This window comes from Vanellus vanellus (genome assembly GCF_965231255.1).
Source record: "Vanellus vanellus genome assembly, chromosome: 6".
NCBI lineage: Eukaryota > Metazoa > Chordata > Aves > Charadriiformes > Charadriidae > Vanellus > Vanellus vanellus.
The window spans coordinates 4,333,116-4,405,204 of NC_138911.1; positions in this window are offsets into that span (position 1 = coordinate 4,333,116).

The window sequence follows — 72,089 nt, forward strand, 5'->3', positions numbered from 1 at the left end:
GATGTTCCTAACTGCGTAAGAAAATGAAAGTTTGGCACTGACGTGGGTGGAAGTAAATCAAAGTGAGGCCTTTCAGATACTACTTGAGTTTTGTGTTGTGTTTTTTTTTTTCCGAGACTTAAAACTACCATGACCTCTTGCTGCATCTGAAGATCTGCCCCGCGTTCAATTTGCCTAACCTTCAATACCAGTGGGATTTCTTCTGTCAGATGATTAAAGGCCTTGCTTGTGTTTTTACCTTCTTTTACTGATACTTGGGTGCTTCGTCATGTAGAATAGTTTGGATTTCATACCACAAAGAAGTCTCTATATCCGGTATTTGACCCTAAGATGTTACCTAAGGGAGCTGTTAAACTTATTAAATCTACGTCCCAAACGCATCCTACAACTCACAGCGGTCACTCACATGTTCACATCCTGAAATATGCCAAGCTAAAGGATAGAACCATAGACTGTGTGAGGGCAAGAATCAAATTAATTTGTAAAACCATGGGGAACCTGGATATTCCTTTTTCTTTTAACTTCAGCATTAATCCCACTCTAACACTCTCATTACGCCCATGCTTGTAACTAATGGAGGCTAACTTACCGACTTTATCACTGTTGGCACTAGCGTGCGCCTCTTATCCGGAGCCTCAAAACCAAATGGCACTTGTTTGAAAGAATGCTGACATTATTTGTACCACGAGGTACTAATTAAAGCAGAGTTTTAAATCTGCTTTGTCAAGTGGGGGAAGGCAGGGGGATGAAAAAATGAGAGAACGGGATTCAGTTTTCACTTTGTTCAATACATTGCCTTAATTCCACCTCAGAGATCTAAATAAATGATGGTACAACCACTGTTTTTCATAAGAACTGGTGAGGTGGAACAGGAGACTGCCAGTCACCACTCGAGTGCTTAAGATGCTTTCTCAGCATGTGAGAGAATGTGGTTTGGATCCCCATCCTCAAGTGACGAGGTGTGAACCCGCATCTCTTACTGGAGTGGTCCATGAGAGTTCAGATAGAGTTTTCGGGGTAGGGTTACCTCAACCTCTTCTTTTCTACAGCTTTGTAAACCAAACAAAAATCGTAGGCGCTTCTGTGGTGCGAGAACTTACCGCCTCGTCTCCAGGTGAATGCCGTAGCCAGCAGACGCTCCGGTCACTCACTACCTTCATGCCCAAAGCCTGGGTAGGAATTTTGCGCAAAAAGAAATACTGTCAACAGAAGAGGAGCCACCTCGGCATGCCGCAAGAGCCAGCGATTGCACCATTCGGCGGGCTTGTGCAAGGATTCGGTTCAAACAACAGCTTGGGATGAAGCCAGCAGAGAGTTTGAACCAAGATGCTGCTGCGGAGAGGCCAAAACCGCCACTGCCGCATTTTTCATTTTCTAGATCTGCCCGTGAAAAAACATCTTTTTTAATTTATGCTGGTTTGTATATTCGATTCCAAACTCATTACTAAGGATGGTTTAACCAAAATTGTTTTAATGGATAATTTATTTGCTGAAAATTCCGTGCAGCTTTGATAATTGGAATTTTCCAGTCATCGTTAGGTAACATGTTTGTGGCAGGGAGGTAGTCTGTGAAATGACTGAATGATCCAGTTTGCCTTTCGGGTGCTGATATCAGCTCATGTTTTCCCACTTATCAGAAAATCTGCACATGTCACAGCTGTGGGGTGAAAGAGCAGCACTATGCGTGACGTTTGCAACTCCAGGCTTTCTATTAAAAAATTGTCAAGAAATCACGGGTAAATAGAAAATCCTATTGTAAATGGAGCATATTGGTGCATCAGGGCGTTCTTAGCTTCTTTGAACTAGGGGAAACACTACGGGAAATAATATCAGCTGATTTATGGGCTGAATGAACTTTCCACCAGCTTCCAAAACACCCGGAAAGCAGGGATAACATCTAAACGCAACGGCGTTAGCTGGATCTTTATTCAAGGCACCTTATGTGTTAACGTTTCACGGTCAATATCTACCAGTGGATACTTTGAGAGAGGGGAACTGCTCTTCTGCTGAACGTGAGATGCTATATGGTGGAAACCCTTGCGTTTCTTAAGGTCCCTTACCAGACCCAAGAGAGTAATAGAGGACTGTTCCAAATGTACTGCAATATTACAAATGTAAATGGTGATCCTCCAGTACGTGTTTTCAACACTTTTAATTGACAGCTCTCACTTAATTTGACAATATATTTAGCAGTGTTGGACGCCAGGTACAATTTAACAAGAAAGATGCCAACCAGAGAGGGATGGGCAAACAAGTCGTTAAAGTTCCCGGTTGTTCTCAGTGTGTTTGTTTTCAAACTGGGTCACTTAGTCTGTTTCCCATCACAATGTCCTGAGAAAACCTCGCTCTAATTTTTTTTTGAAAAGCTTTGGTATGTGTTCTTCCCACGGTATGTTCAAGTATTTCCATTAGAGTTAATCAATCAACACCAAATAACAAACGCTTTTACCATTAATGGGTGTTCGAGGAGGACAGAACCGTGCGTGTAAAGGCAGCGCGAAGAGCAGGAGGAAGCGCTGTGGGGCATTTGCTGTTTGATAACGTTCCAGGCAGGTCTAGCGTTGGATTTGTACGGTTGCCTTTTGAGATAGAGCTGGATTAGGGGGTCGTAAAATGTTCGGCTTGTTTTCCAGTTACGGACTTTGCCAGATAATGGAAGTGGGAACAGGGTACTGCTTAAAATATATGGGGGTGGGAGGAAGAGAAAAGAGTAATTCATTTCAGAACCATCCTGTCTTTTTCCAGTTATCAATATGACACACCAGATGCGTGTTTTCAGCACATTCCACCTGGAGGTGTTCCGTGGTACTCGGTAGCTTAAACAGCAATTTCATGTGGCTGCAGTCAGGTCTAGTGCATTTGCATATCTGTAATTTGGACTGAAAGTTGTGGGCACTCTCCATAGCCACCTCCTCGGCGCCAGCTGCATCATGAGGTGTTTACCCTTCATCGTATGTGGCCTTCTGCTTTGGTTTGCTTCCTTCGTGGCAGGGAGGAAGGGCTGATGGGTAGAGCCAAAGAACTGTTGTATGTATTATTCTACTCTTAAGAGGAAAAAAACCCAAAGTGTGAGTAAAGTATATAGCCGGCATGTGGTTCGATAGGCCCGGCTTGACACGTGGAGGCCAGCAGATGAGAGATGTTTGCTGTGACCTCGGCAGACCTGATGGGTGCATGAAGTCATGGAGGGCTCCTGTTGCCACCTCCAACTAACTCTTGCTGCGCAATGCCGAGTGGCGTCAACGTACGCGGGTCTCGCCACAGCGAGAGATGACTTAAAATATGTCATTTATGAGTCCTTAAAATACGTAACTTATGAGTCTGAGGACATCTGGACAAGTAGGGACTGTAAACTGGTGGCTTGTCTGGGTTATTTTTCTAGTCGAGTAATTTTCTTCTGTTTTTCTTTTAGCTGAGAGACTCCCTTAGACATGGCTGGAAGCAGTGGGCGCTTCAGCTTTTCTTTGACAGCAGAGAGGTGCGAGCTTAAAAGTAGCTAATTATATGACCTCGGGCTTAGAGACTTGTATGTAAAACTAAATTACCATTTAGTCCCCTCAGAGTTGTCCCTGTTTCCTTTAGTTACGCTTCCTAAACGGACATCCCTGACAAAACACAGGTGCCGTTTTCTTAGCCTGATTTATAGTCGCTCGCTCAGCACCGTTGGCGCGGAACCTTCTTACACCAGAAATTAATCTCTCGGTAGCCAGGCGCGCGCTGGGGAGGCAAGAACGTAAGCGCACAAAGGAAAAATGAATCGCTGTTCAGACAGCGAATATCTTATTTTGGGTAATCGTTATCGCAGCATTCAAGCGAGTCCCTGTCATTTTGTTTATACCAAATTATTTTGGTTTATGACATTCTTTCAAAGAGGTAAGAAACCTAGTGATAAAGAATATGGATATTTTTAAAATTATCTGAGGCTACAGTTTTGTGTTTTGTGGTGTGTTTGTGGTTTTGTTTGGTTTTTTTTTTAAGTATGCGATCTTAAGAAATTTCGCGCGTATTAAGAAGTATTTTTTTTTTTTCTGAGTTTCAGTATAAAATACTCTGTCTTAGGGAAGAAAACTCTGCAGGATTAGACCGGATCTTTTAACTAGATAACCTCCAATTTAAAAATGTTATAACAAGTATAGTGTTTTTTTTAAAGGAATGACTATTTTCAATTAAAAGGAGTATAATTTTATTAATATATTTCTCTTCTCTGTGAAATTTTCTGAAGCGATTCAATTGACCAGGGGAATAAGAGTCTTCTCTTAGTTAAGTTATTGAACTCTGGTCTCAAGTGAAGGAGAGATTTCCCATGGAGCGCTTTCTGATTCGCATGAGGCTGAAACTTCAGTTGAATTTTAGGTCCTTTTCTATTAAGCAAACACTTGTGCGTTGTTTCACTTGTATAGTTTTATCGTGAACCTCCCTTGTAGGCATGGATGACTCGAACGGAAATCTCACACATGACAAATACCTGTAAGTAATAAAATCAACGTGTCCGTAAGGAGTCCTGTATAATCTTAAACAGCAAATTCTTAAAATGGGATATACTGTACGAGTAACAAAAATCACTGGTTGAGGGTAAGGGTGACAGTGTCACCACTAATATTTTAACTAAATTCACAAAAGAGAGTTCTTATAGCCCTTTCCAGTTTATTGCTTGTTAGTTTAGTGACAGATATCGATATTTTGTGCAGTTCACAGCAAATGAAACATTGGACTAGAAAGGTTTTTGACTCGTTAGAAAAGTAAGTGTTTAGCAAAATGAATTGCATTTAAAAAAACCCAACCGACCAACAAACTACACCCCCACAAACTGGGAGTATCTTCCTAAGCACAAAAATGTGATTCCTGCTGGCAGCCTTTGTCAATAGGCTTAAGTGACGCAGGTTCAAAAGATGCGCTGTGGGCTCAGGTGAATGTTTTGTAAATTTATCCCACTAAAATTTCTGTGAGTAGTTCGGATTTGCTTTATTAGGACAATAATTCCATATGGGCTAAAGCAGCATTATTAATACCTTTGAAAGGCGTATGTTGGCTTTACCAGGCTTCCAGGTGGCGTGAGGGAAGAAGGGATAAAAATCTTTCTTTTTTTTTTTCTCTGTTTTCTTCCTTTGACTTGCTTAATGGACCACATACGTTTTAAATCAATTTTGCAGACATAAGTTTAAAGAAAAAAAAAACCCATTGAGTATTCTTCAACTATAATTAATAACAAGCATCATGAGTCATTTATTGTTTGCAAAGGCATTGAGACATTAATAATGTCACATTTTACTAATGATTTAAGAAAAGGGTAAGTTAATAGCTCTGAGTTATGACCCATAGATACTATTGACTCATTTAGTATTTTGTAATGTTGACTTGAGTGTACTTATGTAGCGTTAAACGCTCTGGCCTGGGTCTGATATAATATTCACACACATGCTTAATTTGGGAAGTTATGGAGAGGCTTAATCCTATTCACACACTTGTGATTGCTGCATTTGCTATGGCACACCACGCAGACATAATTGGAAGGATGTTCATTAAGCATATTTCATTAATATATAATAAGCACCATAAATACAGTGACCTTTGAGACAATTGTCACTTACGTGTTTTGATTCATTACTGTGTTTTCCTCTTGTTGGTTCATCAGGCACAAAAACGTATGAATTTCTTGGCTTCCCCGTGCCTGGCGGTATGTCACGTGTTTTATGGCAACTTGTAAGGGATTTTGTAGGGAACCTTCTGCTGTCTCTGCTTTAAATACAAGAACTGACAGGAAGATGGAGTTATGCACTTCGATGACTATCAGTTTATGAATTTGACTGTAAATACGTAAACAGAGTGCACGTTCCTCGCAGACACGTAGATTCATGTAGACGTACCCCATCCTGACCTGATGCTCTGCAGCTTTTCCTGCTGATTCCAGAGCGGCGCCATCAGCAGAAGGCTCACAGCATCCCTGCTGCTCGGGGGGGAATATGGTGCCCTACACCTAGCTCCGCGCCGCTGATCACCGTCGCGACGGTTTAGAGCCAGTTTGGGCACGTTTACGTGAGCAGTAGTCGCGGCTGATTGCCAAGGCAGACGTATGTCATTCCCATTTTCCTGTTTAACTTGGCAGATATGTATATTGTTGTGTATATTGGGGAAAAAAACCAAACCAAACCAAACAAAACCCCAAAACAGAACCCACCAAATCAAAATAATTTAAAAAAAGGCAAATCAAGAATATGTCTAATACTTAAATTTATAAAATAACAGTTGAGGTGTGATCCTTTCAATTTAAGTCATCCTTAAACCATTTGCAAAGCTGGTTTGATTTCCATCAGCTTTCTTTTCACGTGACGTATGAAGTGCAGGGTCTTCTAAAGATTTTTGAGGTCAAGTTTAATTTTACTGTCTGAAAATAATTTAAGGATAATATTTTATTATTTTTTTTTCTGATGAGGTTTAGACATATATAAGAGTTGAAGAACAAGGTCTGTCAAGAACGTGAGACGTGGACATAGTATATTCAGAGTAAACGTTCAGTTGTGATAGGAGTGTTTCTATCCATAAGCAACACTTCCTTCCTCTTCAAAATGAAATTATGATGAAACAAACTGGAAGGGCGTATCGTTCTATTTGCCATTATAATGGCCCAAGTTAGAAAATGAAGCTTCCGCTTTCTTTTTCATACCTTTTTTGCATTAAGGTTGCAGGTACCCAAAGCGGCTGAATGTTTTAATCAGAAGAGCAAGATTTTTATTTCCTGTACCCCAACAATTTGAATCATTTCCAAACTATTGATCGATAGTAGATCTCATTTTATTAACTCACCGCGTTGACTTTTCCTTATGGAGCCATTACACTCCTGATGCTCTGATTCAGCAGCCGCTTCTAATGCACACACATCCCTTTGATTCAATTTCTCCAAAATAAAAGGGCAGCTCTGTTGGGGAAGGTTTTATCTCTGGCACTGTGGTCCTGTACTGATGAGCTCTATGGGCGACTTCAGCTCACAGTGTCCTTTGAAATAATCCCTGGAAGTTGTGCTTCCTTCTTTACGTGAAGTGCTTTGGTGAGCAACAAAGTGGTGAATGATCTATTTTTATCTGTAATGTGCCCGTAAAACTCCTCTAGAGGAGCGGTGTTAAGTTGTTAAGGACACCTTCAGTCTGTTCTCTGCTGGCTTGTGGCTGAGAAGAGCCCTAGTCTTTTATATGTGTAAAGCTTCTGGAATGGTTCTTCAGCCTTTTGGACATCTCTTGGAGTTCCACTTATTACACCAAGGAAGCAATCGCATGAACAAGAATTAAGAACGTGTTGTTGCTGCATATGTGTGTTTTTTTTAATGGAGTATATGGCTAAAACGTTAAGAGTCAGCATATTAAATTCTAATATACCACGTATGAGAAAAACCCAGATGAGAAAAAAGGGATGCAGAGGGACAGAATCCCCAAAGGTTAGATACCTTAGTTGTGTTTCACAAGTCTCCAACCTTATTGTTAACGATATTTGTACCTAAAGTAAGTTCTTGCGTTCTTACTGACTTCCCATTCCCTCTATATCAGCCAGTCTCCCCCCCCCCCCCCCCCCCCCCCCCGAAAAAAACCCCAAAGAAAGAGTTTTCTTGCTTTTAGTTCCCCCAGCATAGCAGCCTTGCCCTTCTTTCATTGTTTCTTGCGAGCCTTAATCTGAAAATCCATCACATCTGAAAATTCATTATGTTGAGCCCTTGGAGGCTTCTTTTGGAGGCATGGAGAAGAGTGGTAATTATCAGGTTTATGATAATCTGTTCCAATATTAATAACTTGCATTGCAAGAAATGAAGATGAGATTTTGACTCATAGGACCGAATCCTGACAGCACATGGGTTCAGATCGACCTTTAACCTGAATATAGTTGTCTGGCCCCTTTGGTCTGTCCCTGGGTTGGTGACTAAGACAGTGATTCCACTTTTAGTGGGAACAGCAAACTTTTCTCAACAGCAATGACTTCAGAGATATTCCAGTAACAGTGGGTTTGTGCAGTTGTTTGGTTGTTGTTTTTTTTTTTTTTTTCTGCATGTCATTGTGTCTAAGAGAAGGTCTGAATTTTCAGCAAATAATCATTAAAGTGATGTTCATTCTGTGCCCTCCTTTAAAATGGTGATTCATACCCAGACTTAATGAGAGTCTGGATACAATAAAAGGACAGAAAACTGCTGGAAGCCGTAAGTGGCCGAGATGGACTAGCCTCGCCTAGAGCTTCCTGCAGTAAGAAGAGAATTTCTGTCTGAATCGAGGAGGAAGAGAACTAGAAGTGAGATCATATGTTGCATCCTTTGTAGAGGAAGACTCGGAAGCAAATCCCATTTGAAAAAATCAATTATTTGCTTCACGGTATCGGGCTACCCCATATCTTGTCTAGGATTTTGCACCTTGTGAAGGTAAATGTCGACTTTTTCTTTGTTTTCTAAATTCCATATTCTTGGGCGAACTTTGTCCTGCGTTCTCACACAATGGCAGGTTTCAGTGTCTCGGAACAAAGCCTCGTGGTATCTTTTTACTGCTGGTGATGGTGTTTGCCAGATGGAAGAGATTTAGAAGTCTAGAGCAGATAGGAATTGTTTTGAATGTGAGTATCTTTCCATCAGAAATTTTTATCCCTTAAACCTATTCCTATGCTAATATATTATCTATTGGCACACAAATAATATGACATTTTCTTCATGCCGTAATTATTTAAGTTTCTATCAGTGTTTTATGGTTGATGGAAAACTGGCAGAGCTAGATCTGGCAGAGCTAGACCAGTTTAAACGATTATCACTTTGCATGTTTGGCATTCTTGGCCCGGTAAGTGTTATATTTTACACTTAATGCTTCAAGATTAGGATGATAGATTAGTGTGCTTACTTAAATGTTTTTATAGTTTATGCTCTTATTAACTGTTCTGTTGATCCTAGGAAATATGACTTTTCTTTCTTGATGGATGTCACGTCACAGTAATACTTCAGCTTGTAAATCAGGTGTTGCTTCATGCTATGGTGATGTTGTGTTAGAATCCATTTCAGATGAAAATTACTGAGCGAGAGAGATAGAGATATATAAAAAACCATCAGGAAGTGCAAAAAATCCTTCTGCTGACTTATGATATGAGTTCACAAACTCTGTCATCTGCCTTGCAAGCTCTGTTACTCTACTGTTATCCATGGACTCGATTAAATTTACTGAAGGTAAAATGATGGAGCCTGGCAAGTCCCAGAGGCGTCAGAGTTCAAGAGATACCAAGAGCTTAGCAAGTCGAGATGGAGAACAAGCAAAGCTGTGACAGAGTATGAAGCTTCTCTTCAACTCTTGATCTAAAGGCTGTATGTGATCTCACACGTACGTGCATAAAGTATCTGAGCGTTTGGATGCTATCTATGATACTATATGCAAGAACAAATTCTGCGGTATGTGTACGTAGACACTATGCAACATCTGTGTTTCTTTTTCAATCCACGTTCTGGAATATAGCGTCCCTTGGAAAGCAGCTGGAGACGTGAGAGAATTTTGGATGATATTTCCTTCAGATTGTTTTCCTGGATGCTCTGGATCCCGCTGCTGCTTCTTGTGCCAGTGGTCTATCTCACTACTGCAAGTCAAGTTACAGAATCATAGAATGGAGATATATCTATGTATATGCGTAACATCCGTACGCGTGGATTTGTATAGTTCAGCAAACTAAAGGCTGTGCTCTACTGTGCTCTTTTAATACGGTCACTAAAATTTCAATTCTCTTCCGATGAAAAATGTCATCATCAAATCTTCGTTGCTAACTATCTGTATAACTAACTTAGGTATTTGATGATTTTTCAGAGATAACCCTTGGCTTCTTTTGCACCTGCTCTGAGCTGCTTAAGCATGAGAGATCCAACCTAAAACTTCTGTTTAACTGCATTAGCATCTTGTGGTACCTGAGCTGGTAAGGCAAGGCTCTTAGCTTTGAACTGCGGCTGGCTCAGCTGGGTACGGCTCTGAACAGAAGCTGCACATGAAACGCAAACACCGATAGCATAAGTCTCGCCCTCTGGGGCCTCGGCTCATTCTGTACTCTTTTAAGTGCCAAACGCATAAAATTTTAATGTCCTTCCAAAAAAATATCTTTTTTAACCGTGCTTTAGTCCAGCCTTCACCTCAAAAAGAATATTGCGAAATACGAATTAAAGAGCAATTCTGAGTGAGAAATAGAATAGGAAACATTGGTTACTGTGGATGTCTTTCAAAACGGAATTATTGAATGATTGAGTAATTACTGTTCTGCACTAATAATTACAGATTTATTAATACCTTTAAAAAAAGACAACTCTACAGACAGCAGCTTTTTCGTGTGAAAATCTCTAGCGTGTAGTTTACAGTTAGAAGATCATGGCGGGAGTCTGTGGCTCTCCTTGTTCTATTCATTAGACACCTTGTCATTAGAGGTCTAAAAGGTATTACTATCACCTGGAGAGGCTGCATTAGAAACTCATTGATACCCAGGCTAATTTTAATTACTCTCTGTTGTGTAGAAATAATGTTAGTTTAGATTAATACTAGACCTCTCTGAGGCACTTTCAAAATAACTCAGGCAAATAGTTCCCATAAATATATATTTATTTTTTTTCTTTTAGCATTGATTTTTTTTTTTTTTCTTTTTTGGTTAACTAAAAATAGATTTTGATGTCAATATCTTCCTTAAACTGAGGAACTAAAGATCGTTGTTGCAAGGCTAGGTCCTTAAAAGGAACGGACAAATCCTCTAAAAAGGGTCGTGTGGGTAGGTATTTGTAAGCTACTTTTGCAAATAGCACCGTGAGGGGTTCTGTGGAATTGTATAGTGTTGTTTTCTTTGCTCTCTCCGTTCTGTTTGCCCTCCTCCTCTCCATTCTCCTAAACAGTAATTAATGCCCAGGATCAGCATGGTTGCTGCTGCCATGAGAATATACTGCAGGAGGAACAAAAGAATGACGTACGCTTTGAAAAGGAGCCAGATAGCGAAAAATGATTACAGCCTGCTTCATTACGGGCTCTTTCGGAGCAGCGTGTTTAGTTTTGCATCACTTCAAAAACTAATAGTTTCATGGCTTTTTAAAAACAAGATAGCAAAAAGAATTCTGCTGTACATTATAAAAAGAACGGCGCGTATTTATTTTTTTTTTTTTAGTGTAATATCTGGAAAAGTTTAGGCTGAAGAACAGCTTTAAATAAATCATTTCATAAAAAGAAACAAATATCACCTAAAAATACAGAAAATGTGATTCACCGTTTCCACTCAGCGAGAGATGTTTGTGCGGGACCGGGTCCCCTGCTGCTGTCGCAGGCATTACCTTTGATTTCAGGGGGACCGGTAGCAGGCTGGGCTGGGGCAGCAGCGCTTGCCTACGCCTATGGACTTCGGTCCTCACCACCCTCATTTAGCAAAGGGGCAAGGTTAGCGCTTGGGAGAGGAGCTTCTCTGTCCTCTTCTGACATCTTCTGAGCAGCTGCCATCCCTCCCCTGCTGGAGCCTCTCGGCTCGCCCTGCCTCATCCTCCCAGAAATAACCTTCCCTTCGGACGTGCAGGTGGAGCGGGAGATGGCTTCGCATTTGTCTATAAGATACTCTTCTTCCTCCCACCCAACAGACAGACCGGTATGTGTGTCAGACTTGCTGGGAGAGTTGCTTTCCAGATTAGAAATGTGAAAGAGGGAGGGGAAAAAAAAGTGTATTTCTTCAAAGGTGATGGTTCCCAGGTAGAGCTATTCTGTTCAGCCAGCTTAGAGGGTGTAGCTGCTGGTTGTTGAATTTGTCTAACCTAATCTTCCTGAGGTGGGCTCGGGCATTCATACGTAACCCCTTGTTCCGAGTCCACTGTCAAAGCCACGAGCTGGCAATTCTTGTGTTTCCCTAACGGAGCAGATGTTGGCACGGTAGTGCTGAACACATGTATGTGTACTATGCACACACAAAAACCCGATGGCTCTGGATTTGGTATATCATAGAATCATGGAATGGTTAGAGTTGGAAGGGACCTTGAAGCTCATCCAGTTCCACCCCCTGCCCCGGGCAGGGACCCCTCCCCCCAGCCCAGGTTGCTCCCAGCCCCGTCCAACCCGGCCTTGAACACCTCCAGGGATGGGGCAGCCACAGCTGCTCGGGGCAGCCTGGGCCAAGGGCTCACCACCCTCAGAGTAAAGAACGTCTTCCTATCATGGATTAGGTACAACTGATCAACCTAAACACGCCTTTGTGCGTTGGGTGCGCCTTTTGGAAATACCCTGTTTTTTATTTTTAAAACCAGTTGTTGACACGGAACATCTTCAGTTATCCTCTCTGCCCTCTTAACAAGAAATGTTAAGCTTTATTGTTACCTGAAGATGGGTTTTATGAAGTCTTGCGTTTGCTAATATCTGAATCCTAAGGGAGCGTTTGTCTTCTGTTAAAAAAAGATTAATGGAGCGCTTTTGCTATCACCAAAAGCTGAAATTTTGCTGTGTTGTTTCACGCAACTTGCTTGAGGTATGCGGGCAAGCATCATACCCAGTATGAAACTACTGATTTTTCTTTTATTGATACCATTTTAATATTGATTACCTGATCAGATTGATTGTGTGCACCATGACCTAAACTGAATGGGATTTATTTCAGATACCAATCAGTTCCAATTCCGTTCTAAAAATGATGGAAATTAAATTATTTGGGAGTTGATAGGGGCTTTATTTTGATAGCTGTTTTAATTGAGGAATTTTCTTCTATTTAGTGTTAGCAAGTGAAGAACACTGCTAAAAGTTGGATGAGTATGGAGGTAGTTCAGTCAGTATTTGACAGCTTATTCCAAGGCTTTTCAGGAAAGGTTTGTAGGGAAAGCGTAGGTAGGTTAGACTTATAATGTCTGATCTTTCTATGGAAAAGGATGAGAGGGGCAAACCCCTAACCAAGTATGTCAGTATTACTCCTTAAACATCACGAGGAGAAGAACAAAATTGCAGCATTTGTCCTGTGCTTCTGACGTGGGTGTGTTGTTTTTTGTTTTTTTTTTTTTTTTTTTCAATCCAAGCATTGTTCTGAATAGCTCCGCACCTTGTTATCTTCTTTGTCAACATCGTGCATGTTTTCATGTATGGGGAAGCCGTATTTCCCTTGTACTGAATGTGCACAATCTCTTTTTTTTTTTTTACCCCGAGTTTACGGTAGGTGAATATCATGATAGTATTGAGGCATTTTCACACTAGTTCTAAAATGACAGGTTGATTTACTTGTTTATTTTTATAATATTGATTGAAGAAGTAGTTAAATACCGCTATTTTGTACATGAGAAGAGAATAGTTTGTATGCTTCGCTTCTGTCAAGTGGAAGTCCCTAAATTGCTTTTGGCAAGTAGATAACTTAGAAAGAAATTGCTTTAGTGACAGAAGTGTTTTGAAAATAAACCTTGAAAATGAGAATGTGAAACCTGTTATTATCTAATGGAAGACTGAAAAGGTTTTTAAAAAGCAAAACAAAACATAAACACTGGAGTTGCTGCAGTTATCTGACCTCTCCACATGCTGTGCCGTATCTACGTGTTGTGGATATGTAGAGTGTGATTTTTCCAGGCTCCCATTAGCCACAAAATGTTTTGGGTGAGGCACTGGGATCACAAAAACAGCGGAGAGCGCTCGCCCAGCAAACACGTTTGCTTCGCCGGTAGCAGAATTTGCGAAGTCAGAGGATTTCTTGAAGAATTTAGTCATGTCTTCCTGAATTTCTTTCTTTATTGCTTCTCCATTTTTCATTTTTTGGCCTCCCCATTGCCTTTCTGCCAGGGTTCGCTGCAAGAGGTGAGTATTTGCCTCTGTTGTGAGAAAGTCTTGTTACTCTGTACAAATAACAAATTGTGACTTCTGAGAATGTGAATCCTTGGAAAACTTTAGTCAGAAAAGGAATTAGAAAGGGAAAAAGTTTGGTGGATCCTGTTCTTGTTGATGTCCGCTGGAATCTGGGATTTTTTGAAGCCACTAATGTCCTTCTTGACTGCAATTGAGACTAGATGATCCCCCAACATAGGAAACACATGGACCTGTTGGAGCGAGTCCAGAGGAGGGCCACGAGGATGATCCGAGGGCTGGAGCACCTCTCCGATGAGGACAGACTGAGAGAGTTGGGGTTGTTCAGCCTGGAGAAGAGAAGGCTCCGGGAAGACGTTATTGCTGCCATCCAGTCCCTAAAGAGGGTGTACAGGAGAGCTGGGGAGGGACTTCTTACAAGGGCATATAGGGATAGGATGAAGGGGAATCGCTTCAAGCTTGAAGAGGGGGGATTTAGATTAGATATTAGGCAGAAATTCTTTACTGTGAGGGTGGTGAGCTCCTGGTCCAGGTTGCCCAGAGAAGCTGTGGCTGCCCCATCCCTGGAGGTGTTCAAGGCCGGGTTGGACGGGGCTTGGAGCAACCTGGGCTGGGGGGAGGTGGCCCTGCCCAGGGCAGGGGGGCGGAACTCAATCTTTAAGGTTTCTTCCAACCTAAACCATTCTATGCTTCTACGAGTTCACCTCCCTGACATTGCCATCTCAAAAAGCCTACATTGATCTACGGAAACAAAAGACGCATCTTCGCTGTTGCAGCACGAGGTTTACGTTGATTGCTGTGGCAGTTCAGCAAACGCGCCTGTTGCTGTGGGCATCTGTCTGGATCATGACAAGTTTAGGTCACGGTGTCTCTTGCTGCAGGGGAGCGCCTCTTACATATATGTCTGCGTAGGAAATATTAGGGTCAGGAAGCTGAGTAAATCCTTATTCAAACTGATATATGGCTTTAAAAATGACTTTAATGTATTATGTCCCTGAGGAAAATCATAAGAATTTTTTTGCCTGTGAAAGACATGAATTACTTTACTTCTGAAATGTGACTGCTTCGGCTAGGGGATAGGTAGCTACCAGTGATTGCAATGATAGAGCATGGCAACAGCCAGAATACAGTGTGGACGAGACAGAAAGGGCATAAAGAACCTTGTTACTCTGTTTTGTAGTCCCCTCCAGGATAAGGCTGGGGGCAGTTTCTGCCGCTACGCCGATGCCAGATGACTCCCTTTGAACAGTTAGGGTTAACGGCTCTGAGAGGTTTCATGCTTCATACGGTAAGAAGGGTCCCGTTCGGGATGGGAAGTAACTCCTGCAATTTAAGAAGTAGCTGGGAAGATTAGCAGTTCACCCTCAAGGCATCCTACCGAGGAAGCTGTATGGGACACAGATGGATGGTGATGGCTGAAAGAGAACGTCTGATTTACAGTAACTCAAGAGAAGGACTCCAATAGATTGGGGGTTTTTTTATTAAACTCTGACTTTTGTATTCTTTTGGCTAAAATAAAAGTAGAAGACCAAACGAACACATACTTCACAAACAAAAAATACTTCAACTTGCGGTTATCGTGCCCCTAAATAATAGTTGCTTTTAACTGGCATAAGTCGGTGTCGGTGCCAAGAGAAACAGTCCCACCTTCCCCTGGCAGCTTGTTCGCATTCCTCCACCGTTGCCTCCTCTGCTGTGCCGGTGTGAGGGTATGCGCAGCCGGGCATTGCCATGGGCTGAGGAACCAACGCAAGGCAACATCAATCCTAGAGAAACGGCCGGATTTTTCTACTTGGGTCTTATCTCAGCTGAGTGAGCCACCGGGTGTGCCGGTGCGATGGGAGGCGCAACGCAGGGCAGGAGCAAGTTCCGCTCTTCGGGTGACAGTGTGCCACCGCTGACAGTGTGGCCCAACTGAGGGGAGGATAAAGACCTGAAAGGTGAAGTCCCTGGACTTGGCAGCTTTTAAGCCTCATGTTTTGCAGGACAGTGAAGGGTAGCAGTGACCACCGTACAAGCTGCCGTGGTGCGAGGGCGTTGAAGCATTATTATTTTTCTATATTCGAGTCATCAGCTCTCAATGACTTTCAAATGCTTCACGAAGGTCTTGCAAATGATTATAGTATGAAATAGCCTTTAATGTCCATTTCTGGGTAGGTGGTGTGCGTGGGATCCTACTACACTGTGGATGCAGTGAAACTTCTCTGTTTTATAGTGGTGTTTTGAATAGGTTTCCTCTGTTTTTATTTTGGTGTGTGATTCTCTGTAGAAGTACCTCGTGTAATGTTTCTACAGTGGAGTTGATGTGCTGGTTTTAACTGCAAGTATGTACAGAGGTCATCTAAAGATCTTGAGCTAGCTGAGCGAAGGTTAACACTATCTCCAAAGCTGTTTGCTACTTGGTTAAAAAGAAAACAAAGTGAAGTGCATGTGAGTGGGTGTAAAGAAGCTCAGGAAAATTTTCTGATAGGCCTCTGTGTACGTGTGGGATGATGTTTGCTTCCTTGTGCAACTCTACTGACTCTTGCCCAATATTTTTTTTTATCATGAAGTGAACTTGTACAGGCATATATTTATTTATCAGAAACAACTTAGAAGCTTTAAGCTCTTTTTTCTGTCTGTCATCCATTTGAATTAAGTATCCTTTTCATAACCAACTGTGTGGTCTTCCATACGCTGTGTCAGAATTTGCTGATGTTGCTGAATTGAGGACAAAAATGTCCTTTAACACATTTGGGATGAATGGAAAATGCGGCTTTACTGTCCTTATGAACCCACCCCCATCCCTGGAGGTGTTCAAGGCCAGGTTGGACAGGGCTTGGAGCAACCTGGGCTGGTGGGAGGTGTCCCTGCCCAGGGCAGGGGGGTTGGAACTTGATGATGGAAAGGTTTAGGTTGGAAGGGACCTTGAATATGATTCTTCCCAACAGCATTAAAAAAAAATACACAGTCAGTAAAATATTAATTAGTAGAGGTGCTCCTGTACATGACCTCTTCCGTTACCACTTCTGCCTTGCTCCCAGACATCCCCCATGTGCGGAAGGATGCCTCTCTCCATCCTTTTTCCTTCTTTTCTTTCATCCCACGTCCTGGGCACAGCCTCCCAGAAGTGGCCAGTGGAACCTCCTTTTCCATCTTGAGGCCCAACGCTGTAGGTTCCCTGGGTCTCGTGATGGCTCTGGGGTCCCTCGGCAGCAGCCCTGGGCTCCCTGTGCCTCCAGGGCGCCTGGTCCCTCCTCACCGCTGCTCTCCTGACCCCCTTGCCCCATCGGAGCTGCTTTGCAGCAGCAAGATGATGAAGGGAGGTCATGGAATTACACTGGAGGGATGTTCTTGAGAGGTGTGGAGGAGGATTTTCTTAATAGCAAAGAAAAAAAAAAAAAGTAAAAAGTCATCCTTCTGTCACAAACTGGGATCCCAGCCTCACCCGTTGGCTCCTCCAACATTTGCTGCGTTACCAAGCTTTGATCTCCTTATCTCCCAGGGACTTTATTTCATTCCTCTGCCCAGTGTTGGAAGTGTCAGTCCAGCCATTACCTAGTTTTGGCAGCCACTGTGGAAAACAGCGAGGGAACCTCGGAGCTGGGAATTCCTCTTATTTGCAGGAGTAAGCTACTGCCAGTCAACTCTTCGTGCCTGTTTTAACCTCACTGCCCAGGTAAGCGTCAGGGGCTGCTACAACTTCCACCCAGCACAAGCAGAGCACTTGGAGGTGCTCCACACGCTATGTGCGAGTGGTCCAGCTTGGGAACTGGGGTTTGTAATGTTATTGGGGTAAAAGCATGCCAAGTTGGGTTATGGGGGGGGCTAAAGAGATGCTGATGGCCTCTTTCCAACCATAATCCCCTCTGGAATGGGAGTGACTTCCAGTGCCTGTTCCTGCATCTGCACAACTGCCCACATCTACAGCACATTTTCAAAAAATTATGTGAATAAATGCAACAAAAATCAAAACACAGAATGAACCTTAGTCTGTAAATTAAGAAAATAATGAGGTTTCAGACCTGTTGTTGTTTATGTCCGTTTAGCTAAGAATTAACTTTTAAAAATTGATTTTAATTGAGCTGGAAGCATCTTCTCTCTCAGCAGGTGTTCAATAAAATATAAGCTGGGCTTTCAACACTTACATTTCTAGTTGTGATGTTTTTCTTGTGAAAAGTTGTCATCAGTCTGACTACATCATTTGGCGAGCCACCTGCCTTCTCTTCCCCGCTCCTTTCCTTTTGAGGCTGATACCAAAAAGCATAAACCTGAAGAAGGCCTCCTTCTGAAAATTTGCTTCTCACATTGTGTTCTCCTGCTAATGCTTATTTTATTACCCCCCTTCTTATTCTGGCAGCCAACGCAATGACGTAGCATTCGGGGCACTTTTCCAAACTCTGAAATTTTACGAGCAGTACACAGTGGAAACATTTACAAATCTGTTCCAAGATACATGTATGCTGGGTGTATATATCCAAATGTAAATATTCAGATCTCTTTTTTAAATTTTCAATTTGCTAACTGGTTTAAGGTTTATATTCGTGTGTCCGTGGAGAATCTTTTCTTTTTGTGGTTAAAATGACAGCAGGTTTCCTAAGGGGGAAAATAGCCGTTTTCTTATCTTGATGTTCCCCACAGCTTATCTGGAATCCTCGAGGATGCACGTACTGGATGTTGACAGGTCTGCGTTGCTGACTAGTCCTTGATGCTTAGTAATGTATTTGAAGTGACGGGTTGCCGTGGGGTTGAGGTGCTGACTTGGATATTGAGCCTTTTTCATCTCTGAATGAGACGGTTTTCTGTTGTTGTGGCAAATCACAACTTTTTTTGGAAGGGTTGGGGTTCTCCTGAAGTCCATCACTTGCTGGATGGAAAGCTGTAGCTCTTAGAGACAGACAGACGGTGGAAGTCTTTATGATAACTAATGCTCTGTTCTCCGCGAGGGAAAAATGATACTCTTTTTCTCTATAAGGTTAAAGAAATCTTAATAGTTTAAAATTCGGTCTTTATTGCTCACTGTAATTACACTTTTATTTTTCTAAATTGCAAGTAAGGGATTGACTTGTAGGCAAAATCCATTTGTGATGGCTAATTAGTGGTCAGATTGTCTTGGAAAACGTCCTCTTCCAGTATGTAAATTCCATGGCTGATCAAAGACGGTGATCAAAACCTGTGTCTGAAGAAAACCCAAACTTTGCGAAACATCAACATTATAATGATTTGCATCTAGATTTGAATTAAATGGATTGTTATAAAAGCAAACCTCTCCCTCAAATACTGTTACCAGAAGTTTGTAGTCTTGCAAATTTCTCGTCCTGATTTTTATTCTTAAGTTTATTCCCATTCCTAGGACTTGGTACGGGAGAGAGACATTCTTAACCTTGAGTATCTGGTATAAATCCCTTAGATTTTAATCATCTGCCGGGGAACGTCCCATCAAATGAGAGTGAAGACAGAAGTAGTCTTTGAGGCAAATATCTTGGGTTATTTATTTATTTATTGTAATTGCCAATCACTTAATTTGAATCCGTCGGTGGTAAGAACATAAATCTTGCCGGACCTAAGTAAACCTTTCTCGTCAGAAAGCCCTAACCTATGTTGGCTTGCTTTTCTGCTTAGGGTCGTTACCCGTTCTGTGCCAGTAAGTCTGCGCTTTAACATTACAGTAAATCCAAATCCCGATAAACTTTGAGAGAATTAAGAGGTATATTAACAATGCTTGGCATGTTTGCAATAACAATTTCTCAATTTCTCTTTTATATGCCAAAGATCATTTTTAATTTGGTAATGCATTTCAAATGTGCTGTGAAATGTTGGGGGAGGCGGTCGATAGCGGGAGCCTACGTGATGTTGTCTGAGGGAAAACTCGGCTGTCCAGTGTCAGTCCCTCGGTCTGTGGGTTCGTAGTTGGGGTCAGCCAATCTACACGTGTGAGCTACCTTTGGGAAAGGTTGTCCGGTCCCTGGCGAGATGTTTGTGCTATCTCTGGCGATAGCGTCGGCCAACTGAAGAATTGTCTCTGCTTGCCGGGCTGGGTTTTGGCCGGGTGTCGTGCCCTTCTCCAGCTCCCTGCGTCAGATGCACGGTTGCTTGTAAGAGCCCTAAAGGGGAGCTAGGATCGCAGGGTTTGTCTTGGCATGACAACCCGCGCTGACGTTGACTTAAAACACTTGTGAAACATGAGAGCCGTTGGGTTTCAAACTCCTTAAGGGCAGGATTGTCCTCCTATGTTCTGGGGTGATACAGGGCTGACGCCCCTCCGTGCTGCCGGCATACGTTGTATGTGTCTGATAATACTGATGGTATTTTTCAGATTGCGATATCTGCAATTACAATAGCAATGGCACATTACAGAAATTTGCAGATATGCTAATTTACATTCTAGCTCTTCACTTTGCAAAACGACTAAATGCAATTACCTGAAAAAAGATTTGCAAAAAAGCATGAAAAGGTGCAACCCTACTTTTGCCAGGTCGGCTGAGCCTGGGAAGGAAATCTCACCTGTGCTTGATGGAGCACGTGTCTGCGCCCGTTGCTTCCTCTTGACCGAATTGGTATTTGGGTATACACTTCAAGGTGTGTGCTCAAATACATTCCTGAATGGTGGCCTCATCTCTGCCTCAGAAAGAGGAGAGTGCTCTCTTCTTGCCTATCGACTTTCCTAACCACCACAGAAATGCTACACCGAACTCTGCGAAAGCGGTATTTGGCTTTCCTGCCTGGCAGACAGGTGACTCTTGAAAGTATTTCTAGAAGAAACTGTTTTGGAGAACCGTGGGATGAGGCAGAGCCCGTATGTTTGGCCAGACATCCTGTTGGACACGCTCTTCTTGAGACGTGGCCGTGTTGCAAGACGTTTGCGTCATGTATCCAGCCGTAAGCGAGATCTACCGTTTCTTACTCTTTTCCTAAACTTACATGCTGTTATTGGTCACGTATTAATTCTTATTGGAAGTACAACTAGTGGAGGACACGATTGTAAGGTTGTGCTGCAGAAACCACAAATGCGTAGGAACAGATCAAGTCACGGTAAATACGAGGCGATGGTTTTCACATCAAAGACAAGTTATATAGAAACCCATCGGCCTGGTAACCCAAGTAGCCCAGCTATCTCGGCTCCAGTTTTCCCTGGATTTGCCTCGTGTTTGGATTTTTCTCATGCCAAATAAGATATCAGGTTCTGAGTTTGAAACCTTCACGACTAAATTGTGGTGCCCGGTAGCGGTGGCTCGGGCTGCAGCCCTGTCCTCGGTGGGAGCGTTGCTCTAATCCATGTTGGACCTTCATGTGTCTGAGGCTTTGCAATTACAGCAGCTAAACCTAGCTGATGGCGTTCAGAGTTGTCAGAGAAGAAAAAAACGCACACCCGAAGTGAGTGATAAGATTCACCTTTTCTTTTTTTTTTTTTTTTTTTTCCTTGAATTGAGGCAAAAATTCAGGAGCTGGTGAACTGCTGTGTGTAGTAGGGAAGACTGGTCCCAGCCAGTAACGGCTACCAGTGCTAGCACAGCTCTTTTGAAAAGTTAGAGCAAGTTTTGTTTTCATTTAGTTGTTGTTTTGTTTTTTTTTTTTTTTTTTTTTTTTTTTAAAAAAATGATGAGTTTTAGATAGAGATCTCTTGGGGCCAGGCTATTATAACAAACAGCAGAGCATGTTATCCCACAGTGACGGATAACAGGAGGTGCGCCTACTGGAAACACTAACACAAATATGCCTAATAAAACTAGAAACCAGACTCCTTTCTGATAATCTGCGTGATCCTAAAGCTCACCTATTCAAAAGAAAAGCAAATTACCACTTGTAACTAAAGTGAGTCATAAGATGTCTTTATCAGACCTTCACCTTTTAATCAATAGCTTCTAAATATAGCACCAAATGAGATACTTGAGCAGAGCATTTGTGTTTCCAGAGGAGTGTTGCAAATTGTGCTTTTGTACAACTTGTGTCGTTGGTCTCTGCTCAGTGTGTTATGAATAATAAGGCTTTTTATTTACCAAATAGTCTTCTGGCTGGTCATTTGGCTCTGGTGGTATCAAATTATAATCTCATTTTCCAGTTGATGTAGTCTAAGACGTGGCTTGTGGTGTATTGCAGACTTTATGGAGAAACTACCATTAGTCTTGAAAGTTGGCAAATTGTTTAAACCGTCCTCCAGGCAGAGCATCCTTGGCACAGTCTGTGGATGTTATTACCAAAACAGGGATAACGGGGTGGGGAGATGTACCAGAACGTGGAGGCCGACGTTTAAAACCAGAATTTTCCGCATGGGATTGTACATTTTAATAGCTTTGGTCTCGGAACTCTCTAGTTTCCTAGAGATGCAAATGTTCCTGAATGCAAACACAAATGCTAATGTGGTAAGCTGTTTAAAAGGAAAAGGGTAAAAAGAAAAATAATCTAGGGGGTGTGAAATAATGAAATCAGCAAATAGAATTTTTAAAATACCGAGGAGGAGATGATTTTTAGCCACACTAAGTGGTTAAACTCAGGAACTCCTTGCCAGACGCTGCAGGAGAAATCTCTGCCAGGGTTATGAATACATAGCCAATACCCCCGGGTCGGGAGGGTCCATGAGCTGCAGAGCCTGGTAAACTGGGGAGGTGTGAGGCTGTGCTTGCCCTGCTCTTACAGCCTTCTCTGGGCAACTGCCGTGGGCACCATTTGGGCCAGGAGATGGGACTCAACTGACCTGCGGTCTCACCTGGTACGTCAGCTCTTAAGTGCCTACGCTGAAATTCTCGCTTAATAGGAAGGGAAACAGAGAAATAGAGGGGAGGGGTCTTTTCAGCCGATAACTGACCGGAGACTAATTAGGGAATGAAAATAGGAGCATTTGTGGTCGGCCCTGGGCTACCGACAGAGGTGAGGGTAGCCCACCAGCAACGTGATTACAGGATGAAGTCCGCACACTTACCTTAAATTTCTCCTCCTTCAGTCATCTTCCATTACAACTAAGGCAGCTGGGATCCAAAAAAGGTACTTATTAATAGAAAGGATCATGTTAGTAGTGCCGTTTCAAGGGGTATTTAGCCAATTCTTCAGGGGACTGTTAATGTACTAAAAAGACAGACTGAGTTATGCTTTACCCTCTCTGAAAACTCCTGAGATTTTCTTTTGGTTTCCCCTCCCTCAGATGATGAGTCATCACGTTTATCAAAATCATACATCACTACCTAGAAATCGTATAATTTATTTAGAAATGCTGACTGCCACATTTTATCTGCTAAACTAAGCAAGTGCTAAACTGGCCGTGATCAATGTGCCTCGGTCAAGGGCACCGGCAAATTACTGGCTCTGACCTTCCCTGCGTGTTTAAGAGCCTAAAAGACAGGGAAGGTCAATGGCAATTACGCCATTTAAGAAATTAATGGAGAGTTAGGCAGCTAAATAACTCTCAGGATTCAGAACAAAGCTTGATTTATTTCTTTTTTGTTTGTTTGTTTGTTTTTTTAAATATTGATATCATCACTTAACAGTCAAAGGTATATTAATATGTGGTGAATGAATAAGGTAGATCCAGCAGTAGCGAGTTCCAATAAATAAACTGTGCCTTTGCGCTTCCAAACAATAGACTTTTAGGCCCTCTAGAGAATATTTATAAAAAATAATCACCTAGTCACTCTGAAACTGTTTAAAGATCCACATAACACTAATACCGGCTGCGATACTAGTCCTCATGTATTGGACCAGTCCGGTAAAACTTGATCCTGTTTTGTCAGTCCAAAACTCTTAAGTTTGGCCAACAGAAGATGTTTAAATATGCAGTACATTGTAAGTACATATGTATCTATAAAACATTTTTGCGGTGTCTTAATAAGTCAGGATATTTTCATTTCTGAGCATCTAATCTGAGATGCTTTTAAAAGTCCTAAGGATGAAGAGTGCTCCCTACGTATGGCCCGGAACTGCATTCTCAAGGTGTTTCAAGTTGAAAAATTAAAACTAGAAGCAACCAAACCCCGTGAATTATGTTGTCTCCTAAGGTACGTGAGGAATGCAAAAGGTCGTTGGTTTTCAACACGGAGCGAAGTGATCCTTCTAAATGCTTCGCTCATCGGTGGGTGTTGTTCTGGGGGATTCCTCAAGACAAAGGGCACCACACGGAGAAGAGTTGATGGGACAAAAATGTTCTTAATTTTGTAACTGACACCTTCAAGGAATCGAAGCCAAACTGTCCTGGGCAAGCTTTTTGTGTTTTACCCTTGTGATAAGAACACTTCCAAACCATTTAATCCAGTGTAGCATGACACGAATAAAATTAAATCCTATTTCAGCAGCTAAAAACATTTTGTCTTAAGCCTATTAGTAAAAGATCACTTTCCACTTTTTCCTTACCCGCACTGTGTATCTGCCACGTGCTCGCTTCTTAGGTGCTAATGTTGTGTATGACTGCACATCGTGGAGAGCTTCAGTGTCTCTGGTCAGACTTTTGTTTAAAAAAACATTTTTGTGCAGTCGAGCAGGAATTGAGAAGTACGTGTGGAGTTGTATTTGGAAATACTTGTACAGGAGCTCCTGCTTAAAATTATTATTTTGCCATCAGCATGCGTGAACTAGCATTAGTGTTCCCTGCCTTGGGGAGTGACATCAGGATGGGCGCTCCTTCGGCCAACCCACTGTGATATTAGCTAAAAATGAACCTTTTCATCGGAAGTCCCGAGTGAACGGCACGTCTCTGTGGCTGGCACTGTCACGTGTGACTGATGCAGTGCTATTTAACAGAATGGCATTTTGAACTGTGAGGCATTATTTTTGCCCGGGGTTGAGCCGCTGGCGTGGGTGTTGGGTCATCTCCAGCCTTCTCCATCCTCCCCAGCCATGACAAACTGAAGAAGACGGTCATTATCTTCCACTCTCCGGTTCCCCGAACAGAGCGGGATTTGCAGCTTGGTATTTCTCTAAGATGCTTTTGTTCGCTTAAAGGACTTTCATCATCTGAATATTCATTTATGCATCCAATTGCATATTTCTTGAGCAAGACGAGGACTGAAGCTTTTCAGTGCTGTAGGTTGAGATGCAAAAATGAATCATAAATCACTGGAAGAATTCTGTCCTTTAAATTCCCGTATTGCAGTTGCTGTAAGAACGTGTATTTAATCAACCGTCATCAGTGTCTTCTAGCGTAGGCGATGCTTACCACAGCGACATTGGGAGCACCTGTATGAAGAAGACGTACAAGAAAAAAATGCTTAACATAATTTGAGATTTTCTTTCCTCTCCTATGTCATTTCCTTTGGGTTTATGTGAGGAGACCTTGGGTTTATGCTCGTTATTAGGAACTGTGATGTGGGCATCACCAAATGCCCCATAAGAAAGCGGTTCAAGACTTTCTGTATGTAGTGAGGCACAGAGGTATATAAATGGCTCTTTGCATGCCAAATTCTTGTAAGCAGTTACATTCTCATGCCAACATCTAGCTTTTTTCTCAAGCACGAGATACCTTAGGGAAGCGCCGGATAACTACAGTGAATGTGTTTTTTCGCACGAAACATTCAGTACTGTAACTTCTGTGGTCCTTGAGGTCTGCACCCAGATTTTGGTGGTGTCGGGGTTGGTACCAGAGGTGAAGCCCTTTGGGCAGGGTCATATGGTGGGAGCTCAGAGGCAGAGTTTGGGAACGGCCCTGTGGTGGAGCTTATGCAGATGGTGTCATTCTCGCTAACTGTTCTTCTGCATTAAACTTTCAATTTTTCTCATAGCAAAGGAAAAATATTAGCATCTGGTCCGGATGTCTGGGACTACAGTGATTTTTTTGTGCATGTGTTTCATTTCACTAAGCTGTGAACACTATTTAAATTTGTATAGAAATAATTTTACTGGGGAAATAATTAACTATAGTCTGGAATAAGTGTGCATATGTATGAAGGATGCGCCATTACTGGAAAGACGCGGTCTTTGTATGATGAATGCTATAGTTGTTTTGAAAGGTACGATGAAGGAGAGGGAGAATTACTCTGCTCTTATTTGCTTCTCCTATTAGCGCCACAAACGCATCTTTCTTATACTAAAGTGCTGCTAGCGAGTATAATAAATCAGTTTCATGGATGCAGAATGCTGGCTAGGGGACACTGGTTAATGTATGGAAATGAGCGCACTCCAGTGTACGTGCACTTTGGAAAATTATGTCTGGAAAGAGGTGCAGAAGTGGAATCAACTTGCACAGGTACCTGCGCATGTCAAAAACATCTCGGTGAACTGAGAATGTAATTATATGGAGCTTTGAACCCAGTAATTTTATTCTGATTGGAAATACCGTCAAGACAGTTAATTTCAGGTGATAATTAAAGTTACTGAAGAAATGGGTGTGCCATTGATTGGCATCTTCTCTTGTAGGCAGAGTGGACAACTGTGCAGAGACAGTTTTGTCTCAAGTTCAAAATCATTCCGGGACTGCAGGTGGGGAGTTTTTGCAGTGATTTCAGGCGAGGGAGAGAAGTGGAACGGGAACAGAAGATGCTTTGCAGGAAATCTATAACGTGAGTGCATACAAAAGATACTCCAGTTAAGGAGGGAGAATATAGGAAAACATTATTAATATGTATTTGAGAAAATGAAGCCTAAGTTTTTTTTAATTTAATTTCTTTTTCCATGAGGAAGATACAACATTATGACAGAGAGATTTTCTTCCCTTCATTTCCAGATGCCAGCTGTCTCTGGCCCGCTGGCTGCCTTGAGCTGGCTGGTATTTTGGGTTCTTTGGCATTTCTTAAGTAGTGTGTTTATTGCCTTTTGCATTACATTTTAAATGTCAACACGGGCATAAACATTTAGGTCGGGTTCAGGCTGAGGTCTTCTGTTACTTAATATTCTGCCTCCGGTGGTTGCATTCTGCTTTTGGGTGCTGTCTTGGAGGAACGTCACATTGGTGGGAACGAAACTGAAGCAAAGCCAACAGGTTTTTTACAGGAGGTTGGTTAGACTTGGACAAGAAAACTGCCTTGGGAACTCCAGAGAGAAAGGATTTAACTTTTATTGCCTTCTACTAGAAGTCCGTAGCAAAGCCGTGGAGCGACCATAGGAGTATTGAATCCTCGTCAGTTCTTGTAGCCACATGAAAGAAATCTTTACAACGTAAAGCTTGGAAAATAATATTTAATCTGCTGCTCTGTTGAGTGATGTCTCAGCTCCAAAAAACCGTATTCCAATTGACAGATTCTGAGAGAGAAATTGAGCCTATTAATAATCATAAGTGAGAAAACATTTTTCTGTGCTCCTTATGGATTGTAGTCATCACTTCCATGTGGTTTTGGTGTGCCTCCTTTAGCTTTCTCCCCGATAGCCTTTTTCCCTTCCGAAGTCATGTGTTTTAATCTAGGAAAGCGGGACTTGAACTCTTTATTTCACTCGGGTGGACTTTTCCCCTGCTTGCCCGCCCTTTCCAGCCTCGTTGCCCCCCGTCCTCCTCACAGCTTCTGAATCGCCTGACTTAATTTAACCATTATCTCAGTTGGTGGGCTGTAAGGTTCTTGCAAGGTCGGTGAATATTGCCACCCAGATGGAAGAGAGAAATCAGATTAGCTTTTTGCCAACAAAAAATTTGCAGTGGGAGCCCATTCCGTCGTAAACCTGCAAAGGGAGAAATGCTGTCAATGCATCTACCACCTAAAAAAAACACACACACACAAAAAAAAAAGTGAAAGGAAGCTCACGTTTGACGAAACTCCAGCAATTCCGACCACTAGACAAAAAGCCTTAGGAAACCAACTTCATTAGTGCTTCGTTAGCCTTACTTAACAGACTCAAAGGGAAATGAGCACTATACACCAGAGTTGAATACTGCTTCAAATGCTCCGCATTATTTTCTAACTTGAATGTCTCATAAGCTGTTTAAATTGGCCGACATCTGCGAAGATATTATAAAATGTTTCTGCTACTGGAAAATTAGAATATTCCCCTTCTGCAACCTGCTTCATCGCTTCTCCTCTCTTCTGCCCTGCTGAGCCTGCTTCCATCTGCTTTTAGGTGACGTTAGCACAATTCAGACTCTCCGAAACCACTGAACTTTGTCATACATGGTAAATTGTAGAAGCAAGACATTCTTTCGAGTCTAAAGCATTTTATATATATTTATATATATATATCTGTTTATATAGACATATTCCTTATACCAGAACTGTTAGATAGACATACAGCGTGCTTTTTTTTTCTTTTCTGCCGAGACCCTTGCATATTTATGGTTGTTCTGAGCTATATTTAGTTCGTATGATTGAGTTCTTTCAATTTAAACAAGAAGTGTTTAGAAAGAAAATGGTCCGAAGTGGGCCACGTGCTTTCCTCTTGTATGGCATTTTTGTTCGATTATACAGGAGCCGGTGGCAGTGGAACTGAGGCACTTAACGAAAATACACATTATAAACTCCGGAGGGTATTGACTTAGGCAGCAATGCTAATACTTAACAAATGCCTTTCCTGATCGCAAGTAAATAGGACTCGGGAATTTTGGAGATCTGTGTGTAGTTTCTTTACAACTACAGAATATACGTGGTAGTGCCTCTTTGTCCTACACTGAACTGTTATGAAGAAAGGAGCCGTGGCTTTGTCAAGGAAAGACGTAATGAATTCTGGTACAACTTCATCCTATATTTTTAGATCACAAGGGATAATTTACTTGCCCTTTTCTTATGGCTCTTGTCAGAATTCATGTTGCTTAATCTCCTTGCTCTGCTGTTGAAACTCACCTTTGTATTCTCCGTAGGCTAGGAGAGCCTAATCTTAGCTCCTGGTAATTAGTGCTAATTTAGTTCTTTGTGCTCCATGAGTGGCCAACAAAAGCCTAATACAGAATGTGCATATTTTATCTTCACAGGAAGCTAACAATCCAATCAAAGACTTTTTTTTTTTTCCTCGGTAATTCCTATCTTGCCTCTTCCCCCCTCCATCATATAAACCTGTGGATGTATGGAGATAATAACGCTAAGAATCAATTTAACTGTGCTGCCGTCGTAATAGCAAGGAGCAAGAATCGATAGCAAGAGTACTTCTGCAGAGGCTGAGCAGAAGGTTGACAAAAATGTGTTTTGAAGGAACAGTGTTTTCATCTGTCACCAGAACGTAGCTGTTCCCAGGGCTGGGTTTAGCAGCTGCTAATGCAACGGAGAAAGCCACCCCCCAGGACAGCAAGTGCAGAGAGCGTGGAATCATGGAATGGGTTAGGTTGGAAGGGACCTTGAAGACCATCTAGTTCCAACCCCCCTGCCATGGGCAGGGACGCCTCCCGCCAGCCCAACTGAATGAAGACATAGCTTGGACTCTTGCCTTTCACACCCCTCCCTGCCCCACAACCCCAACCGCATCGAGAGCCGCCTTGCTTTTCAGAGGCTACCATTTTAGAAACTCATCCTACAGAAAGAAGGTCTTCCTCCCTTTAGGTTGGCGTGTTAAACTGGTGACACCTCCCGAGCGGAGCCGGCAGCCTCACAGCCTGGGATGCTTCGGTGCTCACAGAAGTCTCCCATCTATTCTGGCTGATGCCTGTGCAACGATGGGAGAAAAAATAGCTTAGTATAGTCTGCCTGGCAAAGCAAGCTGCTCTTGGGGAGCTTGGGCTGCTCTATAAGGGATACGTATGGACCACAGGCTGATTACCAAGTTCAGTGCGCCCTAAAGGTAGAGCATGTCACGTGAATCCCTATATTATATAAGTCAATATGGTGGGATCATTTTTACCTATATAAATTCTTAATTTAAGAGACTGTGCTGGGGATCAAAGACAGGGAGAAGTAAACAGTTGATGCAATTTGGGAATACATTTGAAGTAAGTTTATTGCATTTCATTGCATGATTTTTGAACTTCGTAGAAAGTTTTGCCGCTGAAGACGATGTTAGGCGTAGATCTAAAACACAGGTAGTTGGTTTTAAGATGTGCAGGACCCCATCTTTAATCCCAGACAGCAATTATCAAACAGCAGTAACGGCTTCCTGCCGTTAACAGGGAAGAATTTCAGCTGTGGCTTTCTGCCCTGGAGTTCAAAGCGTGAACGTCGGTGCTCTGAAGTCAAACAGACGGGGAAAGCGGCGAGTGTCCAGCAGAAACTCTGCTTAATTTTGGGATTTCGTTTCCCTTTCCTGTAGCGCTGTGAACACCCAAACCCGTCCCCATTGTTTTCACAGGTTTCGGTTTTTGTTGCCAGCAAAGGCGGAATTGTTTCCTGCGGTGACTCCGGTACTGCCGTGGGGTCGCACAACCGAGGTATCTGCCGGTGCCCAGCATCAGTGCCGCAGACCCCTACGGGGCAGATAAGCCGTTGGATTTTATTCGCCAGTAAGCAAAGAGTGGAAACGGTTCTCTCACCCTTCTCTCATTGGCAATATCATTTTGGGACGTGAAACAGGTTCAAGAGCTGGACTTCCTACTAACGCTGCACCCTGGCAGAGATGTATGGGACTGCCAAGTTGTGGGAGGTCACAAATCCTCTCCTCGGGTAGAAACCCTGTCCTCAATTGATGGGTATAATTGCGAAGATTTAAAAAAGATGCGAGATAGGCACAGTCCACTGTTGCAGGACAGATAAGCTTGAACGACAAAGAAAGTGACAGAACAAGCTGAATATTTCTTAGTAAAAGTAGAAAAAACCTGCAAAGTTAGCCACCGCAAGGACTCCGACTGAGCGTCGCTGGGTTTTGCGCGCAAGGAAGTACAGCAGCACGCTGCTAAATGTGCTGGAATGAGGCAGGAGCCATAGTGTTCGGGGCTGTGGATTTGACATCGCAGAAAATACGGTTTCTGAGATCTTCTTTGTTCTTCCTAGCCTTGTGCTCAGGGAGTCTCCCTTCTCCTGAGGTGTTTTGCTTATACTGGGAAGTGTTGTGGTGTTGGTTCGGTCTCCCTTTGTGTATTTAAGCTACTTTCATAAGGAACTGAAATGTTTTTGGTAATACTGTTGGTCCTTTTGTCTGCTGGTTCATCCTTTGTTCTCTACCTCCTTCCAGTACCTTGCCAAGCCATCTACCAATTTCAAATACGTCTGAAGGAACAGCAGATGCGTTGAATCTCCATAAATGACTGAGGTTAATGAAAATTGCTCACTGTCTAGAGGGAGGGGATTCAAACTGATCTTCTCAGGGAGGGAAATGCAACCTCAAGCTGTGGTGAGGACACTGGAGGTTGTTCAAGAACATAGGAAAGAAACTCTGGATAGTTTAGGGGAAATAAAGATATTGCCGGGGGAGGGATGGCAACGGGAGTAGTAAGGTAGCAGCGAAGTGGTGAGTCTTCGTGGACTTGGGGGAAACAGGGGCTGTGGTGGTGAAGGACATCACGGAGAAGGACAAAGCGCAAGGACTGTTGATGATGGATGGAGGTGCGTGTATGGGCTGTAGGGCACAAATCCACAGGAGACGCTTTCTTGTTCCAGTGCGGGCGGGAGAACTTTTTTCTGGTGGCACCCAATTAATTGTGGTTCTGTTTGATAAATGTTAATATATTCCTCTCTCCCAAAACTGCTGTGTCAGCATGTGTCTGGCTGCCGTTTGTGAATTCAGACCGGCAGTTTTGCTGCGCGAGTAGGTCCGCTTTTCAAAAGTGAACTCGTGCTGATTTTTTTCACTGTCGGTCAGTAGGTCAGCCTGCGGCTTCATTCGTACAAAAGCGTTACGTTGGCACATCGAGGGGGTCAGACCACGAGCGGTACAAACCGGTACGTTTGTATGGTAGTTACGCAGTGAGGAACAAAATTTTGCTGTTAGTCAGAACTGATTTCTCTCTCTCAACAGTTTACTGCTACAAAGAAAAAGGCAGTTGGATATAGCTGTTTTTAGGATGGAAGATTTCTAAAAATATTTTTTTTTCCCCCCCTGAAATTATATCAGGTACCGCATCATCCTCGTAAGTCGTACAAATCTATTTTTGTATGTTTTCACGGCAGCGGCTGTTTTAGCTGCTAAACATTGATTAAAGCCTTTTGATATAAAGATGAGCTGCCAGCAAATCTTCTGTATGAAAAAATGAAGTAAAATTGAGCTTAACTCTATTAAAGTGTGCTGCGGCGCACATTTCTAGAATGTGCTAAGGCTTTATACACGTGTTTCATACTCCAGTAAAAAAAATATCATTTGGTGATGACTTTAATCTTGCAGGCTTGGTAAATCTTTACTAAGTGCTGTTATTCTGAAGCTTCTTTCGTTGATGGTGTCAAACTAAAAATAGGGGGAACGGGACACGCAGATTTCAAGCTGCAAGTCATTAAGTAGTTAATGCACATAATTGATGAACAAATGGGAAATGCATACATCTGATAAATAATACATGCATAGAAATTGTAGCCTGCCTACAAAGAACCATGAAACGCAACTGAATAAGCAACCAAATCAGAAATGTGTTCAGTGTTGCTTGAATGATTTTTGCAAACATCCAAAATCAATAAGGGCATAAACTATGGATTCCATTCATATTAATGGAATGCCCTTCACTTTATATTTAAAAGTAGTTCCCATATGGTTACTTCTGTGAATCTGTTTTTGATGAAGCGTATGTTTCTACTTGCGATCTCCCTCAGTTTAAGCGTGCAGCGGAGCTAACTTGTTTCCTACCAGCTGGATGGGCGGCACGGGCACTCAGCAGGGCGGCCGACCCGAGCGGTCTGTGTAGTACTTGATGGGGAATGGCTGGAGAGCCGCCCTGAGGAGGAGGACCTGGGGGTGCTGATTGACGAGAACCTCACCATGAGCCAGCAGCGTGCGATCGCAGCCCAGAAGGCCAACCGTATCCTGGGCTGCATCAGAAGTGTGGCCAGCAGGTCAAGGGAGGGGACTCTGCCCCTCTCCTCCACTCTCGTGAGACCCCACCTGGAGTACTGCATCCAGCTCTGGAGTCCCCAACATAGGAAAGACATGGACCTGCTGGAGCGGGTGAAGAGGAGGGCCACAAAGATGATCCGAAGGCTGGAGCACCTCTGCTACGAGGACAGGCTGAGAGCGTTGGGGCTGTTCAGCCTGGAGAAGAGAAGGCTCCGGGGAGACCTTATAGTGGCCATCCGGTCCCTAAAGGGGGCCTACAGGAGGCTGGGAAGGACTTTTTACTCAGGCATGTAGTGATAGGACGAGGGGGAATGGCTTCAAACTGGAAAAAGGTAGATTTAGACTAGATATTACAAAGAAATTTTTAACTGTGTGGGCGGTGAGCCCCCGGCGCAGGCTGCCCCGAGAAGCTGTGTCTGCCCCATCCCTGGAGGTGTTCAAGGCCGGGTTGGACGGGGCTTGGAGCAACCTGGGCTGGGGGGAGGTGTCCCTGCCCAGGGCAGGGGGGTGGAACTGGATGATCTTTAAGGTCCCTTCCAACCTAAACCATTTTATGGTTCAATGATGGAAACTTCTTAGCTGTTTGCAGTTTTCTTTTGGTGTGAGCACCCTTCTGAATATGTGAACGTTTCTACATCGGGTGAGGAGCCCACAAAGATGTTCTTTGCTTGGTTGCGTTACTCTGTTTGCAGTTCTTGTTCCTCTCGTGTTTTTCCATCTAGTGACCTTTTTCCAGCTGTCCTGGCCAAGGGATGGGTGACACAGCTCATTGCAGAGTTCGTTAGCACTGCTCCAAGCATCAATTAGTAGTGAAATAAGAACATGGTAGTAGTAGGGGGATAGCGGTAGGTATGCAAAATGAGTTGGTTTCATCCACCCTCAGGGACATGAGGAATTGCCTCCAAAATGCTTCCGCTATAACCTCGGAGAGATGAAATCCCCGTTCTCCATCATAGCAGCACGTTCTGCAGTAAGTAAATCACCTGCTCGGTCCAGGCTGTTGTGTTTGTAACAGTCCACCAAGAACATGCTGCGGAGGCCCTGAGTAAAACAAAACAACAACCCCCAAACCCCTCTGACAAGCCTCAAAATAAAGGACGCAGATACGGAGCTGCAGCTTTATTTTCCAAATGAAAGCGAGGAGCCCCGTAGTTAAATTTCCGCCTGTGAAGCAGTATTGGATGTGAAAGCTCCGCAGCTGAGTACAGGAGGAGTCTGACTGACTGTCGGCTTTCGTTTATCAGTCAAAGGGTATTTCTCTCTCCGTGTGGTGTAGATCAGAGTGGCTGCGACCCGGGGGGCCGCGTTAAATCGGTCGGGGTATTGATGGCAGTGTGAGAGAGGGCTGCGGAGGAACGCTTCAGCTCAGCACGCGATGTGGGTCGGCGCCAACCGCTGCAGTGGGGGGACCCTCCCCGCGTCTCCTCTCGCTAACAACGTGGTAAAAAGCATTCCGAGCGCGAACTTGGGGGTAGATATCTGAAAGTTACAGCGCCGTGCGTGTAAAGTGCAAGTTCTTTTTGGGTCCTGCTGCCTTTCTGGTGAGCACTGGCGTGAATGGTTGGTTCCGCCATTGACGTGAACTTCTCAAGGGGAATGGTTTTCAGACGGCTTTTCTGCACATCTGGAGCCACTGTGTTGCTCAGCATCTCCGTTCCTTGTCCGCCTAAGGTGGACACACGCCTTGCTTTTCCGTCCCTTGTCTCTTGTGGCTGTCTCTGCTGTGGGCTGTTTGGGGCAGATGCAGTCTCCCAGGAGCATGTACAAAACCCACCTGGATGTCCAGGTTTGGCTGGGGCCTGGCGACGCTGCTGAGCACCGCTGAAAGGGCAGACCAAAACCATTTCCATACTTACGGTGGAGGCTGTGAATTTTCTTCTGAGTCTGTTTTCTATAAAGGAACTGGACTGCCTTAGTAAAAGCAAGCAAACAAACCCCTGCCAAAGGTGATGGCCAAAAATGTAAATGTGGTTATTTATCAATTTTGGGTTCTTTTCAGAAGACCTTGTCGAGACTTCCCAGTAGCTGTCAACACAAATTTGGTTATGGACAGACAGCCAACTCCAATTCCCCCAAACTGTAGAATAAGTTAATTCTTTCAGTCCTTCTGGAAGGCAGTGAGGGGGTGAACAGGGGGAAACTGATTCCCATGTGCTACTTTGTGGTTTTTGTTTGTTTGGATCTGTTGTTTTTTGTTTTTTTTGTTTGTTTTTTTTTTCAAAAAAGAGACATCCTAATTGCATGTACTCACAATTTATTTATTTTTTTTAAAAAAGTTGTCCCCAATGTACTTCAATCAGGTACGAGACTGGGGATTAAGAGGGGCTTTAGTCTCAGCTCATTAATTGTACAATCTAAGGATACACAAACAGTGTTTTGTGTCTTACCTTCCCCACGCTGTAGACTGACAGAGCCCTGAGCTACAGCATGTAGCGGATGTTGCAGACGTTCTTTAATGGTTGTAACATACGTAGAAATCTTGGGCAAATCGTGCCTCGGAAATGCCGAGTATCTTACAATATTTGGATGAAAATTTAAATTCACGGAAATTGTTTCTGTGGTTTGGAAGGTGATGGTCTTGATGATAAGGAGAGATAGGTACAGTACGTGTAGAGAGTGGGTTACTACGGTACTGCAGCCCTTTGTTTCTTGCCAAGAATTAGGAATTATATGTGAGCGTACTTAAAAATTAAAAATCCATCAATTAATCAGAAGCGATAAAATATTTAACAAGCGTACCGTAAGTAATGGAATAAGTGTGTTCACAGTTTTTCGGTTTTCTTACCCTGCTGAGGAGGTTGGGAAGGACCTCCGTGCCAGGCTGGTCCTGCCTCGGCACCGCGGGGGGAAGGAATTCGGGCCGGGCTTTGGCTGGGGGCCATTTCTCTGCTCCCCTGCATAAAGAGCAACCCCTGCTCTCTCCCTCGTTAGAGTAATGCTCTTTCCCTTTTCGCAGCAGAAAAAGCAGCTCAGCACAATAAACCTCATCCCCACCCCAGTAAGGCGGTGGCCCCTGGTGACCTCCCTTCCCTGGATCTGCTGCGGAGGAGCGGGATGGCCGCGATGGTGAGGTGTGGGAGGAATAGACAGCCTGACCCGGAGAAACGGGTTAATGCAGCTTTCCCGGGGAACGGCCGGGACGGCGGCATGCCGCAAGAGCTCCGGGCAAGGCAGGGACAGCGTGCCTGAAGGCTGACCCTGGTTTTCTCCCACCGCCGGCTGCTACAGTGAAGAATCACGTTCTGCTGCAAAATAACATGCAATTATTTCATCTATGCAAAGAAAAAAATTATCCCCTCAATATAAGATGTAGAGCAGTAAAACAGTAGACCCTACGTATAGAGAAAACCTGCGGAAAATAAAAAGAATAATAACGTATTCCTGTGTAGCATTAGGAATTTTTTAAAAGTACTGACCTGTTTTGTGACCAGTCAGGAAAACTAAATATCTGATCTCTCTCACTGCCCAATAGCGAAATGCCTATGACTAACTGCAGGAAAGCTTTTGATGGGTCACATTCTAAAAAATCTTTTGTGTTTTGCAGGTCACGGTGCAAGTGGGCTTTTAATACCACGAGCGCGTCAGTTGCGGCAAGTTCCCTGGAAAGCGTTAGCCTTTCTGTAAGGCTGAGCTTTGCCTTATAAGCTCTCCGGGAGTTGTAATGCAGCCTGTTGGCCGTAGCCGTCAGGGTGTCCCAGTTTACTTGTGTATCAATTGGCTCTATCCAAGCACCATCTGCTTGAAACCTTCTGCTGCAAAGGGAAGTTTACACTTGAAACGGTCCTAGATCAGATCAACACGTTGCTGTGCGTCTTGATTGTTAAGCAGTTAGGAAGCAGGAGGAAAAAATAGCAGGATATTTTATCTTTGGATGTGGATTTGCAGGTAGATTAATATTAGTCTTCTGGAAAAAAAAAAAAAAAAATTGCACGTATAGGTTAAAAGACTACATCTCTCTTTCCCAGCACCCTAACGTGTTCGTCTGTTATTATACACTAGAGTAATGTTTAACTAACAAATATCTGAGATTTTAAAACTATATTCTAGGACGTGCTGACGGTGAGTTAGCCAAAGCCAGTGAGATGGATCGTGCAGCAAACCCAATTAATCTTTACTTTTTGCTGCGGTGGTTTAAAATAAAAAGGCCAAACTTTCCCATGATCTTTAAGGAAAACGCTCCCACATCAGGGGACTTCAGAAAGAAAACTCTTATTGTTAGCTCCCAGCGGGGGATCAACTCCCAGCAAGCCAGGAGGATAATACTATCAGTAAATTGAGCAAATGTCCTTGCCTCTCCAATCGGCTAGTATTTGAAGGGTATTATCCTTGCTAAACTTGTCATCCACTGCAAATGGAAGTTGGACTGCAAACGTACCTACTCTACTTAAGGTGACCTTTGAAGAGTTGCCTCTGCAGTTTAGGGGTTGGATTTAATTCTTAAAGATACAACCCTGCTGCAGCTTTATTTAATGTCTGTTTATTTGCTTCGCCGTCCTCCAGTTTATAATCTAGTCGGCGTGTAAGGAAACTACTGATGAATAAGCCAAGTAAACAGGAAACATCTTGGAGGGGAAAAAAAAAAGCTGCAAAGCCGAGTATCAATCAGATTCAGTAAATTTCTGTCTTGAAGTAATCGGAAAATAACTGCCGCTACTGGATGCCGAGGAGCAGCAGTAACCTCTTTGACAGGGAGCAGAAAGAGTGATGTGCTAGGATATTTAGTGAAATTGTGGGTCGTCCTCTCTAGCCGGTGCGTTCCACCTCGTTAGGGCTTGACTTGTGAAAGCTTCTGTTTGCTGTTGCTGTCGGTTACCCGTTTGACTCCTCTCTTTTGTCCTATTATAGTCATTTTAAAGCCAGGTGAACCCAAATATTCGTTAGTCTCATAAAAACTATTGCTTCCTCATCCAAAGACTTGACTATCCAAATCTCTTGCGGCCATTAAATAGGAACCGCAGTCTGCAACAGCTTTAGCTGAAGTCGACCGATACAGCATACCAGGCACATTTTCCCCTTTTAACACGTATATAATAAATCTACCTCTAAATATGTAAATATATATGTTACGTATACAATGTGAGCGGAGGGAGAACGCGTGCTGTGTATGTGTGTGCTGAAACAATCTGACACTTCGAGGTAGTTGCTGTAACAGCCCGGAAAATTGTTTCGTTGGTAAGTCTTTTATTTTACCAATCTATTGACATTTCCCCGAAACACGTCTTTAGGAGACGCCTCCTAAAGATCAAAACCACAGAGCCTGCTGTCGGCGTACTGCACGGTGCCGGAGCCGTGACTTGGTTGTGGTTCCTTCCGGCTGCTTTTCCTTCCCTAGGATATCGGCTCTCTTTCTCTTCTAGCCAAACACATGCATATTTGATCAGTCTGCATCAGGAATTCAGCCTTTCTACTTCAGCGTGTGCGAAAGGCTGGCACCTGGGGCCTCCCACCCATGGCACGTCTTCCCACCTAACCGTGCGTTACCCAGCGGTAGTTTATCGCATCAGGGAGGTACTATGATCTAAAACCGTGGCTGTGTGAACCAGAAAGCGCTGTACGCCTGAACCAGAGGTCGTGTAGGAAATGAGACAGTCCGTAGTGCTCCTCAGTTTCCGAGTAAAAATGAGGTTTTGTGGAAGAACTGACTTAAACTGAGCGAAAGAATGAACTCAACTGCATACGTACAAACACGTCCCTCTGGCTTTTGCGCGTGGTGCCCTTAGCAAACCCCACGGGCTGCAAACCCAAAGCTTTCAGGGGCTGCTGGGAATGGAGCGAGGGGTTACCCGTGGTCTGTTCTTCTTGAGATATAAAGGGAACCAATATCACGGCGTGGAATATAGATGGTGACATTTTTGCCTTCCTACTGAATCAGTTTTGGCCAGGTACGGCATTTCTCTTTACCTTGTGTTCCAAGTCATGGAACCCCGAAGAAAGATGCGGTTGTTATGCGGCTGTTGAACTTCATCCTGATGGCCCCGTTGCACTTTGGGAGTGAGTGGAGGGCTAAGGAGAGAGAAAGGAAACCAAACAATTGTTAGAATTTCTGCAGTAAAATCTCATGTGTCAGTTCTATGGAAATAATATATGAACGAAATGTCTTTGCGTAGACTTTTTAATCAGAAATTAAAATACGTTTTACAAATTCGTTATTTCCTCCCTGGTAGAATGTGACTTAGTCTCCTACTGAAAGATCTTTGACGGTGCTCATGTATTAGTGAGTGGTTTTGTTACTCATTGTACGTGAGGTAGTTAATAATTCTGATGTTTCCAAACAGAAGCCTGACTAAAATCAGTCCTGACAGGAATTATTGTCTGGACTTTCCCTGTCAGTGGATCAGCTTCCCTTGAAACTGCGATATTCAGCTCTGGCAAGGTTGTCTCTGGTGGTCCGGCTGATCATGATGAGCCTCACCTCCAGAGATATTTTCCTATTAAACTCCACTAAAGGAAGAGGTCGTTTTTCAGCATTTTCAAATCTTTGTACTTTTACAGGTGAGAGGTAATAATTGACAGAAATGAAGGGAAACGCTTGAGAAACGTCCTAGCTTTTGAGAAACAATCTCCTACTATTTCCAGGTGGCTCAGCAAGAGATATGAAATGTTAATTTTCTTCTTTGAGCTTTGGGAGTTTGTGCTTTGGTGCAGATCTTGAAAGATAATCTAAACTGACTGGAGTCTGCTCCCGAGCATTGATTATGATAAATTAATGAAGTAGCTAAAAGGGAAGTCCAATTTTAAAAAAGGTACTAACAGTGAACAAAGGAATGGTCTCTAAATCCTGCCCAGCGTGTGCTTTTTTCCTCTTCAGGGAAGAAGAGCCCAGTGCTACTGTGGGAATCACATTATTAGGCATGACACCTATAATGAGGGCTTTTGCCCATTAGTTTAATCTACTTTCGAAGGAAGAGAAGGGAAAACAACAATTCTGGCACTACCATAAACACTATGTTCTTTGTGTCTACCCCTCTGTCACCGCCGCCCGAAGGGTGGATACAGCGTCTGTCGGAGGCAGTGCTGAGGAAGAGGAGTTTTCACCTCGTTCCGCACCAACGCTGTTGCTTTGGTGGTCCCTCAGCCTGGCTCGCTCGCGTGAGGACACCAATTCTTAGTTTCTCCTTGTCAGCGCGAGGGAGATGCAGTTCAGATTCTGAGCTGTCGTTTACACACCCGTTTAGAACGTGTAAATCAAAGTAAGGTTTTATTTAAAAAAAAAAAAAAAATCAGTATCTTTTATTAAAAGTAGACGTATTTTTTGTGTGGAACCCACAGTTCTCTAAAGCAGCAGATAATAGGAGAGATTTACTGTGGGCATGTCAGACACGTTAACTGTTTTGAGTCTTGTGAAAATATCCCCGAAGGGCAGTACCGGAGACCTGGTGACCTAGAAATTGTAGCGGCTATCCTTTCACAAAGTCAGAAAGTACAGCACAGTACAGCAAAGGGCTTTGGGGGTTTTAAAATAAAAAGTAATTGAAACAGACTTGCCCTGGGATGACCCGGCTTACCGTGTGGTTAGAAGTCCCCGCTGCTCCATGAGAAAACACTTCCAGTTTCGGACTCCGCGGATGGCGAGGGCGAAGTTGGCAGTTGAGACGACATGCCCGGTCTCTAGGAGACATTTCCAGTCGCTCCGCTGTTCGCGCCCGTGGCAAAGGGAGGCATTAATCGGGTGACAAAATTTCACACTTAGTACCGATCAAAACAGGCGCAGCTTAATACGATTACTGCCGTTCGCACACTATGAAGAACTTTGTGAAGCTATTTAATTGGGCCGTCGTACGCGCTGGCTGAAGTAAAGGTGGAGCCTTCTTGGAGGACACCTCACCGGCGCGTGCGAACCGCCGGAGGACAGGAAGGGGTGGCATTACGAACCCCCGAGAGAGAGGGATGGATGCCTCCTGTGGCCTGGATTAGCGTGTGTTTGCCTGGCGGTTGTCTCACTTACAGGATTTTCCTCATATTCTGTGGGAAAAATGGCAATCAAATCCACAAGAAAAAAAAAAAAAAAAGACAATCTGATAACCCAAATGATTATTGCCAAAGAAAAGGCGGGAACGTGCACCTTGCAAGCATGGTTTTGATAGAATGGAGTCCCTCAAACTGCATTTTCTTAACCGGGCCAATATAGCTGTTATATATAGCTGCTATTGTAGCTATAGCTATTGCGTTTATGATCTCTCAGCAAAGAGCAGAAACACGCAGTACGGTGTGGAAAATGAGTTCGTAACACAACGTGGATTTTGGAAAATACCAGTTGAAGAATTTGGTCTTTGGAACACGAGTATTTAAAAAGATACTCTCCGGGTAAGGTGTTGCTACTGGATGGCTCCCCACGAGGTTAGAAGTTCCCGACGCGATCATAAGTGAACCAACAAGAAAAGATGTATTGGAGAGAGTATTAGGTGAGGCACTCCCGCCGTCGCAGCGCTGAAGCAGTTGAGCGGCAAGATACAAGATGCCAGATCACAGAGCTTTTAGTCCGGTGCAGAGATTTATGAGTTGGGGTTTGTGGCTGGTGTTTTACAATTGGCAAAATTGTGCTCGCGCCTCTGTAAAAATCTCTGAATCTATAAAAGGCGTTGCTATACTGTTAGAAGTGTAAGAATTACGGGCGGCTGAGGCAATATCTACATTTCAGCATTTCTTGCAGGAACGTGGAAGCTCAAGCTTAATGAAATTTATATTTCTTTTGGATCATCCTTGAGTTTTTTTGAAACGAAGTGACCTTACTTAAATCCATGTAATCTGAATACATGATCACTCCGAACCCTCTGGATAACATCCCAGAACATTTTATCTTTTAGTATTGCGAGAAAAGACTTTCTCATTCCTTTCATTGCAGATAATGCTCGTACTGCAACAGTTTGGGAGTCTTTTATTTGATGGAGCCTGTGTTTACGTGAGAAAATTGTGTTAATTTAGCTCACAGCAGATATAAGAGTGAGCTCCTTCTGCTGCACGTGTGCTGCTTCCACTCGTAAAGCACTGCGCTCCAGAAACAGCGCTTGGTCGATACAGGCAGTATGTTTCTTCTGAGCATCTCAAGTGCCAAATGCGGCTGTCAGCCTCCGTGCATCTTTGGGGTAGTTTTCAGGATGAAGCGGTGGATTTGCAATAAGCTCGAGTCACAGATAAGGTTTGTTGCCCTTTCTTGTTAGGTGCTTGGCTAAGAGCGAATAATTCAGTATATTACCACGTGATCTCGTGCTTCTAGAGCGGATTTAAACTCAGGTTAAAAAAGAGAGGAATGAATTAGCATTCAAAATTATCGTGTCAGCCTCTTTGCAGTGATGTGAGTGATGGCTGACAGAAGTCCAGCCTTGACGGTTTTAGCTCTGAGTTTGAAAACTTGCGAGTGTTCCTGGGGAGGGAGTCGTTATTGCTGGAGGCTTTTACGTATGTATCTCTGCTGTTCTGGTTGCGGGTCAACTCCACGCTCTGTTTGAAGTCCCAAGATTGAATGTTGAGCTGAAAAAAACCAACCCCAGTTTGCCTGTCACCTTGGGACTGCTGGAAGGAAGGGCTGTAGTTCTCCGACAGTTGCGTTTTTATAAATACTGCACTGAGGTCAAACGTAGGCAAGCACGTTGTAAAAATATATGGCAGAGATTTAGCGATTTCCTGGCAATAATTTTATCGTGTCCTGTTTTATTAGTTCTCACGTAGTTGTTTCTCAGGAGGTTGCTTCATTCATACAGTACGAGTTTTTTACGGATGCAGAATTAATTAGGCAAGGGCAGCGTAGGAAAGTTGTGTGCACTCTTAGGAATTCATTCATTATAGTACTGTTTTCCTGTTTTGAGGCTTCACGTACTCCGTTTAGTCCGCGTAAAAAGCCTCGCTGATGTGCAGGGTTAGGAGAATGCATCAGTAGTTTTGGGTTTTTTTTCTTTCTCTTTCAGTTCCTATTCATTGAAACCCAGGAGTTAAGCAAAAACACAGTTTGCCCTTCTGGATTTATTTGAAATAGGAATAAGCCACTCGGCTTCAGCACGAGAAGAAATATAGTCAGTATTTTTTCCCTTTTGTGATATGAAAACTGATTCAGATTGCAGGAGGGGTTGTTGTCACCTCAAGTTTTTGAGACCGTTCTTCACATGTCTTTAAGTAGCTGGTGAGACCCTGTAACTGCAATTAAACTCAGACACCAGCTGAGGCTCTTTCTACCATGGAAGATACTTCTCCCAGTAAGCAAAAGTAACTCGGGAGGTGTAGATTCGGAAGCTGGGTTTTCATCACTCATCATCACCGTCTCACTTGTGGGACTTTGCATCCCTATGTCCATCAGCTCTTATCCTTAGATTTAATACTCGGGGGCGATGGTCTGTTTGTTTTGTGCTCCCACGGGCCACGTTTACACTACTAAATAAGAGTCAGGGACTGAGCTTGGCCAATTGTCCATCCCCTGTTACAGGTTCTGGGCCAATATACGCCAGGGACCCTTCCTCCTTGTCCTGCACCGTCCTCTAGCAGTACCTCGAGGTGTTTTGAAACCTCAGGCACCCCTTGATGCCCTTTATGCCACCGCTCAGGGCGTGAAACGCACAGCCCGAAATTCCCTGCCATAAAACTTACTGGCTGCAATGCAGTCATCGCGTTATTTCGGGCACTTAACGGCCGGCGAATGATTCCTGGCCCTGTTTTATTTAGCTGTAGTCAAGGAGACTAGAAAGATTGGGCTGTGATTCACGAGCGGAGATAAAGCTGGCAGGGTCTGGTGTTTTCCCTCGTCCCCAGGGAAACAGAAAGCGGCTTTAAGTGAATGGGCAATTTCAGCTCAAGATGGAAGTTCATGGCTACTTAAAGATGCAGCATCGCCGAGAGCCGGTCGCTAGCGCTGGGTACCGACCCTCAATCCCTGCCTCGCAGGCGGGGCTTCCCCCGTGGCCCTTTGCCGAGCGGCGGCAGTCGTGCCTTTTCCCAAAATCATGCTCTACCACGACAGAGGTTCACCCAATTTTGGGCGGTCGGCAGCCCACGACAAGCTGGGCTTGGAAGAGCTCGGAATAGAAACCGGAGCTTATTGCTCTGTAGCTCGTGCAGACGATGTCAGGGGAATGTCGCCCAGTGTCGGTGTGCTCTCCTGCCAGCCGCTGCCTGGGAACTCCCGCGAGCAAGGACTTTACATGGTGGGACTGAACTGGGCAGAGGCTCCCCAAATCCTGACTGCCCGACACGGCACAACGTCCCTCTCTCTGCTTGCTCAGAGTCTGAAACGAGAGCTTGTCCTCCTGTGACATAATTTTTAATAACTGTTGTAAAATAGAAGATATTCTGGTCATCTCATAGTCTATTGTTCTGAGGGAGTGAAAGCCTCTTCCACCCTTTCCTTCCTCCCCCAAGTTAGGAAAAGCATAAAGCGAACTGTTTAAGGTGAGACAGGTCCTTAGAAGGGAAAGGTCCGTGCTCGCGGTGGAGATTTGAGGAGATGCTGGGGCTGAGCTTAAGGCTGCCTTGGCATCTCCGTAGGCTGCCCGACTTGTCAGAAGGCTGCTGGTGGCCGTTCATCATGTCCAGGCTAAGGCTTTTGATCTTCAGGGGTCGGATGCTTCTCCCTCGTGAGGGATGCCAAGTCCTGTGCGTGGTACGGAAAGGAAAGCGCGCGCGCTGCCTGCCGGCGCGGTGACTCCTCCGATGAGTCAGAGGATTTGCTGGTTAACCGACGAACCGCCTGCGTGCCGCTCAGATGTTTCCAGCTCAGTCTCTGGTCTGAATAGCCTTCCTGAATAATTGTTTACTTCTGAATTACAGGAACACGCTTCAGCATCCAAAAAGTAATAGAGAGAGGCAGAGTTGCTGGGAATTAACCGAGCATGTGCAGTCGAGTCAGTGTATTTTTTTTCCTTCCTAGTAGTATTTTTTAATCTTGCTGGTACTTAGGATGTGTGATGCTTATGAGAGTTACCAGGCTTGGAAGCTCTGGAAACTGGGCTGAAACATGCAGCAAAAGCAGCAGCAATGTTCTCCTCGCGTACATTGACCGCACTGCAGGGCTAAGTGCTTCAGGTTGGGTGCCGTTCGCTTCTCACCCTTTAATTAGTCTGTATTTATCAGGACGTGGACAGTTTTGCATTAAGAACTGAATTTATCTTGAAGAAATAGTCAGTAATTTTCTAGAAAGTTGCTTAGTTGTCTCCTTTAAGACTCCTGTTTGGTATTTGTTTGGGGAGAGTGGAAATGGTAACTGCGCTGTGAGAATCTCCCTTCAGTGGAATCAAGTCATCCCGTTCCTCGCGCATTGCCAGTTGCCCTTTTTGTAGAGTAATGCCATGATAACTTAATTTTTTAAACATCGGAGGAGGGGTTGGGTAGCTATTTGTATTATCAAAAAAGTGGACCCCATTTGCACTGTCAGGGCAGTAATTTACTCAGATGTCTCACCGCAGCATAATTTTAAGGAACTTTCTGTGATTCTGCATAGAATGTATTTTAATGAGAAGTTAATTTATCTTTCTTTAGACCCTTTCAGTGTAGACATGTATATTTGAACCGATTGCCCTAGGCTCCCTTTATACTTACAGGACAGAAATAAGCATTTTTGGGATGTGATTCACCTGAGCTATTGTAGGTACACACTGTGGGATGAGCTCAAGTATGTTGCAGAAATTTGTTGCAAAAAGTATGTTGCCTCCCCTTTGCTGGCAGAGGGAGTCCTAGCTGGCCCCGGCTTTCGGCATAATTACAGTCGTTCTTTCTGCGTACAGCCTACACGGAATTTGTTAGGTGCAAGGTCATCTTTCGTCAAGCTCGCTTCTCCACCCATACGGCCTTCGGACATCTTGGGCGTCTATCGTTGTGCTTGCAAGTACAGTAAGGCTAGTACTATTTCTCGTCTTTTATACTTTTTACTACTTTTCTGCTTTTCACACCTGTATACTCCTTCAGCAAGAGGGGGATTATAGACGAGCTCAGTCTGCCTTGTGTGACTGAACCCAGCAAGTTCCTTCAAACCGTTGAAATCCTACTGCGGGGTTGCCTTGGAAATAGCAAATACGAGAATGATGTGTAGCAACTGCAGAAAAAAATGTCAGAGAAGATGTCTTGTGTGGTTGAAAGAAGCAGGCATATCCATCAAAAATGCGGGAAGAAATTAAGCTTGTATGGCACCACTTTATTTTTAGCGTCGCTTTTGCCTAGTAACAGCTGATGGTGGGCGAGATGAAATCCTGCGCGTGCCTGGGCTGTTGCAGTTTTCCTGTCTTAATTAACCTGTTAGATCACAGAATCACAGACTGGTCAGGGTTGGAAGGGCCCTCTGGAGCTCCCCCAGTCCCACCCCCCGCCAGAGCAGGGGCACCTCCAGCAGTGGCACAGGACATGTCCAGGTGGGTTTGGAATGGCTCCAGAGTGGGGGACTCCCCCACCTCCCTGGGCAGCTGTGCCAGTGCTCTGCCACCCGCACAGGAAGGAAGTTCCTCCTCATGTTGAGATGGAACTTCCTATGTTCAAGTTTGTGCCCGTTCCCTCTTGTCCTATCACTGGGCACCACAGAAAAAAGCCTGTTCCCATCCCCCTGGCACCCGCCCTTTAAGGATTTATAAGCACTGATAAGATCCCCCCTCAGTCTTTTTTTCTCCAGACTAAAAAGCCCCAAGTCCCTCAGCCTTTCCTCATAAGAAAGATGTTCCAGTTCCTTTAATCATCTTTGTAGCCCTTTGCTGGACCCTCTCCAGCAGTTCCCCGTCCTCCTTGAACTGGGGAGCCCAGAACTGGATGCAGTACTCCAGATGTGGCCTCCCCAGGGCAGAGCAGAGGGGGAGGATGACCTCCCTCGACCTGCTGGCCCCACTCTTCTTGATGCCCCCCCAGGATGCCATTGGCCTTCTTGGCCACAAGGGCACATTGCTGGCTCGTGGTCATCCTGTCGTCCACCAGGACTCCCAGGTCCCTTTCCACAGAGCTGCTCTCCAGCGGGTCAGCCCCCAACCTGTATTTTATCATACCCATACAAGTCTGAAATACGCTGTAATTGGTCCAAAGAGGTGGCCCAATAACACTGTTTAGATTGTATCGCAAAGCTTAGATTTATTTTTATTTTTTTTTTGTCCATGTCTCATGCAGCTCTCCATTTGTTTCTTTGTAGAAGCGAGCAGATGTACAACTGGAAACGATAGGCAGGCTTCTCACTCTGCCCAGTAAAGACCAGTGAAGAGGACATGTGGTCTGAGAATAACTAAAGTATTTGGTTTGGCTTTAATAATCTGCATATCTTAATGATGATATTATAAAATGGAAAGAATGATGATAAGAAAACGTCTTCTGTGCGTGCATGCGAAAGGGGGAAAAAAATGTTGGCTGAGAATTATTGGATGTGCTGCATCGCCACTCTTCGTTTCCTTCATCTGGAACATACAGACTTGTTTATACAGGAACACGTTTCTTCTTCAAACGCAGTGGACATCAGTGTTCCTTCTCCGCAGAGGGATAGTTCATCGTTATATCCCAGAGGCTATAAATATGGTACAGTCTACAGCGTGTTGGCTTCAGCCTTGGTTTAGTTGTTGGTGATCAAGTCCCTCGTCCATAATGTCCGCATAAGGCACTGGATAACTGAAGGAGTGAGCCTGTGGCTCGTCTTCTGAAATTGGGAAAGAAATTAATTTGTGTTATTAATAATCACCCACCAGGTGACTGAAAGAGAGGTTAAGTCACTCCTCTGACGTACCTGCTTCTCCCAGAGACCAGCACCTCCCTGGGGTGAAACTACCCAGGAGCTACCCTTAGTTTTGCCCGAGATTTGATCCTTATCTTTTGTTTGGACTGACCTTTGCTGTTGCATATTATGAATAGGATTAGTTTTAGCCCAGCTGCATCCACTGAGGACAAAAGCAGAGCTCCCATTAGCCGGTAATCACACTTAACGCACCAGTTCGGTGCTTCAGATACCCCTTTGCATTTTAACGTATGGGTGAGGTTATGGAGCTCGGTGGATGTAGCGATGTCCTAGACGCAGAAACCTGTAGTTTTATATATATTTTTTTGTCCTGGCTCAGACACAAACCTCTGACTTTTGGCGGGTGTGGGGCAGTAGCCATTCTCTCTTCTACTCTCTGTTTAAAATTAATAGCTCCGTGCTGTCGGCTTAATATAGCTCCGTTTTTATCACCGCACAATCCCAGAACGTCTTCGGGTATTGTCAGCCACGAACACAGGAAATAATCCCTCATTAGGCTGAATTATCTGGCCGCGGCACAGGCGAGGGAGGCTGGTGCTTACATAGCGGTGTATTGACACGGGCTTCCTGTTTAGGACGGGAAAGTCCAAGCGCCCCAGGTTAAACCGCAGCAGCCGATCCAGATTTCTTCTCAACGGCTCGAAGGAGCCCGTGTCAAACTCCCAATCCCACCAAAATAGGACACCAGCTTTTGGCCACTGGCAAGAGTTTCCCTTAAGAAAGGTATCCAGTAAGTGGCTCTTTGCAGGGCATGTTCAGCCGATTTGGGGTTTTGAGAGGCAAAAAACCTGAGGGATACGGCTTTTCCTAGAGGTAACGCGCTTCACATGGCTCCGTGTATTACTTCTCCTGTCGATATCACTGCGGACTTCGTTCTTGGTGTTGTTCGGTTAGTAGCACCTTTCCACTGAATAATTCACAGAGCATAATGTTTAGCGGTGGCTGGTCCTGTGCAGCGGTAACAAGGTAGAGATGTTCTGTATCCCAAGATGTGCGTGGCACGTCAGTCGGGAAAACTGGAAAGAAAAATTAAGATCATTTCTTGAAGAACTGAGTGGCCCCACAGCTATATTCTCAGTTGTGTGCGGTTCGCTGGGTGGGATGTGCTGTGATGCAGATAACTATAATTTCTGAAGGATTTCTCAATTCTCTGAAGGAGAAACATACCGGCCGTACCCAGCACGGGGTGGTCCCAGCCTCTCCACAGAGACCAGCACCTTGCCAGGGCCACCCCGTACCCACGGCGTACAACACTGGTGGATTATATCTTTTTCTCCCTCCTTTACTCTGTTTCATGTCTTTAGAGTTCAGTGGTTTGAGACTGGATCATTTCTTGTTCTCTGACTCCTCCATGTCGTCTCAGCTCTGTCTCTGCTGGCAGTTGGCAGGTGAGATGGTGGACGTGGGGATGGCTGGCTGGTGGTGGACGTGGGGATGGCTGGCTGGTGGTGGACGTGGGGATGGCTGGTTGGTGGTGGACGTGGGGATGGCTGGTTGGTGGTGGACGTGGGGATGGCTGGCTGGTGGTGGACGTGGGGATGGATGGCTGGTGGTGGACGTGGGGATGGATGGCTGGTGGTGGACGTGGGGATGGATGGCTGGTGGTGGACGTGGGGATGGATGGCTGGTGGTGGACGTGGGGATGGCTGGCTGGTGGTGGACGTGGGGATGGATGGTTGCTGTTGGGCTCTGAGCGTGGCTTACATGTACTTCAGTGATGGGTGCATATTGCAAGTGGTTGTATTGGGGAGAGGGAACATGGGGTCTGGCTGGATTTGGCACCAATGCGTACTGGTCTCGCTTTCTGTGAGGTTTGTTTTAGACATGATTTGGTTTTGGCTCTTTTCATATGAGACATTGTGCATGAAATCTCACCACCTGAAATCTAGCTATTCCCTTTAAAATGTATTCTTTTGATCATGTACAGACTTTGCAGTAAAACAGAAATGTAAGAGCTTCTAAATCATTGAATCCCAACCTCTGTGAGATGCCTGTTGGTGCTCTCCTCTTCTCCCTTTTCTGACCGAGTCCTGAATTTCAAGCACTTAAACTGTGCTGCTCTACTTTTAGAGTATGTTGGGAACAGAATCATGGGATTCGTCATTGAAAGTGTTGTCAAGCATTGGAACTGGCTGCCCAGGGAAGTGGTTGAGTCGCCATCCCTGGAAGTATTTTAAAGATGTGTAGATGTGGCACAAAGGGACATGTTTTAGTGGTGGACTTGGCAGTTAGGTTTATGGTTGGACTTGATGTTCTTAAAGGTCTTTTCCAACCTAAATGATTCTATGGTTCTGTGATTTTTTGGGCAGGACCCAGAGCACAGGGGTAGCTGCAGGGGTCGGGAACCAGGAGGGGTCGCTACGCCCAGCTGGTGCCGTACCCCGATTCCCAGCAGGATGCCTCAGGGGTGCCCAGAGCTGTCTGAGGGCATCAACAGGAGCTGGCGTCACCAGGCGCTAACACTGGGTAACTTTCCATAGTGCTGTATTACGATACGTGCATTGTCCCATTGTCCCAACCCTGCCTCCTTGCTGGAATCGGCCTTTGGTGAAGAAATTTCTTTAAAGCCTTTATAACTGAAATAAGCTTCCAATTTAATGGTTCTTTTGTACCATTGGCCTGCAAAGCTAGAGCTATGAAATCCCGTTGTGTTGAGCTGACCTTAGGCGAGACTTTGACAGGCGGGCAAGAGACACTTTTAACTTCTTGCTCTCCCGTAATGTCATTTAAGAATGGTGCAGTAAGTGTGCCCTTGGTGTTTCTGTACGCGTGTTAGAAGTTATTCTGTACGGTTGGGCGCTAGAAAAAATATCCCATCTCATCTGTTTATCGAGACTATATCCGTAGTTTTTTCTTACCATATCTCTGTGAAGTCACCATCTCCCCAATACCCTGTAGTAACCTGAGAAAAGGATATTCCGTACTGAAGCTAAACATAAGCCCTGTGCATAAGCAAAATTATCATGTTTAAGCATCTAATCCCATACATATCCATAGATATCACTGTTATCCAAGCAATTTGTTTTTATTTTCTTGGCTCTTGCATTATTTATATGCTGCAGAGGTCTCCTGGACAAAAATTTCCACGTGGCTAGAGAGCAGCCCACTTGGGATAAATCACCGCAGCTCTGTTTAATATAAATGACTTCTATTTTAAAGCCTGGGATTGTCCACATGTTTTTCTGTTGCTGCTTAGTTCAAATTTATCCATCCCCCAGATCCTTGTGATCCCCCTTAAGGTGCTTACACAGCACAAGAAGATCCCCCCTGTAGCCTTCTCATCTTCAAATACATACGCTTAAGCGCCTCATCCCGTTATCTTAGCAACGTCCCTCCCTACTTTTGGCCAGACTCCTATCTCTCCTACGTATTTTCTCTAGAACGTGTACGTTGCTTATGTGAAGATAAGATGTACCCAACTTCGGCTTATGTCCCAAAATGGGTATTTATTGTGGCATAGTCTTTTTTTTTTTTTTTTTAATGTTTCGAAATCATCCTTTCTGAAGTTGTAGAACCATTGCTCTTCCCCTGGAAGGCGTGTGCTCCGGGACCGGCTCTGAGGAGCGTGATGGGGGAAGCTTGGCTGGCACGGCTGGCAGGGAGGAAGGAGAAGTCTTGCAAAAGTGACGGCGGTGGTTCTGTCGTGCCGTTTCGAAGAGAGCGATCGACTGAAATAGCGACTGCTGTAACGTGGGATGCAAACTCAGCTAGCTTCTCAGCACAGGTTGAGTTACGGCGTGGAAGATACCTGCTGAGAGCACTGTAAAGAGCTGGCCAGACCCAAAATATATAGTTTGCAGTGAAGGTGGCGGAGAAAAGCCATGCTTTCTTGCAGAACTCTAGCAATAAGTGGTTTCCATGCCTTTTCTTTCAGCTTGGGTGCCAAAATTACTGGTGTCGAAACATTTCCTTGCAGTATCCGCAGCCTGATTACTTGAATCGCTTCGCTACTCGTGCCTGCTAGGAAGTGAAACTGGGAAACCCCTTTCCTTTGGGCGAGCCTGGCTAAAACGCGTTGAGAAATAAATGGACAAACGGTGCTGGAGTCTGTAAAGGTGGAATTTGTGTTATTGCGGGCCAGAAAAGAGAAGAAATGTTAACCCAGCCTCGTGCCATTTGTTAATGACAGCATGACATGAGGATCAGAGATTTATCTGGGGATTAAGTGGTAAGAGCAAAGGGACTAGAGGTAGGAATGGACAAACCTGTGCGGTCTGGGACAGAGCTGCGGGGTCGAGCTGAATGTATGAATGGGAGATCTGCATATAGTTATCATTTGTGCCACTTTCAGTCCTTTTAGTGCTGTGAGACTGTTCCTCAGCATCACATCTGGTTTAAAAGCACGTTTTTAAAAAAAAAAAAAGTTACATTTTGGGCTTTTTTTGTCCTTTGGTTCTTGAGCCTTTGTTAAAATATCTTTTGCCTTTGAGGGAGAGAAGAATCGCCCTTGTACACTATCTCATCTCCTTTGGTACCTCTGGTGTTGATCCTGCACTTACCTGGTGTTATAGCTAGATGTCAGCCTGAGATGTGAATCGGGGGCTTGTCAGTCAGAATCAGATTTATTTTTGCTCCTCATCTTTCAGTGCCGTGAGACTGCTGGGATAGCGTGAGGACTGTGATGTGCCTCCTTCCCAAAAGCCCGGCCTAGGGGTTTAATTATTAAATTTAACAGAGCCGTTAGTAAGGATGTGCTGTTAACAGACTGGGAGGAGTGTCTGTGCTCACAGTCAAGTTTGGCTTTGTTGTCTTTTCTTTGGAGTCCGGTGGACACCTAATTCTGCGGGTGATGCCGCTGCCCGTAAAGCTCTGCTCACAACCCTTAAACGGGTGCCAGAAGCTTCAACGCCGGCTCTGCGCAGGCTGACGCGGTGAGACGCCGAGGCAAGGGCAGTTTTGGACCTGGGACAATGAGAGCAGCGAGTCTCCTGGAAAAATGGGGTGATTCAGCTATTCCAGTAACCCGTCACGGTGACCTGGCAGCCTCACAGAACAACAGGTCACGTTTGGGTGGATGTGGGGATGTACCAGCTCAGGGAGGGTGGTGACTCACGGGGTGACACAGGCTGGGCGCAGCAGAAGGTCGGGCTGCAGGACCGGGACGGCTGAGGGTGGACCCCCACCGTTCAGAGCAGTCGTTCTGTGCCAGGCTTCAGAAATGGCGGCGTCACGTCTGTGTTGGTGGGGGCTTACTGGTTTGCTACAGACATTTAAATGCAAGTGGTTACCTGAGGGCTTGCTAAGCTCTGGTCCCTGTCTCTCGTGCAGTTCAGTTCATCCAGTTAATCTTTTTGCCCAATCTTCTCTTTCCGGGAAGGACAGAAACTGAGAGACTTCTCTGCCAACTCACTGGGGGGTTTTCTTTCCACTCGCTTCAGTAAGTTTAAAGGGAAAACAATTAGCTCCTCATTGCATAGATTGCAGGGTGGATATGGCAAGGAACCCTAAAATGAATACCTTGGAAAGAAAATGTCATGAACGACGGGTTCTCAAGTTTAATGGGACTCATCAGTAAACTGGGTTGAAGCTCTGTAGCTGCCTTTTCCCCTCTGCTGAGTTACTGAACCCCCAGTGCCGTCTTCCAAACCGTAAGGAACCAAGAAAATACAAATCCCAACACGCGAGCTTGTCCGATGGGCTGGAAATGTTAGCTCTTAGGTTGCCCGTGACATTGCCTGTGCCTTTTGTTGCACCGTTGCTTCTCTCGTTCCCGTTAGTTGCGGCTGCTTGTCTGCTCGCCGATGATTTCCATTCCTGCTTGTGTTGCCTGCCAAACTCGGGGCGAGGAAAAGCAGCAGGTGTAAACACAGAGCTGTCAGCAGAACACCCTCATGGGCGGAATTCCGAATGCTTAGGTGACTTGCTGTAGGAAAAGAAATATTTTATTATGATTAGTTTTGTTTCGGGGGGGGGGGGAATTCTTTCCTTTCTTTTTTTTCCCCCCTCTGGGAAATTGCACTCCTGACTGGGAGGCAAAGATTTGGCCTCTGTGGCTTAATTACCAAGATCCTAAAATAATTTATGTTGGAAGGGACATTTGGAGGCCATCTGGGAGTGGGAGTGTGTGTGGGAGTGGACTAGCGGGGTGCCGGGGCCGTCCCCTGGAAGGGCGCAGCCTTCCATCCCGGCTCTGCATGGGTGGCCGGGACACGGCCATGCGATCTGGTCACGGCGCTGCTGCCTCCTTCCCTTCCTCCGTGACCTTGGGCTACTCGGTGCTGCTTGAGGGTGGCCGCAGCTAGACCTCTCTGGTCACCGTAATTCGGGAATCTCAGCAGAGGTCAACCCTTTCATAACAGGTACAAAGACTTCCGTCACCCCATCACTTGGCACTTGCTGTACCTCGTGAAGGACTTCTCCCAGACGAACAATTACTTTGCAGATACTGAGTCATCCTTGTGAAGTGCTTCCAGAGACTGAGCTAAAAGATCTAATGGAAGCACAAAGGTCTCGATTTAGGTTTTCTCTACACCCACATTCAAATCTGGGAGTCACTGCCCAAGGATTTTGTCTCATTACCTGTATTTTAAAATACTTCATCCCGGGGGACATCGGTTATCCCTAGCTCCTGAGAGTGCCCAGCCTAATTTTGGCTGTGAGGCAAGCTAGCACGCCGACGTTTTCTGGTTTTCTTTAAGAAGTAAGTAAACCATAGTTTGCCCATCAATAGCTTTAGGGCCAGTAGTGACGTTCTGCAGTGTGTCCTTATGCACCTCTTGCCTGTTGTAGCAGCTACTTTGTAGTTGGCGCCAGCGCTGGATCCTCATTCATGGCTAAAGCAATTACGTGCAGTATAAACAAAAATAACCACTGGGTTATCTGGGAAATAACTGTACCAAATATCCAAACCTAGAGTAAAGTACAAAAATGGTTATTTTGCTCCCGCTCGGCGGCTTCTTACTTACTGGAAGTAATGAATGCAGACAAGTATCTTACAGAACGCTTAGTAATTAACATGTAACGGGCAGGAGTTAACACTGACAAGTGATTACGTTTAATTTTCAGTGGAAATGCTTCCAACATCTAGCTTTGTGTTAACGTTGCTACTGCTTAACATTTGCTGCGATGACGCGGAGTTAAATGAGGACAGTAAACGAACTATCCTGTTCTGCATCGGCTCACAAATACTGGAGGGATGCTCCATCGTCTCCCTGATGGCCCAAGCGAAGCCAGGTGAGGACGAGGGCAGCCCTTGGATAAGAGAAGGGGACGGGAAACGCGCAGAAGTGGGAGGTTTGGCAATGTCCCTCTTGCTTCTCGTGAGCTAAAGATCTGGGCAGAGCGTGAGGGGGTGTATTGACAGGGTAAGCTAATTGCTGTCACAACAGTTGCCTCTAATCTTATTTTCGTGTATTTATAGTGTGTAAGATAACATTTTCTCTGGAGTGAGCCCTCTCGCAGGCCCCTTGGCACGAAGGGACCATTTCCTACCAGCATCCTATGAAGCAGTACTCTGATTGCTCCAAGGGGATGCTCATTGCTGCCCCACCAGGTTTTGCCGAGTTGAATTCAAGAGCTCTAATGGCCTTGATCACCGACTAATAACGAGCTTTGGTGCCCTGCTTAAACCCTGACTGGGAAGAATAGCAAGCGAAGAGGGAGCTGAAATATAGGGCCATTGGGACAGTTTCCAGCTTTGACTTTTGTGATCTTTCTTTGTGCTCCCAGGCTTTACCCTGCCCCGACTCAATTACTGGTGTTACACCAGTATGAGAGATGGCTCGAATGTGGCCGCGTCTTTGTTGCCGAGGGCTGTTTGCAGCCAATGTCCTTAGCAATTGAATTTGCTGCCACATTGTTATATTCAGAGATGCCTTTTCTTTGCCGTAATTATCTGCTCCTAGCAGGGCTCTGCCACACAGAGGTTGTGTGTGTGAGTGCGCCTGTAAACACACACACACACACACACACACTGGAAACCGCTGCCCTTTGTGCTCTGCCTGTCGGTGGTAAAGCATAATAGGGAAAGGAGGATGAACGTTTTGTGGTTTTTTTTTGGATCGGGGGAACAGAACTAAGTTTTCAAAGCTGCAAATAGCATTCGAGTTCCCTCACCCTCCTGTGGATGGGGCAGGGAATCAACATACCGAGAGTAAAAGGGAAGATAAACAGTACCTTCCTTTAGTTCTTCCCTCCCTCAACGACGTTATCTGTGTAGCGCTCTCCACTTTTCATCTGATTTGTTTGGGACTCGGTAGTGCTGTAAACCTGAAATCAAAACAGATAGTCACGTCAAAAGAAAAAGCTGTTCTTTTAGATTCCTTTATATATAATCCATTTATTATATTTTACTTATTTATTTGGGATGCTTACACATCCCAAAGGTTTGGGGGTTTTTTCCATTTGTCAAACGTTGGCTCTCTATCCCCACTTCCAACTGCTCCCCTCTTGTGATTTATACAGGTTTGGAAATAATTGCAGCTGTTTTGTTTAACTGCTGCCACGTACACGTGCATAAGTCCCTCGGTATGTCAGAGGACCCGTGTTTGGAGGGCAGATGTTAGCTGCACCCTGCAGAAAATATAAAATCAACTGTGGTGCTCTGGGTTTTTTAGCTGTGTCTTGCTAAGGAGCTCAAAACATGACTAATTTAAACTTTTGTTTGTTTGTTTCCTAATTCCAGTTGAGGCTGGTAAAAGATGACGCATTTGAGAGTCTCAGTTTGTTACCAGGAGAATAGTTGCCGCCTTTGCCTTCCTTTTGGATTTGCCCACGTATCAGTGAAGGCATCTCCACATCCCTGGGGCTGCGGAGGAGCCAGGCTTTGGGTATCTGGCACAAATGTGCATTCGCTACGCAGTGGAGATCGCTTCCACGTTTAAACGAAATCTCTGTCTGGTAACATCTCGATATCGGAGGGCCTCCTGTTAACATAGCTGTCGTGTTTCCCCGGACGGTGTGAAGATATTTTTATCTGGTTTTACAGTTCATAAAAAGAAAACGAAGAAATCCGTTTCCAAAGCAGCAACTAATTTTACTTGTTTCTATTTTGGGAAGCCCCATTTGAGGCGCTGGCCAGGCTGTCAGGCCAGCTCGCCTACGTTTGCAGGGGAGGGCAGCGGCGGCGCTGGGCGCTCATCCCACGCTCTTGACTTCCACTGTCACAACTCTCCTGCAAATATAAAGTGCCTTTTCCTGAGCTGGTCTGATCTGTCCCGCTCTGTTGTCCTTTTGAAGTTCAAGTTGAATAAGTGGACCTCGTCGTCCCGGCTGCAGACCCTTTAGACCCTTCTTGAGCTCCACGGCTTGGCCGTTCGCAAGGGCGGCCCTTGCCAAAGAGCGGCTCGCTCACCTCGCAGCGTGGCCGACCGTGGCACGGAGCACGTCGGTGTCCTCAAGACCCCCGCGATTAAATTGTTGCGGAGATAAGGGAAAGGCCATCTGCGGTTCGTCCCCCCTGCCTGCGCGCTGTTCAGACCGCCGGTGCCAGACGCGAGTGCCAAGGCCGGCTGACTAGGTGCCAGGCTGTCATGTGGAGAGGACCTGGCTGCTGCTGAGGCCGGGTCCGAGGGTCGGTCACCCGTTTGCAGGTGACATTGTGCGGCCGTGTGGAACAGGCTTGGCTGGCAGTTGATGGAGGGAAATTGCGGCGAAGGGTGCGATGGTCGCTGGAGCGCGCCTTTTCCAGCTGGTGGCTTCGCACCGCTGGGTGGTGAACCTTGCCGAGCCGATATGTTCTCGCTCTCTTCAGACACAGGGCTGTGAGAGTTGGTCTTGTGCCTGCTCCTTCCCTGGAGAACGGGAGGTGTGTGGGACTTATCACAGAATCACAGAGCGGTCAGGGTTGGAAGGGCCCTCTGGAGCTCCCCCTGTCCCACCCCCCGCCAGAGCAGGGGCACCTCCAGCAGCGGCACAGGACACGTCCAGGTGGGTTTGGAATGGCTCCAGAGTGGGGGACTCCCCCACCTCCCTGGGCAGCTGTGCCAGTGCTCTGCCGCCCTCACAGGAAGGAAGTTCCTCCTCATGTTGAGATGGAACTTCCTATGTTCAAGTTTGTGCCCGTTCCCTCTTGTTCGTACCCCAGCATCGCTGTAAGATGACGGCCTTAGAGACAGAGAAGCGTTCCTGTGGGAGTTAGCCCGGCATCGCTGTGAGGTGATGGCCTTAGGGTCGCTGCTGTGCCTATGGCGGGATGGTCATCAGAGGGGGGTGCATGTCCCGTCAATGCCGATGAGGGTTGGGACAGCCTGGGGGGGTGTCGGTGTGGGGCACGGGGATGGGGTGTGGGAGCTGGGTGATGCTCTGCTGACTTCCCAGGGAATGGATAGGCGCTGTGAATCATCTGGGCAAGCGTCTGATGTTCCTTGATGTACTAGCTAATATACATTGGGGAAAAAATATCAAATTCCTTAAACTAAGAAACAAAAAAAAAAAGTGTTGCAAGAATATTAGGATTGGTGAAATACTAAGGTTAAGGCTCCAAGGTTTAAGAAATGCCGGAAGCAACATGTCGTAGGTATCTGCTTTTTGCGTTTGGTGACATGAAGTCTTTTTGTCACAAAGTTTTTAAGGGCATGGTCATGAAATGTCTTTTCCTGTCTTGGCCTTACACTGCAGTGAGTTAGCAGGCAGTTATTTAATAGTATGTTTTATTAAAGAAGAACGTATGTGAGTCTCTAAGCCTTATTTACTGTACTGAAGTAAATTCTTCTCTAAACACAAAATTCTGATATTCTCTCCCTCCTTACGCCCCCATGGATTTTTTCCTCTTGGGTTCTTCACAGTGAGTAGTGCTGATCAGTGTCATACCTAATTACTGTATTGGCAGTTATGTGCCTTCACCTCGTCGCTGGATGAGATTTGGTGGATTCCGGGGATGGTATCATCTCTATTATGTAAATAAGAGACTGAAACACTGGGAAATGGAAAGATGAGTATTTTACTAACTTTGTGCATAAAATATGAACCTGATTTGGGTGCATACACTGTCTGGTATTTTATAGGTTCAGAGCTTCCATATGCTAATGCTATCTCTCTTTTTTTATATGTGGATGTTCATCCCAGTCCCGTTCCCATTGTTGGCTCTGCTCTTCAGACCTTCCTCTTTGGAGCCACTTTCCATCTCCCTGTTCTTCCATAGTCCACGCTCTCAGCCCCGCCTACAGGTTCCCTTTTTGAGCCTCGTTATGTTCTCCTCTCGTTAGATTCCTCCTTTTGCTCATTCTGCTGTGGCCCAGCTCAGCTTTTGAGTTCGACACAGGTGGTGGTGGCATTCAGAGCACTTGTGATCCAACAGGAATGGCACTGGCGCTACTGGAAGGAGGGGGTTGGTTGTTTTACGTGCAAGTACCCCAAATACCAGTTGCAGAGGAGGGTTTTTCTTCTGGTCCCTCTGGGTTGTGAGCGCTCAGTTCGGGGGTGAGGGGGTCTGGTACCTGGGCATCACCCTCGCTTGTGGGAGCAGTGAGGGGCAGCGTTCGGGAGGATGGGCTCGGTTGATGCTAGCCGCTGAATTTAAATGTTCTTATGGAGCCCGTGTGAAATGAAATGGCTTTTAGATTGGCTGTGGGGTGTGTGTGTGTTCAGAGAAACCCTGCTGAACTTCTTCTGACACAAACATCATTATCTCGCCTGATTGGGAGTTCCTCTTCCAAAGGTTCGGAGCGCCTGAGCTTGTTAAAGCAAAGGTCACTGGTCCTTTTGTATGTGGTTGAGTAATGATGTATTGTTCTACCTTGGTTCTGGCATTTTGGCTAAAACTTGCCCAAATTTTCCACCTGAGGTGGGCTCTGGCACTGAACGCTTCATACCAGAGCACTAAAGTTTGACGGAGCGATCAGGGGCTGAGAACGAGGCATTAGAGTGGGAAATCTCAGTCAGCTTTACTAAAAGGATGATGATCTTCATAAAAATGATACTTGTTATTTAATTATTCCCCGATGAGGTTTGAAAGCTGCCTGCGAGCAACGCGAGCGGCGTAGGCACAGCGCTGCCCGTCCCGGCGCCCCCGGGGCGTTTGAGCAGCAAGTGCTCGTGGTGGGCTTACAGCGATGAATTCGCATTGATCTTTGCTAATGCGAGGTTAAAGCTTCGGTATTTGCTTGTGCTCTAATTTTCATACGCCATGCTAATTACTCTTTTGAATTGGAAACGCTTGTTCGGCACAGCGTAAGAGAAATCGGAATTGGCTCCGTGATGCTGCGTTGCAAATAGTGTCGAACCTTTTCCTGTTTACGTAGAAATGCTGTTCGGGTTTTCGCAGATTCCAGATTAGATACCGCCGCAGTTTTTTTATGTAGCTCACAATACGTGTGCACGCCTGCGTATGCATAGACAGTTGTAGTTTTTTATTGTTGTGCTAGCAGCGATACTGTCCAGAAGAAATTTTTTTCCTAACATCATGGTGGGAACGTGGTGATGATTTTGGAAGCGGATGCAGCTGTCTGAAAAAGAAAAAGAAAAGAAAAAATAGAAACACAAATATTTTTGTGTCTGTGCAGAGGGAATAAAAGGTAATTAGCCAAGGACAAATAAATGAATTTATTTTGAAAGGCCCGAAATGGTGACCCACAATGTTTTGAAAGGTTTTCTGTATGATGGCGTTTCCGTGTTCAGAGTTTCGGTCCAGGAATCCTCAGACGAAAGCGATAACTGTGGGCAGGGGAGAGCAGTGGAAAGTTAGGCCTGAGAGAAGAAATCATGTCACTTTTTAAAGTGAATGTTGCTATTGCAGGTTTTAATTCTGATGATTAGCAGCAGAAGCTCATCCCCAAATTGCTCTTCTAACACTAGGTGGTCCAGGATTGCATGAAGTAACTTAATATGCCATTTTATCCTGAGTCTGTAATTGGAAAGAGACAGGAACAGGTAACTGCTATTAATTGCACGAGCTATTTACAGCAGAGAAAATTTTGTTTCTCATTTATGGACACATAGAAGAGTGTTAGCGCCGCGGCAAAGCGACGCGCTTCAAAGGTCTTGCTTTAACGTTGTGTATCAAATCCTAATTTCTGTTACTGGAAGTCTGTCTCAGCCTGGAATTCACGGGCATTTAGCCAGAGCACCTCTTTCGCTTCCCACCGTGTTGTTAACGTATTCCCCAGTGACTGCCCTTCTCCCGTGTCCTTCTGTCTTCTCCTCGCCTCTCCAGTGGGACTGGCAGGCTCCTTGGGTGGCATCTCTAGTATCTCGCTGCGTTCTCGCCAGCCTTTCTGGTGGCCACCGATCGGTGGAAGATGCTTCTGCGTTTCCTGTCTTACATTATGCCGGCGCTCTACCTGCGCTCCGCAGGTGAAATCGGGATACATCAAGACTATAACTGAGAATGCAGTGGGCAGCAAAGAGATGTCCCGGTACTGCCGTTTACAGGTACGTTATACCCTAGGGTGAAAAAACGCATTTGGTGTCAAAATGACTGTTAATGCAAGCTAGGTTAATGTAAATTGCAAATATAAGCATCTGTTCACATAATTCAAAGTGATAACTCATTTGTGTTTGTGAGATGTGGGAGAAAAACTGAAGGAAAAATCACACTTAAACACGTGCTACAGTTTTCTTCCTAGGATTTGATCTGCTGGTATCTTCTGCTGGACCTCCTGCCTGAGCATTTTCTTGTGACGGACCAGCTATATTGCTTGTAGCTACTTTTCACTTTAGGTTCTTCCAATGGATCCTGATGGCTTTTTTTTTAATTATCATTTTACCTTTTATTTTATTTGGGAATCACGGGGGCAATTCAGATTGGCTGGACCCTCAGGAGGTCTCCGGTCTAACCTTCTGCTCAAAGCAGGGTCAGCTACGAGATCAGGCCATGTTACTCAAGGCTTTATCCGGTTGAGTCTTGAAAACGCCGAAGGATGGAGACCGCACAACCTCTCTGGGCAACCTGCGCCACCACCTGACTGTCCTTGCAGCGAAAGGTGCTCCCGGTTCCCAGTCTGAACCTCTTGTTGCAACGTTGTCCCTTGTCCTCCCATCGGGTACTGCTGTGTGGAGCTTGGTGCTGCCTTCTCGATAACCTCCCCAGAGGTAGCCGGGGCTGCTGTTACGTGCCCCCGAAGCCATCTCTCCCCCAGGCTGGGTGAGCCCCGTTCCTCAGCCTCTCCTCCCAGGGGAAGTGCCCCAGGCCCAACCATCCTGCCGACCTTCTCCGACCTCACTCCAGTTTGTCCAGTGAGAGTGGAATAGAGTCGTTTCTTCTCAATTAAAATTAAGGTTGTTTGACTTCGTAAAAACGCAGTTGCCGCCTCCTGTGCTTGACTGGCTCATTAACAACTCCCACCGTGCTGCCAGTGGGGGTGTCTGTCTGAAGCCCTTCTGTTAACAAATGGACTTGGGTGGCTCCATACTGGATCGTGTTTGAGAGTAGGTGCAGTACGTGCTCTTTTGGGGGTGGCAAGGTTGCACAGATGGACGCCCAGTGACGGTTTCCTTATTCCAGTGAGATAAGGAGAAGCAGAGCTGGTTATGGCTAAGGTCAGGACTTGCATGGGTTCTTCAGGAAGCCAGAGGTGCAAAACCTCGAGGTATAGTTGAAGGTGGAACAGATGTTACACGTGTATTACAACTTCAGTGTGGATCGCTATCCGGAAAGGTTTATAATCTGCCAGTTATTTTCCAGATGATCTTTTTTAATGCGCTGAGGTAGCAGATGTGTTTGTTGTATCCAACTCTTTAAAGTCGTTTGGGGAAGTTAGACAGATGGATGCATTTTGAAATTCAGCAGCATCCCTCTCAGCATCTGTAACGTCGCCGGTTCATGTGCCAACCGGGATGGAAGGGAACAGAGCGGCTCATAAGTACTTTGCCTATGACAAGCTGACCCGTTTGCCAACAGCCAATATCATATGAATGTTGTGACAGGAATGATTGACTGCTGCTGCTTTTACAGCCGAGGGCTTTGAGTTTCCAGACAGTTGTCTTTTTTGTTTTTTTTTTAATCTTGGACTAGCTTGAATACAGGTTGTTTTACTGCCGGAATAAACAAAGCTCATGTTAATTCTCATACAGGAGGTGATTGTGTCTCAGGACGCAGAAAATCATTCCATCAATTGAATGCCGTCTTTAAAAAAAAAGGTTGTATATTACAATGGTTTTAGTACTAAGATGGCAAAAGGAAATATGAAACGCAGAAAAATTATCTCTCAGTGCTGCGCCTTCTGTTTGTTCGTAGTTTTCCAATGTTAAACATCAGCCAGACCTTTCTTGGTGGCGATACAGCACATCGAGGCTGTGTGGCGTTTTGACACTGACACCTTCCCCAAATATTCCAAACACTGAGAGTGGCGTTATTAAAAATCCCGTGAGGGGGTGTGTAAGGTAAATGCCGTGCTGTCAGGTCTCTGCGCTGTAGCTTTGAACAGCGGGAGTTGAATCCAGCGTCACGGGTAAAAGCCGGGGTGGCAGGAAACCTTAGGATGGAATAATATCCTGTCACCTTAAAAAAAGTAAAATGGATTAAATGTTGAAATACCAATTCCGTTTTAGGCAACAAACATGTCATTAATCATTACACTGGGAACCTCCTTTGTTTTGGTATGAAACGAAATATTAAGACAACATTCAGTTATTTTTTTATGTCGTTTTTGAGTGGTGTATATTACAAAAGCTTGAAAAAAAATCACTATTAAAACATTAGGAGGGTTAGTTATCAGTTTGCTAATGGGAGAACGAGAGAACAAAGGAAATACAAGGAAATTTGAGCAGGGAAGCTTGATATTGCCACGCACGAGGCTGCGTGGTGGCCCTGCAGCACTTTAGTTTTGAGTATTCTGTGGCAGATTAATAGAGATTAAAGAATGTTTCCTCTCTGTTTCCTTGCAAAGTCATCTTTGAAGCTTTCTGGTTTGAAACTGAGCGTGATGTTTGGTGGCAGGTGCAAGTAAGCCTCTCCCTCAAGCGTGCACGTGATTTTTAAATATTACGTGATTCAGTACTTTCTGTTGGTTTTCCGCAGTTTATGGGGTAATCCTTGTCAAATCGCCGTGTGATAGATCGTCACGTTGGAGGTGGAGGTGGCAGATCGGCTTTTTTGGATGTTGACTCTCAAGAATGGCCGTGGCTGTTGGGCTGAAGGTTGACTGGAGTTACGTCTGTGTAAATGTGAAGGAGTTTCGCTGAAATTTTTGACTTGAGCGTTTCAGTAGGACCATTAGCGTGCTCCAAATTTTAGCTTCCAAAGATGTGCTTTGATTTTTCCATAACCATCAAATCAGGACTAGTCTTTCTTTAAAGGAGCTGTGGAGGTAGGCAACATTCATATCAGAGCATTGTGTTAAGCATTTTCTGTGTTTCCTTTTATATCGTTGTGAACTATCTAGGTTCATATATATATTTTTTTTTTTTTCCTGGTAACACGTTCAGAAATAGCTGGTGTTTATAACATTGCAATTAATCATTGTGACGTTCTGTGGTGCATTGCAGGTGACCTCCAGCAGCCAACGGCTCCTGAATGGTTGCCCTGTGGGAACGCTCTCTTTTTTTGGCTTCTGGGGAAGAGCGGTTGCCGGCAGACTTCGGTTGTGAAGTGTACTTGGCAAAGCCTGCAAGTGTGGGACGATATTTGTTGTTCTCTGATATCTAGTTGGCAGTTGGTGAGCACCACAAGCCCTACGTCCACGGCTCCAGAACTGCACTGTGCGTCATCAACTGAACTGTATGTGTGGGCTCAGCGTACAAGAGGATTTTTTTAATACAAACTGATTGATAATGTGTACCGATGGGAAGGGCGATAATGGGGGTGTAGGATAGGATTGGAATAGTTATCTAAAGAAGATTTTGATAAATACTTCTAATTTGGAAGTCAAACCCCGATGCTGGCGGTAGAGAAACTACATTGATTTAAAGCAGGTGAAAATCTGACTCTCACCATTTAGTTTGAATAGTGATACTTTGCTCTTTACAAAATAGCTGAAGTTGCTTAATGATAATCTGGCCAATTTGTGTTTGTTCAAAACTGCTGATGTGGGAGAGATTGGTGGCAGCTGAGGCTGGGTTGGAATGCTTAAGCAGATCCAGTTGAAAAAAAAAAAAAAAAAGGCTTTGAAATAGAGCCTTTGCTTCCCATCCGCGTCTCGGGTGGTTTCTACCTTCAGGCTCTGACAACTCTTTCAGATGATGGAGCAGGTGTATTTGAAATGGGCCAGTAAGGGACAGCAAGGTTACAGGAGGTGACTACCCGATGATGTGAGATTGTTAGCTTCGAACTAGTGGATTATTTTTTTTCCCTGCCGCTCCTTGAGAAGCTAGAGAGAACAGCAGCACAGGCAAGAGAGCATTTTTTAGGTCCTCTTCTTCCTATTTCACCTTAACTCGGTGGTTCTTAAAGTCAAGTGTAGCTTGTGGTTTTTGGATCGTCGTCACCTGCCTTCTGTGATGTTCTCATTAGTCACAGATGTTTTCTTTGCTTTTCCAGATACGCAAAGCCATAGGCAACGTGAAATCAGGCATAAAATAATAGAGGAGCCACTACTATTAACCTTGTGGAAACAAAGGACACAGGAATAGATTAAGAATACCCAGATGCACATCTCCGTCGGGAAGACGTGACTTGCAAGGATCTTTCTCAAATGGTATTGAAATATTTATTCCAGGTGCTGTTAGTGGCACGGGAAGGTGATGTCTCTGTCCTTACGGTCACAGACGTTGAGACGTGTTAAGTCAAGGTGAGCTATAGGTTGGCATGACAAAGCTAGTCTGTTAGGATCGTAAAGATTATTCACCCGTATATGTTTTACACAGTGGTCGCTGCTGTGACTACAGTATAGACATACAGTGTGCGTCTAAATGTTGCAACGCTGCTGGAAGCGTCGGTTGAAATAAGCTCCCGCATTCCTCATCCTTTTCACTCCTGTTCCGGATGAGTTTAAGTCTGAGGAATGAACTTTGCGTGCGAAGTCAGGGAGATGGACCTTTTCAAAGCCCACCGCAGAACCCCTCTCAGAAGGTCTGTCTCCAGCCAGCTGAGCCCAGTTTTTATTAGATTCTGGGAAAGCGATACGGCTACAGGTCCAAAAGCGATGGAAACATAATGAAATGAAAGACGTGGATGTTGACCAAAATGCATTTGCTATGACAATAGAAGCTTACGTAGCTTTTGAGTGACGCACTACCAGAGTTGGAGTTATGTAAAATGGCCCTGTAGTCCAACGATAAATGCATCATGAAATAAAAAAATACCGGTCTGGAACGAGGTGGGAAAGGTATTTCAGTGCAGTCGTGATGCCAACTCCTACTGCTCATGCTTACAGCGCAAAACCGTGAAGTGTTCTGGTACAGAAACGGGATTAAATACCAGCATTGTTCAGAAGATGCTCCTTTAAAATGGTGCCATTTTATGTCACCATGCAAAAGGGTATCACGGGTGAAACTGTCTGTGTATCTTCTGCAAATGAGCGTAACGGGTGGTCTTGTGCAGGTGGAACTCAGCTTGCGTATTTGTTAAAACATGACACTTGTATAAAATGGGGTGGAATTAAACCCAGCGTGAATTAGAAACGTGTCAGGGGATTACAAAAGGGATTTTAGATCAGAATTCGGGTAATGCAGACGAGATTTCTGTGAAAGGAACTGGGAACAGAACCAAGGTTTCCTCTTTTTCTCTCTGCTCTATATAAAGAACTCACATGTACAGATTATAATTGCTGTGGTGAGAGGATGCCAAATTATATAATGCTTCTACCCACATTCCTCTTTTCCAACCTCTACCGTTCCTCTTGCGGGAACACAACAAAAAATTAGGAGCTTGATCCCATTTACACCTTTACGGGTCCTTTCATGAAACGGTAATGTCAATCTGTAGATGGGATCGGACTTTTACACGTTTGATGCTTTGATCGGGGACAAAAGATGGATGTGAATGTGCAAAATGCCTGCGGTACCAAAAATAGGTGCGTATTTATTCCTGTCATAACTTCACTTAAGTTGATGGAGTGGTGCCAAGGCTGAATATGGCCACAGTCTATAGGACAGCTGCTGCCTGGCAGCGCTCGAGGCTGACGAGAATGGTTTTGTAAGAACGATTAAGCCTTCTGATACTGACGGTACACGGTGACGGTTTAGGAATATTCACCTCGGCTTAAAACGATTTTCTGGGAGATTTCAGATACATCTGTAACGCCTGAAAGACAAGGAGAGCATTGATCAAGGTATTTTCAAGCCTTGAGTTTAGTTCCATCAGCAGTTCTGAATCACCAGTCCAGTTAACGAGGTGTTCTAATTGATATAATAATTCTACATAGTTTTTCCACTTACACTAATGTAACATTTGGCTTCGTTGAGGACGGATATTAACCGCAAGTTGAAAGGAAGGTCCGATTCTCTGATCCTTTGCTACATTTCATAAAGCTTTTAATTTTACTTCCGATACCCACATGCAATCCACATAGGCATTTTCTTTCCACTTGGGTCTGGAGACCCTATTCTGTTGTTGATCGATAGTGTATGAGCAGTGAAGGCAGCTTCAGTCGTTTTACTGTTCCAGAAACATTCGTCTCATTCATAAAGATCATCTGTTGAAGAGCAGTCGACCCTGGCGTTTGTCCTCTCTTACTGGCTTTGTTTTGGGCGATGTGCTGACTTGCCTACAAGCTCTTCAACTATGGAGTATTCAAATAGTTTCCACTCATGTGTTAAGGTCTCTGGTTCACGTGAGTCCGCTGGCTAAAATTTTGAGCCTATTAAGCCAGTTCTCGACACCAGAGTCCTGGCACTTGAGGTGATGCTACGTGGTGCTGAGCAGCCACGGCTTGAATCCTGAGCAATGGCTTAAAAATCGGTCCTATAAGCCACGTCACTAGGGTTTTTTTTTGTATGTGCTTGTTTTTTTCTAACAGGGAACTGCTTGTTTATAGCATTTTTCCCTCCGTATATTTCCCCAGTTGGGGAGTGGGTGGATATATACTGGACCACAGGGGGGGATGTTGTGATTCTTCAGCCAAAGATACGCGTCAAACTTGAAGCTGCAAGGGCAAGTTCCCCTAGTTAGTGGCTCATCCAGCATTTGTGGCAGGAAGGAATGAAGCTCTTGCTTTATTGTTTAGATAATTTGCCTGCTTTTTAATATTACTTACTCGTGCTGTAGCTTCGACGCAGAAATTTGGTTGATTCAAAACAGGGGAAGGGCAAACTGGTTGGGCTTTTCAAAGAAGCTAAGGAAGATAGGTTCCCAGATCCCATTGACTGTCCGAGAGAAGTAGTTTCTTTTAAAAATCCTAGCCTTAAAAGCAGGTAAAATATATTTTTTTTTTTTCTAAACCCTAGTCACTTCCAAAAATAGACCAAAATTCGTGTTGCCCATCTTTGCAGATATAGCCTCTAGTATGACATGTTAACAATTTAGGACCTCGTGGTACGGCTGTACTGCCACTGGATGTGGGATGTTGCATTTCAGTGGCATTATACTGTAGTGTTTGGATATATAAAGCAAAATATGCATAACATTAAAAAAAAAAAAGCACAGGTATTAGATGACGATGGATTATTAATGCAAATTTTTCTCTTAAATAGCTGGTTTTCACCAAAACCGTAAGAGAAGCGGTTGTTCTAGGCTGCTCTTCAAATGTCTTATCAGGAATTCACATTAAGCTTTGGTAAAGAAGGGGTCCGTCTTATTGATTCGGCAAAATAACTGGCAGGAGCATAGATTGCGCCTATTCAGAAGACATCATCTTCACTCCAGTAGGCAGGACTGCACGCCACGAAATGAAGTAGTTTCCTCCGGTGGGATATTCAACCACATTCATCGAAAGGATCAGATTCAGTAATTGTTAAAGGAGCAATGAAAGGAATCCTTTTCTTTTGCTCAAATTAACTTTGTGTCTGTTTTGGTATCCTGTAACCTCGCCAGTTTTCCAAGATGAAAACAGAACAACAAAAACTGGCAAGTTCTGTGCATCTGGGACTGGTGGCCTGAACCTCGTAAAACGCGTAAGTGAAGAACAGATCATAAAGCTGTCAATTAGGTCTTCTAATAGCTTTTAAACATTACTATACTTTATTACAGACCTAAAATTAACCTTGTTTTCAGACTTGGATCTTTTTCAAGTTTTTCATACTTGGGTCCAACCTTCTCTTTAGCGAGCGAGGCTGAGTTTTCAGCGTCGAACAATGGAAATGGTATCGGAGCATTTTAGACATTTCTGCTCCCATAACTCGTAGTCCTTTCATATGCTAAATGGGACTTTCTTCATTGAGTTGTTGGGCTTTGAAATATTCTGTATAGTGGTGTCTAAGCAGACCCTGCGCGTGGTGTTATGACAGGGGAGTAAACGTTAGAAGATCTGTCTCAGTGAGATGGATGAAGAGCGATGGGCAGTTTCCTATGTGAGGTTGGCGAATAAAGAGATGAGGGCGAAAGCGCTTACACATAAAAACAACAACAAAAATGATCCTCTTCGAGCTAATACAAAGCAGCCTGCAGAGCTGGTATCCGTGGAAGCAGATGTGCTGAAAAATCCCAGCAACGACCAAACCTCTAGTTAACACCCGAGCTTCATGTGGACTGTGGGAACTGGAACGACGCGATCAGGGGGCAGCAGTCAGTGAGAGCGCTACAGGCTGAAGTGACAGCGTGTCCAGGCTTTGCTTCTGGTTTTAAAGAATCTAGTTAATGTGAGATATCTCAAAAAAAAAAAAAAAAAGAAAAGAAAAGAAAAAAACCCCAAACCAGCAACAATAGCAAAACCCCTCATGTAATAGAGCTGATACCTTCTGAAACTGTGTTCTGTTAATGGGGACAGACCTTCTCACATTGCGATGTTGAGGAAGAGTAGTACTTTATAATGAGTAGAACACACTTCCTGACTTTAATTTCCAGTTCTGCCACTTAGTCGCTATGTAACCCCGGATACATCATTTAAGATGACATCTCCGGAAGGATCCAGCACGCAGGTCTCATCTGATTTCCATTCCCTAAAATGCTATCCTAATCCTGCTTGCCTAGTTCTGGAGACATGCACAACCCAGAAATGCCTCATTTTTCTATCTGAAAGAGTCTCAGATGTAAAAACCTGGGGTTTGTGCATTTAACACTTTCCCAAAAGCCCAGGGTGTCGATTAGGCAGGACCCACCTCCCCTTGAAATGGGTCGTGGAGCGTTCTTCAGCCTTCCTTCTCTGAGCACTCCTGGCAGCCTACATGGGGCAGGGCGGTGGGGCTGTGCTGCCTCGGTCCTGCCGAGAAGCTCCATGGGCTGGATGCTTACCCGGCCTGTATTTCAGATATTTCAAGGGTGGGTTCATTGCTTCTCTCTGCTTTGCCGGGATCACTTTTGACCCTGCCACCCAGGCAGTGATGTAGGGGTTCAGTCTTCAGGGAATGGGTGAGGTGAGAATAAGGAGCTGAAGGAAGCGCCTCTATTTGGGAAACAGCCCAATACCTGGGGCTGTGATGAGGATGTGATTTAAAACGCACCTTTCTCTTCCATGTCTCGTGTTGGCTTTGTGAATATTATTGTGAGGCACCCTCCCCTCCCTGTATATAATCATAGAATCATAGACTGCTTTAGGTTGGAAGGGACCTTGAAGATCATCTCGTTCCACCCCCCTGCCCTGGGCAGGGACACCTCCCCCCAGTCCAGGTTGCTCCAAGCCCCGTCCAACCCGGCCTTGAACACCTCCAGGGATGGGGCAGCCACAGCTTCTTGGGGCAACCAGTGCCTCACCGCCCTCAGTGAAAAATTTCTTCCTAATATCTAATCTAAATCTCCCCTCTGCCAGTTTGAAGCCATTCCCCCTCATCCTATCACCACATGCCCTAGTAAAAAGTCCTTCCCCAGCTCTCCTGTAGGCCCCCTTTAGGGCCTGGAAGGGGCTCTGAGGTCTCCCTGGAGCCTTCTCATCTCCAGGCTGGACAAGCCCTCCTCTCTGAGCCTGTCAAATAAGGTAAGAAGCCGATGTGGTAACTCAGCGCCTTCGGCCGTTGGAACATTAGGTGTTGTGGCACTGTAAATCCCAATGTTGAGACCTCCCTTACGAGTCTGAAGGCATCTCTGGGTGCCTTGAGCCTCCATGCCAGTGGTCCTCCGCGGCGCGGGACGGTGCTCCGTGGGCAGCAGGAGGGATGTGCACAGCTCTGAGACATGGGATGCTCGGCGGGAGCGAGGGATTTGGGGGCTGTAACGGCTCAGGGTATCTGCAGAGCAGCTTGGGGGGGGGAGGAACCTGTGACACCGAAAGAAAGACTCCTAAAAGCCAAGTGTTGCTATTACGGGGCTGGATTACTCACTGCGCTTATTCAAATTCCTGTTGGCGCTGGCAGCGGGAGTTTTCCCGAACAGCAACGAACAATGAGTCACCACCAGGTGTTTTGATTTGAAAGCGCCTTTTTTTTTTTTTCTTTTCTTTCTCCTTTTTAAATTTCAAAAAGAAACCGGTAGGAAACTCCCTCGGTCCAGCCCTCCTCCCCCCCCCCTTCTCCCCCCCCCCCCCCCAGCATCTCCCTTTGCCGCCGGGTTCTCCGCCCGCCGCGGGAGTTGGAGCCGCTCCTCCCCCTGCGGAGAGACAGAGAGGAGGGAGGGAGGGAGATTTATTTATTTTTTTATGATTTTTTTTTTTTTTCCTTTCCCCCTCGTTCCTGCTTCCAGCAGGCAGGGCCAATCCGGGGGCCGCCCTGCCTGCACCCTGCCGGGGAGGGGAGGGGGGAGAAGCAGCCGGTGTCGTCGTCCCCCCCCCCCCCGGTCCTCCCCCCTCCAAACCCGGGAGAGGCGCAGGATCGCAGGATGCTCCCGCTCCACTGCCGGAGGGCAAAATGAGGTGGCGGCTGCTTTCCCCTTCCCTCTGACAGCTGAAGGATTTTTATTTCACTTGGGTTTATTTTCCTCCGGGTTTTCATGGTCGGCACTGGGGGGAGCCGGGAAATTTGGTGGCCACTGGCGTATTTTTTATTTAACGTTGCTGTCAGGGGAGGTTTCTCCTCCTGCTCCAGCATCGTTGTCCTGTTCGCAGCTATTAAGACTTAAGCAGCTTGATTCTCTAAGGCTCGTATCCAAGGGCATCAGTCATTAACACACTGAGCTACATCTGCTTCTTGGCTAAGACTGAAGAAAGACATCTTAAGCTGGAAATCCTGCTCGCTCGCTCTCTAGTGCGTACGGAAGGGGAAGCATATGCAGCAGCAGGTTCCTATTTTTTTATTTTTTTATTTTTTTTTTTAATTCCAAAAGGCTGTCTCACTTTTGGAGACGCGGTGACAAGATAATGGAGTGAAAGTCTCCCGTTTCCAGGGAAGAAAATTACGGGAGTCAGACAGAGAAAAGAAGGAGCAAGTTAAATAACGGCTGAAATAGGAAGGAGGACAGTGGTGAAGAACTGAAATTAAAATTAGAGGAAACAGGTGGAAGGCTGGCATAAAGCTCGGAGATATTTTAGGCTGAAAGCGGTTTGATTTTTTTTTTTCTTTTTTTTTTTTTTTTCCCCGGTTGGTTTTACGTTCTGAGCTGGTTTTGGAGATCCCTGCAGTAAACCGGGCTGCTGTAGCGTAGAGCAGCTTCCCCAACGTGTCCTTTTCTCTCTCTCCCTGCCTGCTGCCTCTGCTGTTGCTGCTGCTGACAGAAACGTGTTAGGAAAGCAGAAAGAGAAAATGCCAGCCATCCTGGTAGCCTCCAAAATGAAATCGGGACTACCGAAACCCGTCCACAGCGCTGCTCCAATCCTGCACGTCCCAACGGCCAGGACCATCCCACAGCCCTGTTACCTGAAGTTTGGGAACAAGGTGGAGGTGACGAAGCCATTGTATTCCAGCCAGATTCCTCTCAAATCTTCTAATGGACAAGAAAACGCAGGAGATGGACTCCCACCAAGGAAGAGTAGCTCGGTAGAAAATGGATTTGACATGCAGGTTAGGAGGCAGCAAATGTCGGGGAGGTGTATGGGAGGATTCATTTCTATACGGAATGCGTGCAGCAGGTTCTCTGAGGTGGAGAGCGGCAGTGTGAACGGCAGTGAGATGTGGGGTGTGTGTGTGTGTGTGTGTGTGTGTGTGTAATAACA